We start from the raw sequence: 72,089 nt of genomic DNA, 5'->3' as shown, positions 1-72,089 counted from the left end.
ATTGTGTGTGTGTGTGTGTGTGTGTGTGTATGGTTAAAAAATACACCAAAAGAAAGGTCCCTCAAAGGACAAGAAAAGAAAAATTGAAAGCTTTTAAGCATCAGAGTAAAATGCATATTTCATGTCATGGTGGTAAGTGCTGCATTATATTAGCAATTTCTCTATAGGATCAGTGACTTTTCTGTCCTTTATTGAATTTCTAATATCATAAGAAAGTTACTAATGCGATAAAAGTCTTAAAGTATTACTGACTTTCTATCATTCTCTTGAAGTGAGTTTTTATAGTATTAGCAAAAACAGAGTTTCATAATACCATATAAACTGACCAAAATGATAATAAAAAAGCTTAAAAAATCAATAATACAGTACATTCAGCTGATCTATTTGAAGTTTCTCATATTTCATTTCCAGATCTTTCTTTTTTAGTGGCTCCTGCTCGTTGATAAGAGTAGAAGTTGCGGATTCCCAGCTTCCTCTGAAACAAGTAGTTTTCAATAGATTGTCTTGCTAAGAACAAACTCTGAAAATTGCTGGTAGTATTATTCACAGAAAAAAAATGATTACAAAATACTTAAACCACAATAAATGTTACTGCCAGCTTTATAAAATCTCCAGAAAAAATAAAGTCCAGTGAGTCAATCACCCTCGAAAGTTATTGTCTTTCTAGATTTCTTTTCTGTTTGTTTTAAGTCATACATATGGACTGTTTCCATGTGATAGACAAAATCTCATGTATTCAGGGTGTTATTTTTATTTTCTGTAAACAGCATATTAGATATGAACACTAAGAAAAAAATAGGAAAAATGTTTACGTTTCTTCTGCTCTAGAAAGACAAAGTAATTGTTATACTTTACCACCCACTGAATTTTACTGATGTGAATTCAATACAGTCATTTATAATTGAAACACAACATAAACTGACCACATAAACACACTTTAAAAATACACACATACTAAAACTAGTTTCATAGGATGACTTTTCCTTAGCAGCAGTTTGATATTACTTAAAAAATTGAAATTTGATTGATCATTGAGGATTTTTATATTCTCTTGTGAAATAGCTACTTTGGGTTATTTAGTAATCAGTGTTTCCTGCCAAAATATTTTTCTTCTTAATAATTAAATGTCAAAGTGTAGACTTTAAGGTAAAATTTTAAAAAAAACTTAAGCATTAAAACATTTGGTCCCATAAATTTGGGAAAAATCATAAAAATTATTTATACTCCCATATTTATTTCTGTATTAGATCACAAAATGGAAATTGGTGATATAAATAGCTGGTTATTTTTCTTTAATCTCTTACTTATTTCATGTTTCTTCCCCACTAGCTATAAAGCATTAGATTGATTTTTAATTTTATATGAAATTGATTCTTAATTATATTTATTCATGTTTTGTGTTTAATCTGTTTATACTGTATGCTCTTGCATTTTTTTAAAAAAACTATATTAGAACTCTATAGTTTCCCGCAATTATTTAGCATCTGGGAATTTGTAGTTGATTAAGAAAATGAGGGCAGTAAAGATCACCAAAGTGTCCATTCATCTGCTAATGGGCACTTAGGCTGTTTCCAAATCTTAGCTATGGTAAATTGTGCTGCTATGGATTAGAAAACTGTGGTACATCTATACAATGGAATACTATGTTGCTGTAAAAAAGAAGGAATTCTTACCATTTGCAATAGCATTGGATGGAATTGGAGAGCATTATGCTCAGTGAAATAAGCCAGTCAATGAAAGAAAAATACCACATGATCTCACTCATTTATGGATAATAAAGACCATTATAAACTGATGATCAAAAATAGATACAGAGGCAGAGCAGCATCAAACAGGCTGTCAAACTACAGTGGGAAGGCCGGGGAGGGTTTGGGGGCAGGGGGTAAGATATCAACCGAAGGACTTGTATGCATGCATATAAGCATAACCAATGGACACAGACACTGGGGGGTAGGGAAGGCCCAGGGAAAGTCAAGTGGGGAAAAAAGGAGACATGTAATACTCTTTGTAATACTTTAAGCAATAAAACAAAATTTATAAAAGAAGATCACCAAAATGTGTACTATAGCAAATCGTACACATCACAGAACCTTCTCTGTGTTCCTAGGAAACCCGCTTCACACAGTGCTCACAGGGGCCTCTAATAATAGTGCTAAGTACATTTGTTTCCTTACTAGAGTATAAGGCATATGTGAGAATGAATGTTCTCTGTAGACCACAACATTTATATCAAAACCCACTCTGACTTAGGATAAGTATAAAACATCTTTAAAAAGCAGTTTGAATTAATCCAGTAATTTCTTATCTAAAACTGATGTCTTATTAAATGTATTCTTTCATAGTTTTATTTATAGATTTGTTTGTTTGACTTTATGAAAGTAGTAGTGGAGCATAGGTAATATGTCAGTGACTTCCAAACCTGCTATAGCATATATTTTTCAATTGATTTTTTTTTTTTTTAGAGAAAGAGAGAGAGAGGAATTTGTTGTGCCACCCACTTATGCATTAATTGGTTGATTCTTGTAAGTGCGCCCTGACTTGGAATGGAGCCAGCAACCTTGGCCCATCAGGACAATGCTAACCAACTGAGCTATCGGACCAAGGCTGAGACACACATACTTTAACAAGTGGGTTCATTACAACAAAAAAGACACTCCCTGGGGAACCCTGAGACATCTCAGTAAGAGCATGTTAGATATTTTGAAGGAAAGTTTAAAGAAATGGGGAGTTACTTGAGATTATATTTTATCGAGAATTGGGATAAATCTTGGTTTGCTTTTAAATGTTATATATTTGGGGTGAAGAATAGACAGAGGGTAAAAGGGTAATCCTATATAATAGAAGCCTAATATGCTAAGTGTCTGGTCAACTGGTCAGCCGTTCAATCAATCAAAACATAATATGCTAATGATATGGTAAGGCTGCTCAACTGCTCGCTATGACGTGCACTGACCACCACGGGACAGACACTCTGACCAGTAGGTGAGCTTGCTGCTGGGGTCCAGCTGATCAGGACTGAGTGAGAAGGCCTGGACACACCTGGAGCCCTCCCCAGGTCCCTTCCCAGCTGGCCAACCTCCCATGTCCCTCACCGGCCCCAGTCGTGCACCGGTGGGATCCCTGAGCCTGGCCTGCACCCTCTTGCAATCCAGAACCCCTTGGGGGGATGTTGGAGAGCCGGTTTTGGCCCATTCCTGAGGCCAGGCCCAGGGACCCCACTGGTGCATGAGTTCGTGCATCAGGCCTCTAGTTTATAAATAAGCAGCAGTGGGAGATGTCCTTATTTTGTGACTTGACAGTGTTGCTCTTTTGCTTGTGTTCAGACATGATTACATGGTGAACTTGTGTTTCTTTTGATCTCTGGTCAAATCAACCTTGTCTGATGTTAAAGTTCTTTGAAATTGTTTATGTTTAAGAGCAGAACACTCACACCTAGCTATGAGTGCCAGGCTGGTCCTTTGTAACCAAGCGCCTCACTGATATTACCAGGGCAGTTCCTGGATGTCCGAGATTATTCTTTTCTTTTTCAAAATAAACATATAATTTTAATATTTAATAATAGAGTGGAACAAAAGTAGTTTTACAGTTGTTCATATGGAAAAATGCAATAATACATAAATAAATAAATAAATAAATAAATAAATAAATAAATAAAACAACTCTTTCATTTACAACTGTAAACCTACTTTTGCCCAACTCTGTATTTACTAGCAAACAAAATGTTCACTAAATCTATTTGGAGTTTTTAATCATAAAATAAGCGTTGGAGAGAATGCCTTAAGAAGTTTTATGAAATTATATTTCTCCTTCAAAATTATGTATAATGCTCAATTTTTTTAAAAAGTAACCTAGTGAATTGTAGAAGTAGAGTATAAAATATATATAATCATTTTGTATTGGGCCTTATCATCATACATGTAAAACTAATTTTACTCTCCATTTCACTAACATTATGTCATTGCTTCTAACAAAAAATGTTAACATACATAAAAACAACTTTCCATATTCCCGAATGAGCCTGATTTACAGTCTTGAATATCATCCCAGGAGTTGAAGCCAGACAATCGGGCACTTTGAAGCTTAATTTGAATGTTTTTTAAATTGAATATGCCAGAGGAAAACTAGTTCTTAGCTTCATCATTGTGCAGATCCACTGTCAACCCTCTCAGAAAAATTCATTATAGGTAGAGAAGAAAAAAAACCATTGTGAACTTGTAACTGTCAATTTAAATATTATTAGTTGTGTTAATTATAAATGAATGTTTGACAAACCAAGTTCAGAAAACAGCCTACTGTGTGGGGCTTGACAGTCTCTCACCAGCGGTCCATCACTGCAGTCCTGTTTTTAAAAAATCGATTAAAGTCTCATGAATGTGAGATTGAAAACCATATATCTAGAGCTCACGATGAAGGACCTCTTAACTAATGTAGTAAAAGTGCTCATTCTTATGGGCCTGAGGAAGAAAAGGCTGAGCTTTATAGGAACATTATCATTTTCACAAGTTTAGCCTTACAGCCACATCAGAGAACCAACAGTAATTTTATTTGCTTTGAAAATCTAGAAAGAAACCTGAGCTGTTGTGAAACTCACTTATGAGTGCAGGGCACGAAACCGCTTCCATACAGCCCTGAAGCCTTGAAGTGCTTGGCTTAATCTCAGCAAAGATGCAGGCTTCTCAGTTATTTTTATCATCCTTCCTGCCAAACCTCCCACCCTCACCCCCCCCCCCCCCACATTGCCGAGTAGGACTTAAACAAGAGTGTTCGGACTGAAGAGAGGATTTACAACTGATATCAAATGGAAAAAAGTGAATTGGATATTTCTTAGGTATGGGTGCTGCTGCAATTGCTAACCGCGTTCCAGTCCCAGAAGAAGCCAAGTGTCTCTAGAACCTGATGATACAGCCCCTATTACTGGCCAATGAAGAGATGATAACAATGTGGCCCTCATTTGCCTCTCCGTCTGCAGCAATCTGCCACTCACTCTAAAAGCCACGTATCCTGGGAAGAAAACCCTGAAATCACCTGAAGAATTAGGAATAAAATGTAACCAGCAGAGGAAGATTTCAGGAAAGAGTTGCCCAGCAACAAAATCAGTTGACATATTACATATTACTTTGTAAGTCCTAAATATTATTTTTATTTTATATAGAGGTTGAAGATAAATCTTGCTCTCAATCTATGGAAAGTAGAGGGAAAACCATTTTACAAATAATATAAACATTTGAGTTAAATTTTTCTTTTATTACCTTTTTAAAAAGTTTCAGATTTGTAGGTAATGTAAACATTCTGAATTTCCATGTTTACTTTTTGTTAAAACTTAGAAACAGACAAAGAACAAACCAAGGCCCTCATTTTGAACAAGATTTGACCATATTCTCTTTATTTTTAGAGGAATTATTAGGTGCATTTTTTCATATTAATTAATTTGTAAAGTTAATTTCTTACCAATTTAATGACAAGTTTCATACTAATTTATATATTGATCTACTAAGCCTTGTGAGAAGGTACTCTGTTTATTTTCATTTTATAGATAAGAAAAATCATTTATAAGAATGGTTAAATTCTTGCCATATATTATATAACTAGTATTTGAACATAATCCATGTTTTAAACTACCTTAGAAGCCAGTAAAAATAATGTCTAAAATGTAGTCACCAGGTTTACACAGAATAATTATGTAGTTAATTCCCCTGACAGATTAATATATGAATCATAAATTCTTAGTTTACATCAGATAATTATTTAGATAACCCCACTAACAAATGTTTATGTGAATAATAAATGTTGGAAAAGTATTCAATCGAAGTAGAATTTGGAGGACTTCACAAATTTGTCTATGGTGTCCTTTCATTTATTTGGTTAAAGATTTAAGAGGTAGTGCTAATAAATAAAAGATTAATAAGAGGTTAACATCTAGAAAGGTTTCTTAATAAGATCATGGTCATTTTCTATGATACAGAAATGAGAAAAAATAAAGAAAATAAAAAGTAAAAGTTGACTTTATTTACTACCACCAAGACCCTATATTTTACAACACATGCTTAGTGATTACATGTTTACCTGATCCTCTCAAAATAAATACCCACGAATGTCAGAAATATGAAAAAAAAAATTCAGAATAGAAGTAAGGTCATGATTTTCTTCCTTTAAAATGACATGGATTTTAAAAGAGCAGGCTTTTCTTCTTAGGATTTAGCAAAGTTACCATATTTATTTTAAACAAGAATATTAAGTATCACTGAAGCTTGAAACCCAAAGATTTCTTTACTAAAAATGTGTTTGAGAAACTGACAACTATTGAAAGGCAAGAGAAAAAGAACATTGAAGAACAAGATAATATAATCCTATCACTCTAACAAAACAACATAGCAATCTTTTTGCTATTTCCTCTCAGATTTATACATTTTATATTGCTTTAATGGTTGACAAGTGCTCAGTAAATTTCTCTGTACAAAATTTGTTTTCATCTTCAAATTTACATTTGACATTTAAAACTATCATTACAATTCTCACCATTGATGCATATCATTAGTTTCTCTTCTTTATTTACTGTAGCTTCATGTGTATAAGAGCACTATTACATTGAAAATATCAAGTTTACAATACTTCCAGCTCATCAGGTAAACAATTTGAGGCAAAACTTCCTGTCAACAATATGTGATACATAAAGTTGATGAAAATATTTTTCAGTTAAATTACCATGGCTTATAGGTTTCAATTTAACATTGAAAATCAATGCTTCCTAACGTTCTGGTATTATTTACAAGATTAATTTAGTTGTCATTTGAGATTTGAAACTTAGTAATTATTTTTGTTTGGAGGTAATATTTTTGGAAGCAAATAACAAGTCTGCTAATGCTAAAACTTGCCGCTGAAAATGGACACATTAAAACAACCTGAATAGCAACGTCTATAATAATCTATAATAATAAAAGCATAACATGCTAATTAGACTGGACAGCCAAATGACCTTCTGGACGTCATTCCAGATGTCCTTCCAGACAAAACCATGTGGCGAGGACCGAGGCAGAGGTGGTTATGGGCAATAAGGCAGGCAGGCAGAGTGGTTAGGTGATGAGGCAAGCAGGTAGGCAAGCAGTTAGGAGCCAGCAATCTTGGATTGTGCAAGGGATGTCCGATTGCTGGATTGTGAGAGGGTACAGGCTGGGCTGAGGAACTCCCCACCTGCCTCCCTACACAATTTCATGCACAGGGCCTCTAGTAAATAATATACTGCTTGATATTAATGGCCAGTGACATTCTTAAAGGAACTTCCTGTATATAGAAAAAGAAAAATAATCACTCTACAATAAATGATCTCAGATTTTGATAGGTGTGTTTTTGGTCAAGTTATAGTAAATTATATGTAGTAAATGCATACTATCAGTATTTGCAAAATTAAATTGATATTATTATCTAATCTGTAGCCAAAGAAACCAAACTACTGTCACTCAGGTTTCCAAAGTGCATAAAGAGCTTCTTCCATTATATCAGAAATATTTTTAACAGACATGTTCAAGGTATTGGAGTATGCATAGCATCCGAGGATACTTTGCTCATCATTCAGACTATTGTCTTTCTACCAGAAGACTTCGATCTATACTGAATATCATTACTGAGAATTCAACTTGGGGAGTAATCTGTCAGATCTCCCATGTCAGGAAGTGATTAAAGCTTAACAAAAGGAATGATAGGTCTGCATAAATCTAAAAGCATATTCAATAGTCTTTATAAAATAATGTGGTAGCATAATAGGTTTTTATCCAATCAAATCAATTGTTTAAAGCTAATGTGTCTACCATAGCAAAACAACAGGCTACATATGGTGTGTGTGTGTGTGTGTGTGTGTGTGTGTGTGTGTGTGTGTGTAACTTATTTGTGACACAGATAAGCAATTTTAAGAATGCATTTAAGGTCATTAAATAAATTTCAAAAAAAAATACCCCACTTAGTTAAATTTACATTTTCATTTGAAGAGTATATTACATTTTACATGCTTAGAATTAACAGTTAGATCTGGCACAATCTAATTATTTCATATTTCAAACTGTATTTAAAAAATTTATATTGACTATTTTTTTAAATCACTGTTAAGTAAGGGATATGTTTCTTTAAAGAATGGTTTGTGAAATAACATGAAACATTGAATGCAGCAACAAGAAAGCATAATTGTGTTCTCATGGGGATAAACACCAAGTTCAATTTCACTGGAAAGTCAAGAATCTCAACAAGGAAATTAATGTTCTACTATAAAATCTTTACCAAAGTGCCTCTACATAAGATTCACTCCAGTTACATTTGAACAAATGCATATTGATTTTAAAGAGAGAGGAAAGGAAAGAGGGAAACTTCAGTTTATTGTTCTATTTATTCATGCATCCATTGGTTGATTTTTGTATGTGCTCTGACAAGGGATTGAACCTGAAACCTTGGCTAATCAGGATGATGCTCTAACCAACTGAGCTAACTGGCAAGGGCTGAAAGCTAATATCTTATTCAAATGTACAACTCTATAAAGGTCCTTAAACACAATTTTTACAACATTCCTTTTTATTTTACTTCATGGTTTTTTTTTTATGACTTTTAAGTTAGTAGCTTTCTGTTTACATTTATGCTTGCATCACCTAGATTATGTTTTGGCAGTTTGCTATATTTGATACAAGTATTAGTTAATAAAAGTATTTCTTCCACTAGCCAGTGGTTAGAGCATTGGCCTAGGCACCAAAGGTTTGTGAGTTTGATTCTCTGTCAAGGGCACGTACCTGGATTGTAAGTTCAATTCCCGGTCCCAATTGATGTATCTCTCTCATATGATTTTTTTCTCTCTCTTCCCTCACCCTCTTCCACGCTCTAAAAAAATCAATGGAAACAATATCCTCAGGTGAGGATTAACAACAGCAACAACAAAAAAAATATTTCTTAATTAAAATCAAATTTATAAAATTGATTTAAAGAAAAGTAGAACTAGGCTCAGACTGAAAATGTTATTGAGTAGCTAGGATATTTCATAGTTGTTTTAGAAATGGAAGATATACATTAATATCTAATACTAGAGGCCCGGTGCACATTTGTGCACTGGGGGTTGGGGAGTCCCTCAGCCTGGCCTGCACCCTCTCACAGTCTGGGACCCCTTGGGGAATGTCTACCTGCCGGCTGAGGCCCGATCCCCTAGGGATCAGGCCTAAGCTGGCAGTCAGACCATACTTCTCTGCAGTCTGGGACCCCTCGCTCCTTACCCCCCTGCCTGCAGCAGAGGCAGGAGAGGCTCCCACCACCTCCACTGCACTCACCAGGTATGAACCCCGCTTCTGGCTGGGCGGCGCTCCCCCTGTGGGAGCACACTGACCACCAGGGGGCAGCTTCTGTGTTGCCCCCTGGTGGTCAGTGCATGTCATAGCAACCAGTCATTCTGCCATTTGGTTGATTTGCATATTAGGGTTTTATTATATAGGATAAGGCCAATAAAACAAAACACTAAAAATAATTTTTTTTTATTTTTACATTATGTAATAGAGCTCTTCCTCCTCTAAACTCTGGCATCCACTGATCTTATTACTGTCTCTATAATTTTGCTTTTTTCAGAAAGTCATATAGGTAGAATTATATAGTATGTAGCCTTTCCAAATTGGCTTCCTTCATATCTATATATCTATATATCTATATATCTATATATCTATATCTATCTATCTATATCTGTCTCTCTCTCTTTCTCTCTCTCTCTCTCTCTCTCTCTCTCTCTCTCTCTCTATATATATATATATATATATATATATATATGTAATATGCTAATTGGTTCTAATGGTGTCCCAGTTAAGAATGGTCAACAGGCTGCATGCGCACTGGAGCTGGTGGGCAGGGACTGGGCAGGTACTTCTGCTCCCAGCAGAGGAGCACACAGGCCTGCCCAGCACTAATGTCATGCTGCCTGCGTGCGTCTCCACCCAGCACTGAGGTGAAGTTTTCTGCCTGCGTCCCTGACCAGGGTCGTGACACTGCCTGTTGTTGTGGTGGTACTGTTTTATTACCCACAGTTTCTACAGGAATTGCTGCAAATTTACTTGTTCGTGGAAGAACCTTTCATTCCCAATATAAATTAACAATTCCATTACATGAAACTTCAATTTCTAGACTCAATATAAAAAGTAAAGTTGCTTAAACCATTAAAATGGCCAAACTTCTCATTATTGATGAATGCACCATGGCATCCAGTCGTGCTATAAATGCCATAGACAGATTACTAAGATAAATTATGAATTTGAATGATGGGAAAGTTCTCACTGGAGGGGATTTTCAACAAATTCTCAGTATTGTACCGCATGCTATGCAATCAGCCATAGTACAAACGAGTTTAAAGTGCTGTAATGTTTCAGAAAGTTGTCTCTTAAAACAAATATGAGATCACAGGATTCTGCTTATAGTGGATGGTTAGTAAAACTTGGAAATGGCAAACTTGATAGCAGTTTTCATTTAGGAATGGATATTATTGAAATCCCCTGTGAAATGATTTGTAACGGATATATTATTGAAGCTACCTTTGGAAATACTGTATCTATAGATAATATTAAAAATATATCTAAACATGCAATTCTTTGTCCAAAAAATGAGCACATTCAAAAATTAAATGAGGAAAGTTTGGGTATACTCGATGGAGATTTTCACACATATTTGAGTGATGATTCCATTGATTCAACAGATGATGCTAAAAAGGAAAATTTTCCCATCGAATTTCTTTTTTTTAAAATCCATTTTATTGATTTTTTACAGAGAGGAAGGGAGAGGGATATAGAGTTAGAAACATTGATGAGAGAGAAATATCGATCAGCTGCCTCCTGCACACCCCCTACTGGGGATGTGCCTGCAATGAAGGTACATGCCCTTGACTGGAATCGAACCTGGGACCCTTCAGTCTGAAGGCCAATGCTCTATCCACTGAGCCAAACCAGTTAGGGCCCCATCAAATTTCTTAATAGTATTACTCCTTCGGGAATGCCGTGTCATAAATTAAAATTGAAAGTTGGTGCAATCATCATGCTACTGGGTAATCTTAATATTAAATGGGGTCTTTGTAATGGTAGTAGATTTGTTATCAAAAGATTGCAACCTAACATTATTGAAGCTGAAGTATTAACAGGATCTGCAGAAGGAGAGGTTGTTCTGATTCCAATAATTGATTTGTCCCCATCTGACACTGGCCTCCCATTTAAATTAATTCGACGACAGTTTCCTGTGATGCCAGCATTTGCGATGACTATTAATAAATCACAAGGACAAACTCTAAACAGAGTAGGAATATTCCTACCTGAACCAGTTTTTAGACATGGTCAGTTATATGTTGCTTTCTCTCAAGTTCGAAGAGCATGTGATATTAAAGTTATAAATACTTCATCACAAGGGAAACTAGTGAAGTACTCTGAAAGTGTTTTCACTCTTAATGTGGTGTACAGGGAGATATTAGAATAAGTTTAATCACTTTATCAGTCATTGTTTGCATCACTGTTGTTTTTATATCATGTTTTTGTTGTTTCTTTATCATGTCTTTATTATTGTTATATCTTTTTGTTATTGCTTATTTATTAATACATTTATATATTATTTTCATATACATTTTACTAATTTCCTTTCATCTCTGACACTTGTATTATAGAGAAAGGGCAAATAGCAATATTAAAATATTTCCTCTAATTCCCTTTTAATGTATATGAATTTCATGTACCGGACCACTAGTAGTAATATACATTTAAGTTTCCCCTATGTCTTTTCATGGCTTGATATCTTACTTATTTTTTATAATGAGTAATATTCCACTGTCTGTATGTACTGCAGTTTATTTGTCTATTCATCTACAGGGCGTCTTGATTGTTTTCAAGTTGGAAAATTATGAAAAAAGCTTCTATAAACAACCATATAACATGATAAACCTTGAAAACATTATGCTAAGTAAAAGAAGTTAGCCACGAATATCTACATATATATAGAAGCCTAATGTGCCAAATGTCCAACCAATCGGTCGACCACTTGACCAATTGCTGACGCGTGCTGACCACCAAGGGGCAGATGCTCAAACTGATAAGTTAGCTTGCTGCTGGGGTCTAGCTGATGGGGACTGGGCAAGACAGTCCTAATCAGCCCCGATTGCCAGCCAGGCCTAGGGACCCAACCCGTGCACAGATTTGTGCACCAGGCCTATAGTATATTATATAATTCCATTTGTACAAAATGTTTAGAAAGTCAAATACAAATAGGCAGAAAGCAGATTAATGGATCCAGGTGCTAGAAGGTGAGATGGGGGTGGGTGTGAGAGAGATGTGGAATGACTGGTTAATGGATATATGGTTTGTTTTGTGGATGCTGGAAATACTGTGGAATTAGATAGTGTTGGCAGTTGCACAATATTGTAAATATCCTAAAATCCAACTAATTGCACATTTTAAAATAGTGAATGCTATATTATGGTGATTGTAGCTCAGTAAAGTAAATAAACATAGGTTTCAAGATATATATAAAGTAAAATCACATTAATTTGAAAATGACCAATACTTAAATTTGGAATCTTATAGACTGGTGATAACCTGGATTGTAGAAAGTGAATGCACAAATTAATAAGCCATCAAATATAAAACAAATGCAGATGGGAAAGAAGAGACTTTTTTTAAAAAAGACTTGTAATAGGAAGAATATTCTAACTACAAACTTTAAATAGTAAAACAACTAGAAAGAACTGTTTGTGAGTGGAGTAGGTGAGCAAGTAGTGTTATTGAGTTACTAAAGAGGGAATGCTTTTCTTTGAGGACAACAGATTCTTGAATGGGGCTATTAAGAAGGTCTCTCCATGTTTCAACTCAGGTTAGCTCATGTGTGAGCCAAAATTGGGGGTGTTTGGGAAGGAGAGAATCTTGAGTAAAGTTTGGTCAAATTCATGGATTTGTTTTTTTGTTCAGATGGGTCCAAGTTCAATAGTGTTATGAAGTGTTGTAGGGGAAATATCCAATGAATTAAAAGGATAAGCTATAATTTAATTTACTTGTAAGTGCCTAAAACACAGAACAAGAATGTGCTCTTTTAAAAAATTTTTTCCAATCTCTGGTATAATATGTTCCAATAGGAGCTCCATGCAGGAGTATTATGTTAAGCTGTTTTCTGCTACTGCAGTCACTAAATTTATACTTCTTTTTAAGACTCTATAGTTCACATAACTCACTAATTCAAGGAGACCTTTCTTTCTAGTTATTTCAAGTTAATGAGGCTGGCTAAATGCACTTGAAAGGATCATAAAGTAATCAAAAGGTAGATAGCAGTTAAGATTGCTGGAGTTCACACATGTGCTAATAATAAATAAGATCAGCAGATGTTCACAGAGTTTGGTAGATAATTATAGGTAGTTCAAAACAAACCATTTAAGAGTGTTTTTATGTATGTCTCTTAAGCTGCATTTATTATCAACTGATGTGCTAATGGTATGCGGTAAGATGCTACCACAGGGTGATAACGGAGGCAGAATTCCTACAACACCAAGCAACTGGGCTTCAGGGCTTATCGTATCATGCACTATCCACAGCCCAGGCAGGAACCCTCACAATGGGTGCACAAACCACATGTTTTTGTAAATATAATTGAAGATATCTTAAGCATAACCATTTAAAACCACTGTTTCTTTCCACTCTGACTTACCTTCCTTTTCGCTTCCCCTTGTATCATGGTGGTGCTGATGGTGCCATGAGAATTTTTGGATCCAGCTAAGGGTAAGTTGATTTTATAATTTATTTATTTTGAGTTTAAAAGGATGTAATTGTGTGGCTCACATGTTAAAAAATATATGGCTATGGTTATTCCTAACGACCAAGTGGAGGAATGCGTTCTAGAGGTAGTTCTACTGCTACCCATGCTGTGACCACACAGCATCGCATCGTGTCACAAAGGGCTGGGTCGCACTGTGGCATGGATATGTCCTGTGGTGCCTGGCACAGGATGTATGGGAATTGTAAAGGAGAACTAAATGGAGTAAAAAACTTGACTGTGCAAAATACTCCCCCACATCAATTATGTAAAATTTGGGTCTTATCAATACCTAATCAATACAGAAGTTCCTTACTGCACAGTACAGAAGTGTAAATGCTTTGTATGATTTTGATGGAACATCAGACATTCATAAGATTCATAAGGCACAAACCTGGATCTGCGCTTAAAAATAGTATATATATATATATATATATATATATATATATATATATATATAATCTGTGTGTAGTATCACATGTTTTAGGCACACCAACAGTTGATAATAATAAAATTACATGTTTTTTTTAGTAACTGTGCTAGAGGAAAGATTGAGTCATCTTTCCATTTTCTTCCTCTGCCCCCTGTCCTGTGTTTGAGTCATCTTTCCATTTTCTAAGTAGAAAGAAAATATTGTGAAATGTTATTATATAAATAATAAATCAAAGAACATGATGCCATAAAACTCGTGGAGCCATATTTTAGTAGTTCAAAAGGAAGTTAATTCATGTAAATATTATTACTATTTTGTGATTATTTTAATTTTTTCTTCCTGTGGTGGACTGAATAATGACCCTCAAAGACATCTGGGTCGAAATTCCTGGGACCTGGGACTATTATCTGTCAAAAGAGACTTTGCAGATTGTGAATAAGTTAAGGATCTCCTGAATAGGATACTGTCTTGGATTACCAGGTGAAACTTAATGCAATAATGATTGTACTTACAAGAGGGAGGCAGCGTGAGATTTGGCATAGAAACAGAAGGCAATGTGATGACAAACAAGTTACTATGCTGTTGGCTTTGAGGATAAAGAAAAGGGCCATAGTCAAGAAATACAGGAATGCAATTCAAGAAGCTGGAATAGGTAAAGAAACAGATTTTTCTCTAGAGCTTTCAGAGGGACCAAGGCCTTGTCAATACTTGATTTTAATATAAAACTGATGGTGGATTTCTGGCCTCCAGAACAGTAAGAAGATGAATTTGCATTATTTTAAGCCACCAAACTTGTGGTAATTCGTTACAGCAGCAATAGAAAGCTAACACAGGCCTTTAAAAATATTTACCATGTCTTGTGATTAAATTTTCTCTTTCAAAATAAACACACTTGTTTCAAGTGTGCATCACTAATTACGTATACTTTTTCCTTAGAATGGCTTTACAAATTAAGTTTCTGATCTCACAAAAGCCAGCTCCAATGTAAGAATATCCATCCTTATTTATTAATGTCACAAATGAAGTCATTAATGCATATCTACTAAGTGTCTTTTCAATATCAAGTGCTGTGCTGATGGTGATGGGGAGCAGCACAGTCATACCTTAGATTGAATGTCTAGTGTGTTAGTTCTACAGGGGATATTAAGGCCACAAGCTGATCTGATAAATAGATGATTGTGGCATTTGGTGGCCCTACTTGACCACAGGCAAGTTACTTAACTACTTTTAAAATTAATTTTCTTAATCGTAAAAATAAAGAAATTAGATTAAAAGTAATTACCATTCTACCTTTTATGATCTCACAAAGTATGTCTTTGCTATTTTTAGACATCTGAAAGTACAGGATTGTAAAAAAAAAATAAATAAATAAAAGACAATGTCATAATAATAATTATGATAGGGTTTTGATTTTTTCTGTTTTTTTAACATAAGATAGCATTTTAATCCTTATATCAGGTAAATCCTTATATCAAATATCAGGATATCAGATAAATTAAAATATATATATATTTATAAAACAATCTGAATTACTTGGAATATTAAATTTAAAATTAACAAGGGATTTTATACATGATTTAAAAACTGTATTTATTCCTAAGATGAGGGCAATACCTTTGCTTTTGCTCTCTTACTATGGGTTTAATTCTCTGTCAAGATAATCCTTTTTTGGCCCTGGCCAGTTTGGCTCAGTGAATAGAGTGTTACCCTCAGACTGAAGGGTCCCTGGTTTGATTCCTAGGGCACATACCTTGGTTCCAGGCTCTGTCCCCGTCCCTGGGCAGGGTACATGTGGAAGTCAAGATATTTCTCTCTATGTGTCCCTTCCACTCTCTATAAAACAAACAAACAAAAACAATGGAAAAATATCCTTGGGTGAGGATTAACAAAAACAAAAAAATATGTCCTCGGGTGAAGATTTCCACAGCCTAAATGCCCATCAGCAGATGAGTGGGTTAAAAAAACTGTGGTACATCTACACAATGGAACACTATGCTGCTGTAAAAAGGAAAGAATTCCTACCATTTGCAACTGCGTCGGTGGACCTGGAGAGCATTATGCTAAGTGAAATAAGCCACTCGGAGAAAAATAAATATCACATGATCTCACTCATTTGTCCAATATAATCAACAACATAAACTGATGAACAAAAACAGATCCAAGGACAGAGAAGCATCTATCAGATGCTCAAACCTCAGAGGGAAGGCAGGGAAAGGAGGCGGTAAGGGGGGAGATCAGCCAAAGGACTTGTATGCATGCATATAAGCATAAGCGATGGACACAGACACCAGGAAGTGAGGGCATGAGCTGGGGGGGTGGAGGGGGGAATGGGGGGATAAGGACATGTATGTAATACCTTAATCAATAAAGAAAAAAATTTAAATAGGGAAAAGATACATCATCATCTATTTCAGTCACTCTCTTATTCTATTGCTCTCCATTTCCCATTCTCTCTTTCTATATTTCTCTCTGTTATTCTATAGGGAAATGTACAAATAAGACCCCTTATAAGAATTATGTACAATAGCAAAATTTCTGGTGGTCACTGTTTAGAATTTCTATTTTAGGATAAAATCAGGGCCACCAGACATTTTCTTGACATAAAAAAGAAGGAAAACAATGAAAACTAATGGCACTAAAAGATAATAATGTTTCTAAAAGTATTTCTTAATTTCTCTTTTATGGGGAGTGCATTAATAAAAAAACTTGAATAAGATCCCCTACAATTGCTTTATCTGATTCTTTCCTTCCTTTGGGGTAGTAATAGTAAATGTGTGATTTGGTGATTTTAAACATTTTTATTGAGAACGTATGTATACCAAAAAACTTTATATATTGGTATATACATATGTTTGTGTGTGCTTGTGTATGTGTGTTTATACATATACTAGAGGCCCCTCAGCCCAGACTACACCCTCTTCAATCTGGGACCACTCAAAGGATGTCCGACTGCCGGTTTAGGTCCGATCCTTTGGACCTAAATATTAATCTAAATATACCTCCCTTGGATTGGGCCTAAACCAGCAGTCAGACATCCCTCTCACAATCCGGGACCACTTGCTCCTAACTGCTCACCTGCTGCTGGGGTCCAACCCCAGCGGGTCCAGGGGTCCCCAAAGTGTGGACGGAGTCGGAGAAGAAGGAATGACACGGAGACAGCGTTCAGTTGATCAGCAGCCTAGCCAGGATCTCCAGCCAAGTTCTGGTCTGGATCTCCAGCGAAGTTCTGTTTAGGATCTCCAGCCAGGTTCTGTGTCCATGGTCTCTTGCTAGGTTCTCCAGCCAGGTTCTCCAGGTTCTCCAGCCAGGTTCTGTAGCCATGTTCCCTTGCTAGGTTCTCCAGCCAGGTTCTGTCCAGGTTCTCCAGCCAGGTTCAGTCACCAGGTTCTAGTCAGGTTCTCTTGCCAATTTCTGTAGTCAGGTTCAGTCCAGGATCTTTTGCTATGTTCTCTCACTAGGTTCTGTCTCTAGGTTCTGAGGCCAGTTTCTGTCCAGGATCTTTTAGTCAGGTTCAGTCACCAGGTTCTAGTCAGGTTCTCTTGCCAATTTCTGTAGTCAGGTTCAGTCCAGGATCTTTTGCCATGTTCTCTCCAGCGAAGTTCTTCTGTCTGTAGGTTCTGTCTTCTTTCTGTCTCCTAAGTTCTGTGTCTAGGTTCTGTCTCTCTCTGTTCTGTCTTCTTACATCTGTATTTATACCAGTTGATTCCAATCCTATCAATCTCTATTTCAAAGGTTAGGGCGTTTCTTATCTCCATTCCAGGGAGTAAAGATTATGTAGCTTAAGCATGATTGTTCGTAGTTAAAGTGATTAATTACCCACCTGGCACTTAGTTAAGAGGTTTTATTCCCTCCCTAACTTCAGGGGAAAATCCCTACCTGGGGAAACAACCTTTCTCAGAGACCTTGGTTAAAACACATAGTGCCAAGAAGGTGAGCAAACATATTAAGAACAGTATGCCATATATGCCAGGTCCCTTGAAACAGCAAGCATGGACCGGCTCCCGGCAACCTGCCTGCCTGCCTGCCTGATTGCCCCTAACTGCCCCCCCGCCAGCCTGGTCGCCCCCAACTCCCCCCCCCCCCCCCGCTAGCCTGGTCGCCCCACACAGCCTGCTGTTCAGTCATTTAGTAGTCCCTCACTAACCCCCTGTCGGCCTTGTTGCCCCAGGCAGCCTGCTGGCCATTACTGTTACTGTGATGGCATCCTGACAATTTGCATATTCCTCTATTATTAGTATAGATACCAGTACATACACATACACACATACATGTATACAATTAATTCAGAATTTATTTCAGGGGAAAAGCTCTTGCAATATTAATCTAAATTTACCTCCTTCCTTATTTTTAATCTTTATAAGGATCTCAATGTCTGAATTGACAGAAAATAATAAGTTATTTAAACCATTACAAATTTTGTTAAGGTGTTGAGGGTAGGAGTAACATGCTTTTGCTTTGTAATAGAAAAGTAACTGTTGATTTAAAAGATTGCAAACGTTACCTTTGTTAAGCTTTTTATGAACATTACTACGTGTTAAAGTGTGTTAACTTCATAAAACCAAAGTTTAACTATTTTAAATAGGAAACTTTAAGAGATTATAGCAATGTTGTACTTTTTTTCATGTTATATACTATCATGTAGGAAGGTCTGAGTGACTTGAATATTTAATTATTGCTTCTTATAATAAACTTATGATGGGGTTTGCTTATTTTTCTTTTCTATAGTGTACTCATGCAAATTGCACAATCATTAAAAGCACACCCAGGCCAAAAGAAGAGGTGTGCCCGGCTGTTGTGGCTCAGTGGTTGTGTCAACCTATGCACCAAGAGGTCAGGGCTCAATTTTCAGTCAGGGCTCAATCCCCAGTAGGGAGTATACAGGAAGCAGCTGATCAGTGATTTTCTCTCATCATTGATGTCTCTCCCTCTCTCTTCCTCTCTGAAATAAACAAAACATTATTTTTTTTTTAAAAAAAAGAAGAGGTATATTTCATTAAAGAATGAATTAAATGTCTATTCAGCTTAAGATTTTGTTAAGATAATGAATGAATGTTGGCATATGTAAATGTATGTATAATATAAAAGCGTAATATGCTAATTAGACCAGACATCCTTCCAGATGTCCTTCCAGATGACCTTCTGGATGAAGCCAGGGCTGTGAGGGCCGAGGCAAGCTGCTGCAGCTGCGAGGGCCAAGCCCCTTGCATGAATATTGTGCATCGGGCCTCTAGTAAAGTAGATAATAATGGAAAGGGAATTTTCCTTTTTAAAAAAATGTATTTTAATGGAATTTTAGATATAATTATGAAAAATAGAACAATAAAACCTTTAGCAGAAATCACACTCATAGTTTTGGAATAGGAAAATATTCCTTAAGTTAGTCACAAAATTCTAGTCATACAACAAAAAGTATGTAAATTGGACTTTAATAAACAAAAGAGCTTCTGTTCTTCAAAGTATTCTATTATGGGAGTGAGAAAGAAACTCAGGAGTGAGGAGAGTTTTTAACGAACAGTATATATATAATTGACAAAGGATGTAAATCCCGTTTATAAAAAGACAGCATACGAATCACTAAGAAAAAAAAAAAAACTGACTAGAAACAGCAAAATTTTCACCTGAAAATTTACAAAAGAAAAATAAAAATGGTTAATAAACTTATTAAAAGTTGCTCACCTTCATTATGCATTATGAGAGTGCACCTCAAAAATACAATGAGGCACCAATGCACACTCATCAGAATAGATAAAATTATGAAGATATAAATTATCAAGCATTAATTGGTAAGGATGTGAAACAAATTACCCCATGGGAGTGGTGCAACTTGGTCAAATCACTCAGGATAACTTTTTCTAAGTTTCTTTATAAATTTAAACATACCTCCACTATTACATAGCAATTCAACTTCTAGGTATATTTGGTACAGAAGTGTGCCCAAATATTCACCAAAAAACATTTATCAGAGTCTTCAGAGCAACATTCATCACAATAGCAAAAATCTGGAAACCACTAATATAACTGATCTAGAATAGAATGGAAAATTACCCAGCAATGAGAATAAATAATCTAAAACACTAGTTTCCAACCTTTTTTTGGCCATGCCTCACCTAAGCGTCTCTAAAATCCTGATGCCCCTTGTGACAAATAATTCTAATTATTCAAAAAGTAAACTCCCATTCATGTGGAGGAACCCTAAAAAGCCATTAGCTTGGTCTAAACTCGCTTCCAAAGAACATGGCATCCATGAAAGAGAAAAATAAAAGAACGAAAGGCCAGTTGAAGCACTGAGGAAGAAATCACTAAGAAATTGTTAAAAAAAAAAGGTATGAAAAAATAGCAAATAAAGTTTCAAAACATATAATAGAGAACTGAAATGCATAAATATGTCACTATATATTTATATACTGTATCTGATGCCCCTAGATCCATAAGAAATGCAAAAAAATCACTGTTAATAACTCATTCTCAAATTGCCCCCCTTAAAAAATCAAATTGCCCCCCTGTGAGAACCACTGACTTAAAACAACAAACAACAACATGAACGAATTTCACAAAAGAAGTCAAACACAAAAGAGGATTACTCCATTTAAACAAAGAACAAAAGCAAGCAAAACCAATTTATTGCACTGGAAATCGGAGCTAGTGGTGCTGGTGAGGGGGGAAGGTAAGGGAATCTGAGGTGGGTTCTCACTCTAGGTGCTGGTCACAGGTAGTAAATGTGACTTGCAAAAAATGCATCTGGATTGATACTTATGTGCATTTTATTCCAATAAAGAATTTTAAAATATATTTTTAATTTTAAATATATTCCCTAAATCATTTTCAATAAAGCATGAGACCTATGAAAACCTCTTAAACTATAAAAAGCTCATTTTTTTCATTGCTCCCTCCTATTATTTTCTCTTTACCCCATGTATTCGGCTATATTTTTATATTCAAGTCCTCCAAATATCATAAAAATACAATATAAAAAGTTCTATGAAGACAGCATCTTAAATTGAAGAAAGAAAACTCCTAGACAAATGACCCTTCCCTTAAGATTCCATCCTGTATTGGAGTTAAGGGCTATGCTGAAAGTCAACAAGTGGTGAGAGTCTCATATAATTAAAGTAAATTCAGAAATACTGGCCCTATGTCAAACTTGAAATTATTCAAAGGCATTTTCTAGATTTGATTATTTGTTTTTATATGACGCCTCCTGCTTTTTGGTGTGAGTTTGTTTTTCTTCACTGGAAATGTGTACGGTAGTGAAACAAATGCTGAGCTCAGGAAGCCCCTATAAAGAGCATTAGCTAACTTCTAGCAAATGAGTTCTGACACTGTTTTCCGGTCCAATTATTCTGAAAATATCTCTGTATGTGTTGAATTGCTTCATATTTTAATTCTTAGAAAAGAATGCGGTTATCCAGGTGGGGCATGGAGAATGTTACAAGCTTACCTATTACATTAATTTATATTTTTTTCTTTTTTATGTTCTACAATGTGGCAAACTTTTTAATGAGGAGAGATTCTCACTGACATTAAAGTACAATAGGAAAATACATTAGTTACTAAAGAGGAGTAATTTGCAGCGGTACTTAATAACTCAGAGTTCAGGAGATTTGGCTGGGCCCAGCACTTCTTCCCAACCAGACTAACATGTTACTGTTTCTGCCCTCCCAGTTTGGCCCTGCTGAATTTGGGGGAATTGTTCTTTTTCCAGATGTAACAGGAATAAGCCCACCTTAGGAATTAAACATTCATATTCTCTTTGACCTTTAATTAATTCCTGATGACAACCAGATGATCTGAGAGGTTACTGTACTGACACAACTGCCTAAATGATGCAGCATGCTTCCGTCCTAGTGCCAACATCCTTAGCGCTTTAATATCACTAACTCCACCCTCACGTGAGTGTTGATCTTTTCCACTGGAGCAGTGTAACACACATTTGTTTAAAATGTTTTTCTACTAGTGAGTTAAATTCTACTTTGAAAGTAGTTGGACATTGTGAACGTTCTGCTACATTTTATCTTTAAAGTACTTGTAGAATGTCACTGATATGTACACCTTATTTTCTGTCCTAAAGTGTTTTTTATTTAAGTCAGAATTAAGATTTCACCATTACATATCAGTGGAAATTCGTTACATTTATTGACCCCTCTGTAGGTGTATTTTGTCCTTTCGTCCTGCCTCACTAAAATGTCTGTGGCAGCTCTGCCAGAGTCTGCAGCGGACTTAAAATGAGGGACAGTAATACTAGACTGTAATACTACTTCTGCTCTCTCCCTTCACCTGGAAGCTGTCATCACCATCCAGAAGAATAAAATAAGTGTGATTCTGTAGCTGAGACATTCAATCCAACAACTCAATACAGCATCACGTAAGAAAACACAACAGAGAGATTTTTCTAAAGCTAAGAGAAGTGGCTTTTTCTGAACTAGATGTTCTCAGACCTAAAAAAAAAGAGAATTCTTCTGGAATTTCTGTCATTCTTTGATGCATTACCTCCCTTTGAAATATTAAACCCTTCATATAATTTATATATTTTAAAATATGTTTTTATTAATTTTAGAGACTGAAGAAGGGCGAGGGAGAGAGAGATAGAAACATCAATGATGAGAGAGAATCATCTCTGGGCTGTGTCTTGCACACCCACTACTGGGGATTGAGCCCACAATCTGGGCATGTACTCTGACCAGGAATCAAACCAGTGAACTCTTGGTTCATAGGTCAATGCTCACCCACTAAGCCACTCTGGCTGGGCTATAGTATATTTGTATTGCAATATACCTTCTTCAAGTTAATTCTTGCTTATTAATCCCAGATTTTTGGTCAGAAGAATTACAATTTGCTAGTTTGTCCCTCCATTTAGCTTTTGTTATGGAAACATAGGTGAAGGCTCATGTAAGATGAATAAAATACATCTTTTTGTCTTAAAAGTAAATAGTCCATACACTAAAAGAGTCACTAATAAACCCTACTACTTGAGCTATACTTTTAGTTAGCAATGGACTTTCACATACAATCACATTTTCATTTTTACTCCCATAATAATTATTGGAATTGTTTTCTAGGACAGCTGTGATTATTTTTATTTTCAAGAAAAGAACATGCATAACTCAGGCATTCTCTGATCCATCCTTCATTCAGTGGGCATTATTATTTTTACCATATTATTATAGAATATGTGTTCAGCTAACTATCCCATCTTATAAGTTCCTTAAGGTATTTTACTTGCTCTTGTTGGGGGTTAGCATAGCATAAGGCAGAGTTCTAAACATAATAAACAGAGTTAGTTAAAGGCCCCAACTGGTAAGTTTCAGAAATATTAAATTTGGCCATCCACTGTAAGTTTTCACTAAAAAAAAAAAAAAAAAAATGTTGCTGCCTAACCCAATAATTAGGCAACAAGCCAATTAGTTAAGGCCTCTGTACTAAATGACAAATGCTTTATACAACCCAGATAGTCAAGTGATAATAGCAATAAGATAAGGAGCAGAGGTTTCTTGTAAAATTTGGTTTGTCTTGATTTTCACTTCCCAATTGAGCAGACCCAAAATCTACCTCACCACTGTCATTTTTTTCTTAGTGGAATACATTCAAAACTCATCCTGCTGCTATTACCTTTTTAAGTCTAAGCTGCATTGTATTTTAAAATTTCAGAAAATGTGTCAAGAAGAAGTGCTCTTTTTAACATCAAAAATGAAAGATGCACATCAGCTGACTTGTGAAAACTTAGGGGTGAAAGTTTGCATAGAATGAAGGAGGGGATTAACATGAATTCAGAAAGAAGTACTAACCCAAGAACTGGTACTACTGAATCACTGAGCAAAGGGTGTACTCTGTGACTGGTCCCCTATCACGATTACTGGGAGGACAAAACAAAGACAGCCAAGTTTCACCAGCCAACCCCAACCCTATGCATTGCAGCTGCACTGACCACAGCTAGAGAGGCTCTGGGGGTCAGCCCTGGATTTTTCAGAGCTAAAAATCTTGTGAAACTGGAAAAGAAAAAGAATTCTTCATGGTAATCTGCTAGAGAGGTGCCATTTATGCATAGATGCTTTGACAGAGAAACAACCTATTAAATGCCTTAAGTAACCAAGGTAGCTGGTCAGCTCAGAAAGAAAGTAAAAAATTCTCCAGAAAGCAAACTTAAACATATAAAAATGTGATAGAAATGATAGCAAAGTCAAGATTGCAGTTCTGAAAGTATTTGATGAGGTGGGAGAAAATACAGACAGGCAATTTAATACACTCACTGAAAGGACAAAGCAGAAACACACTCCCCTCCCTCTCCCCTATCTTGCCTTGTAGGGCTGGGCCCTCAGCCCAAGCCCCTTCCTTTTCTGAGTGACCACAAAAATGCCGGTATTGACCTAACTTCCCCAACCACCACCTGAGTGGACCAATGAAGCTCCAGGAATGCAGCTAAGGTCCTGATAAGGCTAAAGTGGGGGACGGCCCAAGCCTCAGAATGTGCTGGTCACTTCCTGACCTTTGTGCTGTAAGACCCTGATGAAAAACCCTGACCTAAATGACCAATCTCTGTAACCCACGTCACCCCCTAAGCCCACCCAAATAACTAGCCCTATATAACCTTTGTTCTCCTGGGACACGCTCTCTCGCCTTACCGCTGCGTCGGACAGAGGCTGGGAGCCAAACCTAGGTTTGATTAATAAAATTAATAAAGACTCCTTGCTTTTGCATCGGAAGAGGCTCCCTGGTGGTGGATTATTGGGGACCCCGAACTCTGGGCATAACATCACAAAACAAATTATCAAACAAAACCAGTACCAAAGAGACTGAGACTTTAAAAAATAAATTCTGGAGATTAAAAAAGAAATTAATCAAAGCGATCAGAATGAACTAGTGAGCATTGGAAACAGAGCTGACCAGAAGGAGGAAAAAATTTGTGGTATCAAAAATAGAAATCTATAATTGATGCAAAAGGAAAAAGAGATGTAAGCACTGAAAAACTAGCTACAAGAACTATCTTTCTCCACCAGGAAAAGCATTATAAAATAATAATCATACTAGAAGAAGAAGAGAGGGGGAAAAGGAACAAAGAGCCTATTTGAACAGATAGTTGATGAGAACTTTCCAAACCTTTAGAAAGAGCCTAGGACCTAGGTCCTTTATCCAAGAAGCAAACAGCACACCTAGTTACCTCAATCCAAATGATACGGAATTTTTGGACTGGAACTCGGATTCTTTGTCCGCTGGAATCGAAGAATGAATCCACAGACAGAAAGTGGTATAGCCAAGGTGGAGATTTATTGAAGAACAAGTACAGACTCCCACATGGGGAGAGGGAAAGAGTACCACAGAATAGACTCCCATGTAAGGAGGGGGAAAGGGTCCCACTGAGTTCCTTTTTCCCTATGGCTTATAAAGGCTGCAGATCCTGGTGCCTTGATATCCCCTCTGATGGGTCACTATTCCCTTAGACTGGTTACTATAGTAACTCCTGGGCTCAAAGGTTGAACCTCACATGGGACATGTGAGGTTCTCCCCCCACCTTCCTTATTGTTTTCCTATTCCCTTTGGGCTTTCTTCTTCTCCTTGTGGATGAAGGGCTTCCTTCTCTTTATTCTGTAAATATGGACCTTTTGCTGTTCTCAGCTCTCTCATTCTATGGAAATGTACCTGTTGCAGCTTTCCAGCTTCCCCATTCTATGTAAATATACTTTCTGCTGCTCTACAGTCCTGTGCTTTCCTCCATGGTACCCTTAATTTCCAAAATTTCTAAAATTTCCTAAACCTGTTCTATCTTACCCCTAAAATTCCTGTTTCACAAAGAGGACATTCTTTAGTTCATTAAATACCTCATTCTTTAGTTCAATAAATATCTGTATTTATTTCAGAGAGGAAGGGAGAGGGAGAGAGAGATAAACACATCAATGATGAGAAGGAATCATTGATAGGCTGCCTCCTGAATGCCCCCTACTGGGGATTGAGCCTGTAACTCTGGCATGTGCCCTGACCAGGAGTCAAACTAGGTTCATAGGTCAATGCCTGACCATTGAGCCATGCCAGCCAGGCATAAAGCCCTTTTCCATGGAGGATAGGTCAGAGCAGAAAAATGTTTAACAAAACTGGGTAAAATGTTTAAAAATAACATCAACAAAAACAAATAATTTGTCATTGTTATTTACCAAGGCTTTAAGACTGAGAACATATTTAAGGAGCTCATATTTACACTGGATTCTAATTAATAATGAATTATTCTGAGACCTTAAGCTAATATTATCTTCATGCTCAATATGTCATACAAATTTCCTAACTTCAAAATCAATAAATCTTAACTGATTTTCTTACTTTCAGAGTTGTGGCAATATAATTCTAATTTTAATTCCATACCTACCACTCCCTTCTATCTACTTTGTTTTTCACAAGACACATAAATGTAGAGACATATTATATTTTATGGCATATGTGTTTGCCAACTCAATGATGTAATAAATAGATTATATAATTTAAATGTGTTAATATTTGCAACACTTTTTGTTATAATAGGCTTACTTCAGATACCTATAACACAACCTGTAGATTTAGAATACAAAATCCTCTAATGCATTTTTAAATTTATTTCTTATTGAACTTAATGGGGTGACATTGGTTAATGAAATTATATAGGTTTCAGGTATATAATTCTACAATACATCATCTGTATTTTGTATTATCGTGTATTTACTACCCCAAGTCAAGTCTCCTTCCATCATCATTTACTAGTATCTCCCCTTTACCCTCTCCTACCTCTTCTCACTCATCATTCCCTCTGGCAATCACCATACTATTGTCCGTATTTATAGATTTAAAGTTTAGAAATATTGTTTTGCTCTTAATATCTTTATATGCATTTTCTTTAATTTATGGTATTTTTAAATCAAATTTTACTTGAATATATTTCGATTTGTTATTTTTTTCATGATGACAGCATTCAAACATAATAAAAGTAGAAAAAAGATTATTAAAAACCTTACATACCCATTTTCCATCATTAACCTCAACAATTATGAACATATATTTATATTGCCCTCTCTTTTTCTCTTTATACAGCATGATTTTAAAGCAAATTTGAGATATTATATTATCTCTCCTGTAATTCTTAATCAGAATTTTTTAAATGACAAGGTTAATCACTCAAGTTTCAAGATGATCTTTCCATGAAAATTGATAGCCCCCCCACATAACTCAGCTTTATCTTGAAACATGCAATTCCTGAAATTGACTGTCATCATAGCAAGAAATAAAAATCATCAAGTCTCCTGGACAATTCTGAGTCCAATGTGTCATGATCCTATTCTGTACAATTAGATGAGAAATTTAGAGGGAATTTGTGTGCCACAGATATCTAATAATCAAGTAGGAATAAGATGTAGATTTGATTTGGGAATTTATTGTGTTCACACTGCATTACTTTCTTTGAGATAAACATTAATAAGAAATTGTTATTTGATAAAACCTTAGTATTCATGTATGTATATAAATTTGGGAAAATCCCCAGCAATTCATCAACAAAGAATAGAGGGAGAAAATAAAAATTTCATGGCATAGAGAAATTAATGCAAAGCATAGTCCAGAAACTATTCCAGAGAGAAAACAAAGAATTTAAAAATTTTAAAGACAAAAATTTGTTTACATAATTACCTTAAAGACAACAAGCTCAAATAGGAAAGAATAAATCTATACAATATTAGAGCCAACATAAAATATTCTTTTTAAAGTAATTTTGAAAGTCTCTGGGAACTATTGAAAACTAATCATTCCTAATCTTCCTTAAGTATACACTCTTAGTGTTCCACTTGTTCCTCTTGTTTTTGCTCAACTGTACCATCTTTCAGCCCAGCCAGTGATGTTTAATGGAATGAGGGAGTTGGGCCCATAAATCCTGTGCAGAGAATAGTGGAATCTCCTCCAGGGGATATATGTAGTTAGATATTCAAACTAGAGTATCATGGTATAAAGGTGCTCTTATAACACAAACTTTGAAGAATGTAAATTAAGTTCTAATTAAGAGAACATTCTCAATATGTAGAGTACATAGGAAACAATACATTTAATGATTTTTAGTTATTTTCAGTGCAGTCATATTGGAAACAGAGGTATTTATGCTGTAGCTGGTATTGGGATACCTTTTGGTGTATGGCTGTCTTTAATTGCACAGGCCAGATATTTCTATTTGCCTATTCCATTTTTTTTTCTCTCTGTACAAGTAAGATAAACACCAGGTGTCTTCAAGTCTCCAGTATGTATTCCTTTTCTATAGACCCCTTTCATTCCTAAAACTTTCTAAACCTGCCTAATTAAACTAGCTAGCTATCCCTTTCACAGGTTTCAGAGTTGTGTATTATTTTTCTGATTTTATTTTTTTTCCAAAGGAGTGAAAGAAACAATAGTCTACAACTGTAGGAAACTTAGTCCATTATCTTGCTATAACAGGATTTTCTCTGTAATGTTAATATCCAAAAAATATACCAGTGGGCTTGGGCATATGGAAAAGAAATAAGAAAACAAACAAGTACACAAATGTAAAACAACAATAAAACCCTCAGAAAGTAAAAGTAGAATGGAACTGATTCCTTTTCTTTCACTAATAAAACCAAAAGTGAAGATAAAAGTACAGCACAGGAACTATCCTCTATAATAAAAGGCTAGTATGCAGATTGTCCCCTCAGGTGTTCGACCAGCCATGAGTTTGACCTACCAGGAGTTCGACCACTCACTATGATGGGCAGTGATCACCAAGAAGTGGCACAGAACAAAAGAAGGTCCTGGCCAGCAGTCAGCAGCCAGGGGAAGAAAGGCCCCAATTGGCCCTGACTGCCGGCCAGGCCTAGGGATCCTACTCGTGCATAAATTTTGTGCACTGGGCCTCTAGTTTATCCTGTATAATAAAACACTACTATGCAAATCAACTGAATGCCAGAATGACCAGTTGTTATGACAAGCACTGATCACCAGAGGGCAGACACTCAACGCAGGAGCTGCCCCCTGGTGGTCAGTGTGCTACCCCTATGGGAGTATCGCTCAGCCAGAAGCCATGCTCTCTGCTCCTTAGTGCTGCCTCAGAGGTGGGAGAGGCTACCGCCACCGCCACTGCGCTCAGAATCCAGGCTCACGGCTGGCAAGTGCAGCAGTGGTGGCAGGAGCCTCTCCTGCCTCCGCTGTAGGCGGGCGGTAAGGAGTGAGGGGTCCCAGACTGCGAGAGCCCCAGTCTGAGAGAGGGATGTCTGACTGCTGGCGTAGGCCCAATCCCTTGGGGATCAAGTTTAAGCTGGCAGGCAGACATCCCCCAAGGAGTACTGGACTGCGAGAGGTCACAGGCCAGGGCTGAGGGACCCCCAATTTCACGAATTTTATGCACTGAGCTTCTAGTATATATAAAAGCCTAAGCGACTGGCTGACCAGCCAGTAGCTATGATGTGCAATGACCACCAGGGGGAAGATACTCAACACACAGGCATGGAAACACGAAACAGACAGATGAATCTCAAAGGGAAGGGGAAGGTGGGAAGAGATTAACCAAAGATCTTATATGCATACTAGAGGTCTGGTGCTGGTGGGGTCCCTCAGCCTGACCTGCAGGGATTGGGCCGAAACCAGCTCTCCAACATGCTCTGAGGGGTCCCAGATTGCAAGAGGGCGCAGGCCAGGTCAAGTGACCCCCACCAGTGCACAAATCCATGCACCGGGCCTCTAGTAGTTAATAATATTGTAATTACAATGTATTGTGTCATGTGGGTGCGGTATTTATTGGGATATCACTTGGTGAGTTGTATGAATGTCTAAACACTATGCTGGCACCTGAAACTAAAATAATATTGAATGTTAACAGTAATTGAAACATTTTTTTAAATGGGTCAATGAATTACTTGATCCTATTACCTGATATAAGGAATCTGTTACATGGAAAGTAGAAATCCAGTTAGAACCTATGCTCTCAGCCAAAGCTGATGATCTGCTAGTACACACGACAACTGTCATATAATTAAAAATATCTGAGTCACATCATGGAAGTGGTTATATAGATTCTTTCTTGAGTTTTCTGAGGCTGAATTCTCCTGGCCCTTTTCCTAATTAACAACTAATAGTTTTCATAACCTTTTAATTAAGTTCTACATACAGAATAAGTGTAAAATTAAAAATTTTAATTATATTAATAAATATATAAAACAAATATGACAGAAAAAGTATTAATATCTAAATTTTTTAGCTTTAAATACAAAAATAATTGAATACCCAATAAGTAAAAGAAAAATAGAAAAAAATATGTGACAGTTTACTGAAAAAAAATAAGCAAGAAAAAAATTATAGCATAATTTTGCAATTAATGAAGAAAATAAAAATTACTAAAATAATATATCATTTTCAAGTGGGAAGTTAGTTAGCATATCTGATCTTTTAAGTACTGAAATCCTCCAAGTTGAAATGTCTCAACTATTTTTCTTACAAGTACAATGAAATACTCAATACATAGCTCTTTAATGTCTGTTGGCAGTGACACTCAAAGACATTACTAGTTTCTGCAGAGGTTTTGTATATTTATAGTTGTTGAGCAATTGTTATGAAAATCACTATTGCACTATACAAATCATTATTTTAAATGTTGTTGTCTTTAAGATCTATAGACTGCAAAAGTGAACTAATTGAAAAAAAATCTCAATTTCTGGACAAGATATGGCTCTTAGTATCCTTTTTAAAAATCAAGGTGCTTCTTCAAGACTACTTTTACATTAGTTACAATAATTATATTAAGTATGGTTAGAATATTTTCTTTCTGTGATTCTAATATTACTTTTAAATTATGTTAACCAACTTTAGTATTATGTATATTCTGTTATAGTTTTTGGAAAAATATGACATACATTTAAACATAAATTAAATTAGAATATGTTTGAAATAGCTTGTCTTTAATTGTTTAAGAACAATCAGTGGTCACAGTTTTTGCATTTAGGCTATTCTCAAGTAGTTTTTCATGAAGGCTTCTTAAGAGGACCTTCTGCCATATCTGGTCTACTACTTTCTAATAGAGTGTCACTGTACAAGCATGTCATTTTAAAATTATAATTGCATTTTTTTTTAGCAATAGAGATGTGAATCATTCATATTTGAACTACAATGCATATACTTAAAAGCCCCCTTTAAAAATAAGCTTTTAAAAAGATTTTTAATGGAAATATGCATCACTTTATAATTAACCAAATCTACAACAAATTAAAGTGCTGATTGTGAAGGTAAAATAACACTAATCTATAATTATAATCAAGAAGAGCAGCAACTGAAAACCATAGCCAGTCACAAGAGATTTCTTAGTTGAATCCAAAATAAACCATTAAAATGCTTTCATAATATATTCTTTCTAAATTTTGGTAGGTCTTAATTATTTTTAATAGTTTACTAGCTGTTTATGTATAAAATAAAATTAACAAAGTTTTCTGTCCTGTTTTCTATAAAATTTAAAAAGAAAGAACTTGAAAGTTCAGTTCAGTAACCCCCACTGGTAGAGACTTGTTACTCCAACTATCCACCTAGGATCATACCATAAAAATCACTATTGAAAGACAAAGCAAACAAGCCAGGCAACAAAACAAGAGCCTTCAAAACTTCAGTTTCAGCAGAGCTTGGCACTTCCCATTTTATCCCTATGTATCAATGTTATTGATTGAGCATTTTTCTTCCTAGACAGAGAAATGTGTTTACAGATTCCTTTATTTACTAGATGGCAATGTCATAATTTGTGCTTATAATACTGCCTGATCCAGGCACCATACAGGTGTGGACAAAAGTAGGCTTGCAATTGTGAATTCATGAAACACAAAGTTTATTCTGGTATTATTATTTATTAATTATTTTATTACTTTCCATATGAATAACTGTAAACCTACTTTTGCTCATCTCTATATTTACTGACACATGTTTTTCTGTAAGCCCACAAATAGCATTTTTCAAATTCAGTGTTAGCATTTAGTTTGGGGAAAGCTTTGTATTCATGGTGGTTCTTTTTCAAACGTGGAACAGTGATGATAAAAACATTAGCACATGCTTTGTATATAACAGATTTCTTTACACATCAATGAAGGATAGACTAATTGAGTGGTTAGAAGAGTAAGCATAAAAATTTATAAGAATATTTATGTGAGGAGACCACCTTTCGAAATAAATAACCAAATTTTCTTTACATAGAGACTATATATTATTAAACTTTGTAATCAAAGTTATTTGCCCACAATATCCTTTTATTATTAGAATGGAGAACAATTTATTTAATTATATTTTGTTTATACCCAACACTCATGGACATTTGGTTTAATCATTGTAAATTTAACTAGAAAAAAAAATTAAAAACAATATAGAAAATTGAAATGCAATTATAAAACATAGGGAGAATTTTAAATAATTACATGCCCTCTTTCAAATTCCAGGAAGTTTATTTGTTTATATGACTACTAAGTACACTTAATATCAGTGATCACCTACTCCAAATGTTTCCAAATGATGGACTGCTACAAGATAGGCTGTATAGGAGCTTCCATCATGGGATACTTAATAGCTCTGAAGTGAAATCTAAAAATCTGTATATTTTACTCCTACCAGGCCCATCTAAAAATAAAAAAGTAAGAAGTCCAACAATTATTCTTAACATAAGAAACTCAGGACCCTAGACATTGAGTAACTTGTTTAAGTTCATAAAACTACTGAGGAACAGAATACCAACTAGAAACATTTGATCTTCTGGTTTATAATCTTATTCTATTACTCCAGTGAAATGTATTATTATTATTATTATTATTATTATTATTATTTTTTTTATTGCTTAAAGTATTACAAAGGGTATTACATATGTGTCCATTTTATCACCCCGCCCTAGACAGTCCCCTAGCCTCCCCTATCCCCCAGTGTCTTATGTCCATTGGTTATGCTTATATGCATGCATACAAGTCCTTTAGTTGATCTCTTACCCCCCTACCTCCTGCCCCCCAACCCTCCCCGGCCTTCCCGCTGCAGTTTGACAATCTGTTTGAGGCAGCTCTGCCTCTGTATCTATTATTGTTCAAAAGTTTATAATGGTCTCTATTATCCATGAATGAGTGAGATCATGTGGTATTTTTCCTTCATTGACTGGCTTATTTCACTTAGCATAATGCTCTCCAGTTCCATCCATGACGTTGCAAATGGTAAGAGTTCCTTCCTTTTTACAGCAGCATAGTATTCCATCGTGTAGATGTACCACAGTTTTCTAATCCATTCATCTACTGATGGGCACTTAGGCTGTTTCCAGATCTTAGCTATGGTGAATTGTGCTGCTATGAACATAGGGGTGCATATATCCTTTCTGATTGGTGTTTCTGGTTTCTTGGGATATAATCCTAGAAGTGGGATCACAGGGTCAAATGGGAGTTCCATTTTCAGTTTTTTAAGGAAACTCCATACTGTCTTCCATAGTGGCTGCACCAGTCTGCATTCCCACCAGCAGTGCACAAGTGATCCTTTTTCTCCACATCCTCTCCAGCACTTGTCGTTTGTTGATTTGTTGATGATAGCCAGTCTGACAGGTGTGAGATGATACCTCATTGTTGTTTTGATTTGCATCTCTCGGATGATTAGTGACTTTGAGCATGTTTTCATATGTCTCTTGGCTTTCTGAATGTCCTCTTTTGAAAGGTGTCTATTTAGGTCCTTTGCCCACTTTTTGATTGGATTGTTTATCTTCCTTTTGTTGAGTTGTATGAGTTCCCTATAAATTTTGGAGATTAGGCCCTTATCAGATATGACATTGGCAAATATGTTTTCCCACACAGTGGGTTTTCTTGTTGTTTTGTTGATGGTTTCTTTTGCTGTGCAGAAGCTTTTTATTTTGATGAAGTCCCATTTGTTTATTTTCTCTTTAGTTTTAAGTGCCCTAGGAGCTGTGTCAGTGAAGAAATTGCTTCGGCATATGTCTGAGATTTTGTTGCCTTTGGATTCTTCTAGAATTTTTATGGTTTCCTGTCGTACATTTAAGTCCTTTATCCATTTTGAGTTTATCTTTGTGTATGGTGTAAGTTGGTGGTCTAGTTTCATTTTCTTGCATATATCTGTCCAATTTTCCCAACACCATTAATTGAAGAGACTATCTTGGCTCCATTGTATGTTCTTGCCTCCTTTGTCAAATATTAATTGAGCATATTGGTTTGGGCCGATTTCTGGGCTCTCTATTCTATTCCATTGATCTATATGCCTATTCTTGTGCCAGTACCAGGCAGTTTTGAGAACAGTGGCTTTGTAATACAACTTGATATCTGGTATTGAGATCCCACCTACTTTGTTCTTTTTCAGGATTGCTGCAGCTATTCGGGGTCTTTTTTTATTCCAGATGAATTTTTGGAGAGTTTGTTCTAGATCTCTGAAGTATGCCGTTGGTATTTTAATGGGAAGTGCGTTGAATTTATAGATTGCTTTGGGTAGTATGGACATTTTAATGATGTTGATTCTACCAATCCAGGAACACGGTATGTTCTTCCATCTGTTTATGTCTTCCTCTATATCTTTTTTCAACGTCCTGTAGTTTTCTGAGTAGAGGTCTTTTACCTCTTTAGTTAAGTTGATTCCTAGGTAGCTTAATTTTTTTGGTGCAATGGTAAACGGGATTGCTTTTATAATCTCTCTTTCTGAAAGTTCACTACTGGTGTATAGAAATGCCTCAGATTTCTTGGGGTTAATTTTGTATCCTGCTACATTGCCAAATTCATGTATGAAGTCTAGTAGCTTTTGGATGGAGTCTCTGGGGTTTTGTATGTATAATATCATGTCGTCTGCAAATAAGGACAGTTTTACTTCCTCTTTTCCAATTTGGATGCCTTTTATTTCTTCTTCTTGCCGAATTGCAATGGCTAACACTTCCAGTACTATGTTGAACAGGAGTGGTGAGAGGGGGCATCCCTGTCTTGTTCCTGTTCTTAGGGGAAATGGTGTTAGTTTTTGCCCATTGAGTATGATGTTGGCTGTGGGCCTGTCATATATGGCTTTTATTATGTTGAGGTATGATCCTTCTACTCCCACCTTGCTGAGAGTTTTTATCAAAAATGGGTGTTGAATTTTGTCAAATGCTTTTTCTGCATCAATTGATATGACCATGTGGTTTTTTTCTTTCAGTTTGTTTATGTGATGTATCACGTTTATTGATTTGCGGATATTGTACCATCCTTGCATCCCTGGGATAAATCCTACTTGGTCATGGTGTATGATCTTTCTGATGTACTGCTGGATCCGATTTGCTAAGATTTTGTTGAGGATTTTGGCATCTATGTTCATGAGGGATATTGGCCTGTAGTTCTCTTTCATTGTGTTGTCTTTACCTGGTTTTGGTATTAGGGTGATGCTGGCTTCATAGAATGAGCTTGGAAGTGTTCCTTCCTCTTGAATTTTTTGTAGTAGTCTGAGGAGGATAGGTTTTAGTTCTTCCTTGAATGTTTGGTAAAACTCCCCTGTGAAGCCGTCTGGTCCTGGGCTTTTGTTTGATGGAAGCTTTTTGATGACTGCTTCAATTTCTTCCATAGTTATTGGCCTGTTGAGATTTTTAGATTCTTCCTGATTGAGTTTTGGAATGTTGTATTTTTCTAGGAATTTGTCCATTTCCTCCAGGTTGTCTAGTTTGCTGGAGTAGAGCTGTCCATAGTATTTTTTAACAATCATTTGTATTTCTGTGGGGTCTGTTGTTATTTCGCCTCTATCGTTTCTGATTTTGTTTATTTGGGTCCTCTCTCTTTGCGTCTTGGTGAGTCTGGCTAGAGGTTTGTCAATCTTGTTTATCCTTTCAAAGAACCAGCTCTTGGTTTCATTGATTTTCTGTATTGTTTTTTTGGTCTCTATGTCATTTATTTCTGCTCTAATCTTTATTATTTCCTTCCTTCTGCTCACTCTGGGGTTTTCTTGTTGCTCTCTTTCTAATTCTTTGAGTTGTAGAGTTAGATGATTTACTACCATGTTTTCTTGTTTTTTGAGATAGGCCTGTAGAGCTATAAACTTCCCTCTCAAGACTGCTTTCATTGTGTCCCATAGGTTTTGGATTGTTGTGTTTTCATTGTCATTAGTTTCCAGGATGTTTTTAATTTCTTCTTTGATCTCATTGGTAACCCAATCAATATTTAATAGCATGCTATTCAGCTTCCAGGTGTTTGAGTATTTTTGGTTGTTTTTATTGTAGTTTATTTCTAATATTATGCCATCGTGGTCTGTGAAGATGCTTTTTATGATTTCAATCTTCTTGAATTTGGGGATACTTTGCTTGTGACCCAATATATGGTCTATTTTTGAATATGTCTTATGAGCATTTGAGTAGAATGTATATTCCCTGGCTTTGGGGTGGAGTGTTCTGAAGATGTCTATTAAGTCCATCTGATCTAGTGAGTCATTTAGGATTGCTGTATCTTTGCTGATTGTTTGTCTAGAGGGCTTATCCAGTGCTGTCAGTGGTGTATTAAAGTCCCCTACTATGATTGTATTGTTGTCGATCTCTCCTTTGATATCTTCCAGGAGTTTTTTTATGAATTTGGGTGCTCCTGCATTGGGTGCATATATGTTTACCAGAGTTATATCTTCTTGTTGTATTGATCCCTTTAGTATTATGAAGTGGCCTTCCTTATCTCTTGTTATGGCCTTCACTTTGAGGTCTATTTTGTCCGATATAAGTATTGCTACCCCAGCTTTCTTTTCCTTTCCATTTGCCTGAAAGATATTTTTCCATCTTTTCACTTTCAGTCTGTGTGAGTCCCTTCTAATGAGGTGGGTTTCTTGTAGACAGCAGATGTATGGGTCATGTTTTTTTATCCATTCAGCCACTCGATGTCTTTTGTTTGGAGCATTTAGTCCGTTTACGTTTAAAGTTATTATTGAAAGGTACTTGTTTGTAGCCATTTCTGTTTTTGTGTGGCTGTTTTCTTTCTGAGCTTTTTATTTCTTATTTTTATACCAGTCCCTTTAGCATTCCTTGCATTGCTGGCTTGGTGGTGATAAACTCCCTTAGCCTTTTTTTGTCTGTGAAGCTTCTTATTTCCCCTTCAAGTTTGAATGATAGCCTTGCTGGATAGAGTATTCTTGGATTCAGTCCTTTGCTTTGCATCACTTTGTAAATTTCCGTCCATTCTTTTCTGGCCTGATGTGTTTCTGTTGAGAAATCATTTGACAATCTAATGGGAGAGCCCTTGTATGTAACTTTCCGTCTCTCTCTTGCAGCCTGTAAGATTCTCTCTTTGTCCTGAACATTTGCCATGGTAATTATGATGTGTCTTGGTGTGGGTCTTTTCGGGTTCACCTTGTTTGGGACTCTCTGGGCATGTGTGACTTTTTTCTTCCCCACCTCAGGGAAGTTTTCTGATATTATTTCTTCTAATAGGTTTTCTAATCCTTGTTCATCCTTTTGTTGTTCTGGTACTCCTATTATTCGTATGTTGTTTCGTTTCATGTTGTCCCAAAGCTCCCTTATGCTCTCCTCCTGTCTTTTAATTTTTTTCTCCAATTGCAGTACATTTTGGGTGTGTTTTGCTTCCTTGTCTTCTAATTCACTAATTCGGTCCTCCGCTTCTCCTAGTCTACTGTTGATACTTTCAATGGAGTTTTTCATTGCAGCTATATCACTCTTCATTTCTTCTTGGGTCTTACTTAAGTTGTTGATTTTTTCATCTGTTTCTTCTAGCTTCTTCCATATGTTATCGATTTTTTCATCTGTTTCGTCTTGCTTCTTGCAGAGGTTGTCGATTTTTTCCTCCATCCGGTTTATGCACTCTAGGACCCTTATTCTGAATTCTTTTTCTGTCATGTTGCATGCCTCTGTATTACTTAGCTGCTTTTCTGGAGAGTCCTCCTTCTCTTTCCTTTGGGGGTTTCTTTGTCTACCCATGTTTGATCTCACTGACATATCTAGACGTTGAGTCGTTCAGTGGTTGCTCCCTTGGTGGCAGTGACTCCTTGATCTGTGGTTGCTCTTCGGGCAGTTGCGGTAGCAGCTGCTCTTCAGTTGGCAGCAGCTCCTCTGGTGGATTCTGTTCACAGCTGTGGTGGCTCTTCTGGCTGGTGGGGCGAGGTTTCACGTACAGCTGCTGTTCCTCGGCAGAGGGTGTGTTGCTCAGGAGGTTGCTGTTGCTTGGACCTGCTTTCCTGGGGAGTTCTGCTCTTCTCGGCTGCAAACCGTCTCACCAGCTGAGCAATTTCGCCAATTCGGTGTGGGTGTTACTAGTTTCAGCTGCTGACTCCATTTGCTCCGGGACACGACCTGGGACGCGTCTGCCTATATCGCCGCCATCTTCCCACTCCAGAAATGAATTATTATTATTATACTAGAGGCCCCGGCGCATGAAATATGTGCACGGGTACAGTCCCTAGGCCTGGCCTGAGATCAGGGCCATCTTCCCCAGATGCCTGCAGTCAGCTCTGCCCCCCACTGCCACCCCCCCCGTTCCCCATTTGCCATTGGGCAATCAGAGCCTTCCGGCCCCGGGGGAAAGGAACCAATAGGTTGGCTGGCAGGCCCCGATCAGGCAATTGGGGCCTGTGGGCTAGGGGCAGCTCCTGCATTGTGTGTCTTCCCCCTGGTGGTCAGTGCGTGTCATAGTGACCAGTCATTCTGCCCTTTGGTCCATTTGCATATTACCCTTTTATTATATAGGATATGTATAGCCCACGGACATGGGCAATAGAGTGGGGGTGGGTGGGTAGGAGTTAGGGGAAGGGAAGTAAGGGGGGAAATGGGAGATATCTGTAATACTATCAACAATCAAAATATACTTTAAAAAAGATACTCATCACATTTCTAATCACATGTTTAATGTCTCTTTCCCCTTATTCAAGCTTCAAGAAGATAGAAAACCAATCTTGTTTCTTTATATGTTCCTAGCACCAAGGACAGTGCCTCACACATAAAAATTATTTGTTGAAAGAGAATGAATGAGTAAGGACAACTTTCTTTTTCTGGGTAACTCTTATTTACCTGTCAAGGACCAAGGCCAGATGTTATATCCTCCAGGTTCGGTTACAGTCAAATCTGATACATCTTTGGACCCCTAGGGCCTACTTTGGATCTTGGTACATGATTGATATGTCATAGATATTTGTCAAATAATAATAAACTCTTGGCCAGGAGTTGATAATTGTTGAAACCGAGTGATGGGTATATAAGTAGGGTTCATTACACTGTTCTTTCTCCTTTCATCTATATTTTTAAATTTTCCATAATAAAAAGTGAAAACGTTTATATTCACATAAAGTCAAGCAAAAATAGAGGCAAAGGTGATCTTGAGGTTTCTGGCTGAAGCAAACCAGCGGATGGTGGTGCGGTTCCCTGGGGTGGATAAAGTGGAGCTGCATCCAGACTCCAATGCACATGTGCATGGCTAGCTGGGAGAGGGCTCTTTTTCACCCCAGGGAAAGTTCTTCAGAGGTCAATAACGGGGATGAAAGAATAAGTTTTGATTTCAACACCTTTAGTTTTAATTACTTGAGGGCATCTCCAATCAGCTGTGCAATAGTTAGCAGCTACAATAAATTAAAATCTCTGCCTTAAACAATGAGCTATGAGAGGATTTTTGGATGGTAACCTTCCCCCTCATGATCCTCGATGGCCTCTCGGGCACTGATCTGACTGACCACCGGGAACTGTCCTGCTATCTAGGGAGTCTGCAATAAACACTGTGCCCCACTAGTGCTTCCTTCACACTTCTCATCCACACTCCCCTTCTTCTTTACCGCCGTTTTATTTCTACTTGGGAGTGAGTTATCGACATCAGTGAGGCCTTTGTGGGTGTCATAGCTTTATGTTCAGCAGCAGGTAGTGTGCCAAGAAAATTCTGGTTCTCTTTTGACTTCACCGCCTTCTGACTGCAAGTCGCTTGACCTTTCTGAATCTCAAATGCTGCCTCTGAAAAATAAGGATAACAATCGTGGCGACTTCAAGGGGCTGATGTGAGGATGAATGCAGGCAAAGGGTTCAACACAGAGCCTGGCACAGTGTGAGCGGTTGGTAAACAGGAGCTATTATTATAGCCAGTGCAGCATTCTCCTTGGCTCTCCACCTGGGTGTGGGGAGAGCTGCCCTCCGCCCTGAGGCCCCCGCGCTGGGTCGGGCTGGGTTGCCAGAGGTGGGGACTGCACTGTGGGACCTGAAACCTGCCCAGGGGTGGCAGTTGGCGCAGGGGTGGGGCCGTTGGGTCCCACTTACAGGCCCTGCTGCCTTGGCTCCCCGCTGCCCCAGGTTCATCCGGAAGGTTGTTCAGCTGCCCTGTCTGATTACCATATTATCCTTTTATTATTATAGACTACAGGCCCGGTGCACAAAAATTTATGCACTGGGGGGGGGGGGGAAGGGGAGTAGGGGGGGGAGGGGAGGTCCCTCAGCCCGGCCTGTGCCCTCTCGCAGTCTGGGACCCCTCGGGAGATAATGACCTGCTGGCTTAGGCCTGCTCCCGGGTGGCAGAGGGCAGGCCCAATCCCTAGGTGCAGCCCCTGGTCGGACTCAGAGCAGGACCAATTGGGGATTTGGGACGCTGCCCCCTGTCATGCACAGAGCAGGGCAAATCCGGAGGTCGGGATGCCACCCTCAGTCATGCTCAGGGTAGGGACGATTGGGGGGTTGGGGCACCACCCCCTGTCACACTCAAGGCACGGTCGATGGGGAGGTTGCCGCGCCACCCCCTGTCACTCACAGAGCAGGGCCAATCAAGGGGTTGGGGTGCTGCCCCCTGTCATGCACAGAGCAGGGCCCATCAGGGGGGTTGGGGCTCCGTACCCTGTCACACACAGAGCAGGATCGATCAGGGGGTTGGGGAGCTCCCCCCTGTCACGCAGAGAGCAGGGCCCATCAGGGGGTTGAGGAGCTCCCCGATTTCACTCACAGAGTAGGGCCGATAGGGGAGTTGGGGCACTGCCCCCTGTCACACACAGAGCAGGGCGGATCAGGGGGTTGGGGTGCGGCCACTCTCACACTCAGGGCAGGGCCGATGGGGAGGTAATGGCTCTACCCCATCACACACAGAGCAGGGCCCGTGGGGGGTGAGGGGGGGTTGGGGCGCTGCACCCTGTCACACACAGAGCTGCAGGGCGATCAGCGGGTTGGGGAGCTCCCCCCATCAGGCACAGAGCAGGGCCGATCAGCGGGTTGGGGTGCCTTCCCCTGTCATGAACAGAGCAGGGCAGATAGGGAGGTTGTGGCCCCACCCCCTGTCACACACAGAGCCGCAGGGTGATCAGGGGGTTTGGGCACTACCCCTGTCACACTGATCCCAGTGCCGGGAGGCCTCGCGGCTCCACTGATCCCGGTGCTGGGAGGCATATTAGAGGCCTGGTGCATGGGTGGGGCTGTCTGGTTTGCCCTGAAGCGTGTCCTGGTTTAGGGTGGAGGTCCCCACTTGGGTGCCTGGCCAGCCTGGATGAAGGGATGATGGCTGTTTGCAGCTGGTCACACACCCTTCAGCGTGGGCATCCCCACTGGGGTGCCTGGCCAGTCTGGGTGAGGGGCTGAGGGCTGTTTTCAGGCTGGTGGGTGACTGAAGCTCCCAACCTCTCCTTTTTTTCTTTTTTTTTTAATTCTGGGCCAGCTTTAGCTCTGAGGCTTGGCTCCAGCTCTGAGGCCTCAGCTGCTGAAAGCAGGTTTCTGGCCTTTGTTTACCTTCTGTATTTGAAACAATGTTGCGATCCTGCTGGCTGAAGCCCCAGCAGACTAAAGCAAGTTTCTGGGTTTTGTTTAGCTTCTATATTTGTAACATAGTTGCTTAGAGTTGCAGCTCAGAGGCCGGCAGCAGCATGCGGGGAACGTTGCAGTCCTCCATCACTGAAGCAAGCAAGCCTCATATTCGCTTCCAGCTGCCTGGCTGCCGGCCGCCATCTTTGCTGGCAATTAATTTGCATATTGCCTTGATTAGCCAATGGGAAGGGTAGCAGTCGTACACTAATTACCATGTTTCTCTTTTATTAGATAGGATTTCTCCTTAATATTTGTTTTCTAATGCATGTAGCTTTTTGTTTAATTAAATAAGTACATTGCAAAGAAAACAAAAGTTCCTTGAAAACAAGGAATGTTTCTTTCCCCTAGTTTTATTGACATATTGTGTGAGTTAAGGTGTGCAATGGAATGGTTTGATACAATTACCACAATAAGTTCCCCTAACACATCTATCACCTCATATAGTTATCATTTTGTGTTTGTATGTGTATAGGGAGTGAGGACATTTAAAATCTACTCTCTTAGCAACTTTCACATAATCAATGCAATACTGTTAACTATAATCATTATGCTGTACATTAGGTCACCAGAACTTGTTCATCATATAATTGGAAATTTTCACTCTTTGATCAACATTTCCCCCAAAGCCCAGGCCCTGGCAACCACCAATGCACTCTCTGTTTCTATGAGTTCAGCTTTTTTAAATTCTACATATAAATTAGATCATACAGTATTTTTTTTTTCTGTCTGACTTATTTCACTTAGCACAATGCCTTCAAATTTCATTCATCTTATCACAAGTTGTAGGATTTCCTTCTTTTTATGATTGAGTAATATTTGAATCATTGTGCATGTATACCACATTTTCCTTATCTATTTATCCACCAACAGACACTTAGATGGTTTCTATATCTTGACTATTTTGGATAATGCTGCAGTGAACATGGTAGTGCAGATATCTCTTTAACATAGTGATTTCATTTCTTTTGGATATATAAACAGAAGTGGGATTCGTATTATATGCTAGTTCTGTGTTTTATTTTTGGAGGAAACTCCACACTGTTATTCATAGTGGCTGCTTCAATTTGCAACCCCACCAACAATGCACAAGGGTTCTCTTTCTACATATTCTCACCACCACTTGTTATCTCATGTATTTTTTATAATACCCAGGAGTGGGGTAACATCTCATTATGGTTTTGGTTTGCATGTTCCCCATACCTAGTGATGAGCATTTTTCATGAACCTGTTGGGCATTTGTATGTCTTCTTTGGAAATATATATATTCAGGCCTTTCGACCATTTAAAAAAAAATTGTTTTCCTATTGAGTTGTATGAGTTCAACAAAATGTGTTTCTTATTCTATTCCTATTTCTGGTGCTGAGGGCAGAAGTTGTTAAATTAATTAATAGATATTCACATAGAATTAAATTGCTATTTTAGAGCTATCACTACAGAAAGAAAATCTACTACTACTACAAGATACATTTGGAATTAGTGTATTAAAATCTTATTGGTTTGTGGGTGTGTGGAGTGTGGAGAATTAGCTGCAGTAAGCAGTAAGCATGTTAACTTTGAAAGTCCTGAAGTGACAAGTCCTCCCTTAACAAAGCTTGTCTTCTTGAAAATCTTTTAAAAATTTTAAATCTTTGATTTAAAAACAGATGCTTTATTTTGGAATCATGTCAAAATAGACAATACAGATATAGTTTCTTACTCTGCCTAATTTAATCAAGGCTGAAGATATTTTTATTTTGCTGTTTATTCCAGAAACTAAGTGTTCCTCCAGTTTATGGATTTCATCCTAAAATACTCAAATTGCATTTTTCTGAAGCTTTCAAGTGTTTCTTTTCTATGTATTAGAAATCTTGTACTTAGTTACTGATAACATTCCTCTCAAGTGGGAAGCACTAATACTTTGAATGGTCTTTATCCAACTTTCTGTCTTCTCAGACTCCTTTTTCTTTTCACTCTACTCCCTTAGCAGTTAAGTTATAAAATTTATAGCTGTGACTGTAGGTCAAATATCTCCTAAGCTTTAGACATATATCTTAAACTAAATTTTATATAGCTCACTTGGATATCTGAGAGTTAATTCTAACTCAATTTGTCCAAACCACACCCATCATCTTCCTTTTATGAAAATTGCTTTATATGTTCTATTCCGGTCACTAGTACTATCATTCATCTTACTGATCAAAACAGAAACATGATCTTTCCTAGAAATGCTACTTAGTACCCCAAATATTTCCAGTGAATATCCCTATATTATGCCACCCTATCCTTACATTTCTTCTTTGGCCTAATGATAAATTCAAATGTCAAAATAGGGTTAGTAACATCCTTTATGAATCTGATCTTGCCAATTCCTTCATTTTTCTCTTCTAGATATATGCACAAGTATTTTTGTTCTCTCTACTCAGAATATTCCACATTCCTCTACCTCCCAGATGATTCATCTCTTCTCCCTAACTTCATGTAACCTTTTGCATTTATGTCAGCTACCATTTCTTCCAGGCATATCCCGCAGTTGCAAATGTCTGGGTTAGGTGTCTATTCAGTATACTAAGCATATTCCATTGAAATAGGCAGTTCATTGGTCAGATACCTAGTCTTTCTACAAATAAGGCATTAGCAGCAACTGGCCTGGTTTGCAGCTTGGATTCACAAGGGGCATTGAATGGGGTATATTTAACAAGATAGGTGGGAATACTCTCAACATAGGGAAAAAAATCTTCCTGGGTCCATGCCTTATAATAAAGTAAATGAAATCTCTCAGCCTATACTAGTTACATGTAACTCAGTAAAGGCCCTTTTCAGAGTGACTTTCTGAATATTGGGCATGGCATAGATGATTATGTATCAGGTGATTATGATGTTTCAACTAAAAATCTCTAACCATTGCTCATTATTATTATCATTAGAATTAGGTATTTCTAATTATTTCCAAAATTATAAGCTTCTTGAAATTACCATCATATTTTTTTTTTTTTTTGCAATTTGAGAGTCCCTATATTTTTAAGTATCAGGATATAAACATAATGTTTATTAAATTGAATTGACTGCATAAGCTGAAGGTCCACCAGCATGGATGATATGATTTTATTTTCAAACCCTAAGCAAATAAATTTAATTAAAATAAAAAGATAATCTATTCCTCATGTTATACTGACTCAAATGAAACTCTAAAAACTTGCAAAAATATTTTCAAAAATGTATCATGACTAAGAAAAAAAGACCTTAGTGAAAAATAAAAACCCACATATTTCCATAGACATAAAATAATTATCCCTTACCTTCACTTTAGTTGATAAATGTTATATGAATAAACTGTGTATAATATTACATTTTCAGAAATAAAGAGCTGGTATGAATTCAGTTTTAGAACAAGGTAATTAGAGATTGCCCTTAAAATTATGATCTTTTTCATTACAGACATTTGGTTAATTATTAACCCTTTATTTTATTAGTAGAGGAAAAAAAGAGTCGATATGTTCTGTTAATAGCTTTGTGAATTATATCAAATTAAAACTTTGAATTAGGCCACAATGCCAAAGTAACTACCAACAAAATCTTGTACTACTTAACGTTAAAATACAAGTTTCTATTAGAGACTGTTTCTATTTTTAGGCTGTTTGTTAAGTGAGAAAAATCAGTAAGGTTGGTGCAAGAGTCTAGGAATCATATGACTGTAGCATACAATTTAAACAAGAATGTGCATTGATCAGGTATCATAGGTGTTCAGGGTTGACCATAATAGCAAGAGAGTATTCAAGTAAACCTAATAAAAGTAGGAAAATAGTTATAATAACTCTGTGATTAATGATGATGACAACAACAAAATTATGACTTTATTCTAGAAAATGTTTTCCAGTAATTTATCCCATTCATCCAATTTCAAGAGGTAACAATCTTACTGCTGGATGGAAACAGAATGACTAAGAGCTTCATATGAACTAGAAAGCCAAGGATGATAAGCTGACATTCTATTCCATAGAGGTTTTATATAGACTCACTGCATTGCTTAGTAAGGAAAATTCTTTTAGCTCACAAAAGTATTTCAACTGAAAAGTTAAAATACTGGGCATTTTTTTTTCTTAGTGTTTCTACTTTCTTAAGTGTGAAACTTTATGAAACTAAACGGGCTGGAGTGGAATGAAAGTTCCTCTTTAACAAGATAAATGCAATCAATTTAATGAACTCTTCTTGGAGACAAGGGTGAGATGAAATAAATTATTTGTTCATTATGCTAATTAAAAAAGGGGATCTACAGTCTGAAAATAACACTGATTAAAGCATATCCAGTCTGTCTAGTTAGAGTTGTGAAGCACAAAATCCACACATAGTGTTCAAGCCATGGACACGATTGGCGACTACACATAATTATTATTTTTGCATGTGATGAATATGGTTTTTCATTTTTACCTATGATTGTATGACATATTAAACACATGTGTGAAATAGAAATTCTACAAGAGAGAGATCACTGAGCAAGCCAGAAGAAAACTCTTAATGTTCCTTTGCAATTAAGCAGCACATAAAATAAGGTATACAGAAAAAATTCCTAATGGTCTTCTTTTATGAAACTGCTAAGAAGTCCAGTTGAAACCATAATCACAATATATAATGCTGGCTTGACAACAGAGAAAAGTCTTCTTCACCAGCTTTTATCCATTAGCCAGTCAGAAGGAGCTTGCAGGGAGATAAGAGTTTAGTCATTATTTACCAGCTCGTTTTGACCCACCCCATATCCTTCATGAGGAATAGAAAGTGTTCCCCTTGTATTCACAGTTCCAGTTTTTGACAAAAGTCCTAGTATATGAGTGAATATGCATGACATGCATATCTGAGATGCTGAAAATAAAAAGGAAAGTTTATTTCTGAAAGAGATTAAATGTAGATCAACCTGTTTTCTAAGAGTCAAGGGATCACGTGGACTAAAATTTGGAGCTAATTTAATGTGAAACAGTACACTATATTAGAACAGAATGACTACACTTTCCAAATATTTTATTATGATGAAATATTTTTTAAATTGTAAGTGCAGAACTGGTGAAAACTAAAAATTTTATAAGCTATTTTTTTAAAAAAAATTTGATGTACATAATACGTGTTTATTAAGTAAATTCAGTGCTATCCACTAGGATTTTACCAGATCTATTTCATAACTTAAGTGTTTTTATAAGAAGGAAAGGTATAAAATAGTTCATATTTTATGCTATTTTAGTGAGCTCTTTAGTCTTAAGATTCTGCTTAACCATCTTTTTCCCTATGAGATTTTATTCAACATGTATAAACAAAATCAGTTACACTCCATATGAAGTTATTAAGTAAAAATACTTAATTTTTAAAATTCATAGTATGTGCTTCTTCCCTTATCTGACGAATGACAATTTTAAGAACAATGATGATAACAGAGTAAGAAGACACTTTATTTAGCTAGAAATCAAATTGAAGTGCATTGTTTTTGCACTAAGGGTGGTAATGCCCACTTATTTAGTAGGTATTGCCTTTGAAAGAAAAACATAGACACAATATTTTTATTATATAAAAATAAAAGCAACATATAAAACTATTAAATTGCATAATATATCATTTTAATATATCCTCTCCCTCACCCTCTCTCCCTCATCCACTCTCTCCCTCATCCTCTCTTCCTCATTCTTTCTCCTCACCCTCTCTCCCACACCCTCTCTCCCTCACCTTCTCTCTCTCTCTCCCTCATCCTCTCTCCCTCATCCTCTCTCTCTCTCCTCACCCTTGACTGGAATTGAACCCTTCAATCCACAGGCCAACGCTCTATCCACTCGCCAAAACCAGTCAGGGCTCTTCGCCTGTCTTTTCTTTTTTTTTTCCCTAGAAGAAGGAAAGAAGAAAGGCAGAGGGTTTGGAATCCGTACCAAAAGGAGGGGAAAAGAACTCTACTTGGACACAGAGCAGTGTATGTAAGACCCCAGAGGCTTGAAATAGTGTACAAGTTGAGGAATTATGATGTCGTCCAACCATAAAGTGAAAGAATGGATGGAGGGAGATGAGGTTGGAGAAAGGGGTTTCAGGCTGTCTCCACACTCCCTCTTCACTCTCTTTCTCCCTTTCACCAGGTTCACCTATTTGCTTCAAAATAACCCCTCAATTGAAAATTGAAAACAATTCAGGCCTTAGTCAGGATTTTCACCTTTATCCTGAGAACAATAGGAAAGCATTTGGCAGACTTAATTAAATGAGTGGTCAGAGCAGGTTTTCTTTTTAAGTTTATTCTCGTTGCTGCATTGAAAATGGTCTGAGAAGGAATGGACAAGAAAGATTTGGACAGACCAGTCAGGTGGTGATGGGTAAGAGAGATCATGGTGAACTGAAGTGGTGGTAGCAATAAGATAGAAGGAGTATTGGACAGGTGTGGAAAGTATTTCTAAGGTAGAATTGATAGGTCTTGGTGATGGGTTGAATGATCTTTTACCCCCTCTGCATCCACCCCCTTGGGCATTTAACTTTGAAGTGTCCTCTGCCTCTGTCTCTGGACTTGACCATGTGCCTGACTTTGGGTAATAGAATGAAGCAGAAGTGCAAGTATGGTGCTTCTAAGTCTACAACTCGAGAGGCCTTGCTCTTTCTTGTGTTTCTGTCATCTCCATGAGGACATTCCTGAGGTAGACTACTGGCATGGAACAGATACGTGGCAGAGACTTGAAGTGCCCAGTCAGCCCAGTTGAGACTCGTCTAGGGACTAGCGTTGTAGGATGATTTGACTTATTCCTTTGGATAATCCTACATTGAGCCTGGCTGAAGGAAAATGAAGCACATTGCTATTTAACACAGGTTCACACATTGTATTTATCTTTTCTTAATTTAGGATAATTGTGGCAAGACCGTGGTTTTTCCACAACATATCTAGGCCACTCCATTTACATTTCCTAAAAGACAGGCCAGAGAATGCTCTAATTCTTATATTTGGGGGTCAACTCCAGATAACCCTAATGGATAAATTTTCTGGCAGGAGGTTTCTGGTTCTTTTTTTAAAAATGCTTGATTTTTTTCTCTATACTTAATTGTACTGAAAGATTAGCTATCTTTTCTCTTCTTTTGGGAATAGAGATAAGGGAACTGACTGGAGTTTATTTTTAGCTGGAAGCCCACAGGGGGATGAAAGTTATGCTAATGGTATGCTGAGAATTCTATACTTACACCATGTGAACGCTACATATGAAACATAAAACAAATTCTATGGGGCCAATTTTTATTTACAATTTGTAAGTCTCTTTTATTCACAATTTGTAAGAGGTAATATATAAGAACTTAATTTTCTTTCACTTACATTTTTTAATGTTTTTAAAAAATATTTTTCTATTGATTTTAGAGAGGAAGGGAGAGGGAGAGATAAAAACATTAGTGATGAGAGAGAATCATTGATTGGCTGCCCCCTGCATGCCCCCTACTGGGGATCAAGCCCACAAACTGGGCATGTGCTCTGACAAGGTAATCAAACTGTGCTCAACCACTGAGCAACACCAGTCGGGCATCACTTACTTTTTTTACACAGCTTATGAAGGAAAAAGATCTATGCTATTAAGAACATTAGTGAAAGAAAATTGATTTTTTTAAAAATAAGGATTCACTTAGGTACACATAGTGGAGTGTGGTGCTTATAACTCTGGTTTTATTTAGTATACTGAAAGGCTTTAGCTGAAATGTACAATTGAGAGGCTGACACTCTGTGATCCATTTTTTCTTTTATTTTCCTTTTTCATTTTGTTTTTATTCTTCTGCCACTGGATCTACTGTCTTGAATTCTGCTTTTCCTGACGGGTCATGCTGTAAAATAACTAGCTATTATCTCATCATGGCTGCCCACTTAGGATCTTCCTTATTGGCTTGACCAGGAATTCAGGGAGACCCCGGCTCTATTCCCTCTCACAAGCATCTCCAGCAGCTATGGAATCTGCAAGTAAATGGTTAATGTAGAATAATACAAATCCATAAAATATGATTTTTTGCTCATGGATATGACTGACTAGTCCAGGATACTTTCATCTATTCTTATCCACAATAACATGAAAACCAATTCATTTCATAAATAACGTTAGCTGGCATCTTCATGTCATCATACTTCTGGATGTCTAAAATCATCTGAAAAAGAGCACTATTTAAGTCAGAAAGAAAGAAAAATAAATATTTTACTGTGGCGTTATCTGAATAATTCATAAATTTAACATTTAAAATTGAAAAATAAAAAACAGGCAAAGGGAAATTTTAAATTTAACTAGAAATTCCTGAGTAAAATAAATTTATTTGCTGTAGCTATATGAGTGATATATTAGAAAAATTCACTTATAATTTTTGTTCTTAATATACTTATTGATCTGAGATTACATTTATATATATGTACAAATAAAATCTATATAATAAAAGCCTAAGCGGCCATCATGGCAGAATGACCAGAACAACCGATTGTTATGATGCACACTGACCACCAGGGGGAAGACGCTGAACGCAGGAGCTGCCCCTTGGTGGTCAGTGTGCTCCCAAAGGAGGAACACCACTCAGCCAGAAGCCAGGTTCACAGCTGGCGAATGTAGCGGCGGTGGCAGGAGGCTCTCCCGCCTCTGTGACAGCGGTAAGGAGCAGCAAGCAGGCAGGTGGTAAGGAGTGAGGGCTCCCAGACTGCGAGAGGGCACAGACCAGGCTGAGGGACCCCCCAGTGCATGAATTTTATGCACCAGGCCTCTAGTAAACTGTAATGAGAAAAAAACAACAGTTTTATTAGGTTTGCTGGCTGGCCCTGGCCCCGAATGGGGTTAAGGAGGCCTGCTGGGGGGCGGGGTCAGCCAGACGAGGGGCCAGAGGCATTCTGGTCATTCTGCCATTTGGTCTATTTGCATATTACCCTTTTATTATATAGGACTAGAGGCCTGGTGCACAAAAATATGTGCACTCGAGGGAGAGGGGGGTCCCTCAGCCCGGCCTGTGCCCTCTCGCAGTCTGGGACCCCTCGGGAGATAACGACCTGCTGGCTTAGGCCTGCTCCCGGGTGGCAGAGAGCAGGCCCAATCCCTAGGTGCAGCCCCTGGTCAGGCTCAGAGCAGGGCCGATTGGGGAGTTGGGGCACCGCCCTCTATCACCCACAGAGCAGGGCTGATCAGGGGGTTGGGGCACCGACACTGTTACACTCAGGGCAGGGCCAATGGGAAGGTTATGGCTCTACCCCGTCACACACAGAGCAGGGCCCGTGGGGGGGTGTTGGGGTGCCGCACCCTGTCACACACAGAGCTGCAGGGCTGATCAGGGGGTTGGGGCACCTTCTCCTGTCATGAACAGAGCAGGGCAGATAGGGAGGTTGTGGCCCTGCCCCCTGTAACACACAGAGCAGCTGGGTGATCAGGGGGTTTGGGCGCTGCCCCCTGTCACGGTGATCCCGGTGCCCGGGAGGCCTCTCGGCTCCGCTGATCCCGGTGCTGGGAGGCATATTACCCTTTTACTATATAGGATATAGAGGTCTGGTGTATGGGTGGGGGCCGGCTGGTTTGCCCTGAAGGTTGTCCTGGATCAGGGTGGGTGTCCCCACTGGGGTGCCTGGCCAGTCTAGGTGAGGGGCTGAGGGCTGTTTTCAGGCTGGCGGGTGACTGAAGCTCCCAACTGCTCCTTTTTTTCTTTGTTTTTTTTTTATTCTCGGCCAGCTTTAGCTCTGGCTCCAGCTCTGAGGCCTCTGATGCTGAAAGCAGGTATCTGGTTTGTTTGGGTTCTATAATCGAATCACTGTATCAACTCCAGCTCTGAGATCCCGGCTCGCTGAAAGCAGGTTTCTGGGGTTTTGTTTAGCTTCTATATTTGTAACAATGTTTCAAACTGCAAGCTCAGAGGCCAGCAAGACTGGCGGGGAACGTTGGTTTCCTCCGTCACTGAAGCAAGCAAGCCTCATGTTAGCTTCAAGCTGCCTGGCTGCCGGCCGCCATCTTGGCTGGCAGTTATTTTGCATATCTCGCTGATTAGCCAATGGGAAGGGTAGCGGATGTACGGATAATTACCATGTTTCTCTTTTATTAGATAGGATGCTAGCTAAACAGCACATATTCATAAATTTACATCATGAGATTGAGATTTTTCTCCTAAGTAGCTGAGACTCAAAGCAACTGAAAAACCTGCTGAAAATTTTAGAACTTTGAAGATTCAAGCCAGAATTTCAATGTAAGCCTTGTGTTCTTTCTAATGCATGTCATCTGTCTCAAGTAAACACTAATGTGCTGCATACATCGAACTGAATCTCACATCATTGATTGGGTGGTTTGTTACAAACATTTGCTTGATAATGTTTGACTGACTTTTTTAGTTTGAACCCTTCCTTTTTGGCTTAGTCAGAGTTAGTGCATTTGTTGAAGTGAAATGGAGATGTATGAAAGAAGAGATAGATGGCTCTGCCTAGTTAATTCTATGAAAGTAACTTATAGAAGTTTTGACTACATGGCAATTGTTTTGGTACATTTTTTTTAGATACTTAAGGATATATACTTAATATTCTCTTACAAAGTATGAGAAGTAGGTCTAAAGCACAGAATGAGCACCTCAAATCATTTATTTTGGCTCTCACCAGGAATTATATTCTGCTGCTTGAGAGTTAAAGTGTTCAATATATGTAGTCCACATTTAGGAAATATAGACTTTGGTGTTATTAGAGATTTCACATTTCACTTTAATTCAATTATCTGATAGAAAAAATAATTATAATTATTATAAGGATATTACTAAAATTGGGTTAGATTGCATTTATCAAATGTGAAGTATATATGTGTGTTGTATATTAACAAATAGAAAATAATGAATTCTACACTTCTGAACAAACTTTATTTTAATCAGAACAAGGTAACAATAGCCAGAGTTTGCTATTTTTTTTTCAGAACATCTAGAAACTTATTATACTGAGAAAGTGCTGTAGTCTTAGCAAATGTTCTAGAAGGTTTTGATATGTAGCACAAGAATCTTTAAAAACATATATTTAAAAAAACAATACCAGCATGCTACTGAAAATACAAATGTTGTGGCATCATTGAATTACAGTCTAATTTACAAGACTTTTACCTCTACATCTGAATATGTGGTGTTTATTTCTAGATAATTAACTGATAATTATGAAGATACCTTTATTTTTTATCAAACTAGATCTATATCTGACAGCTATCATTCACATGCCTAATTGAGATTAATAACATCTTCTTTGGGTCACAGCAAAAATACAAAAAAAAACAGAACACATATATTTTTTTATAATTGCTTTTATCAAATACAAGACAGGTCTACGTCTTTCATTCATACCTTTTCTGTCTACAGTGGTACCCAGCAGCAGAACCCAGCAGTAGTACCCAGCAGCAGTACCCAGCAGTGGTAACAAGGCGTAGACAAGATGTCTTTTGGCTTTAGGGTCAGTGCTCTATATTAGCAAAATCCAAAACCAATGTGATTTAAACATCAGTGTTTCTTTGAAACATTGGCACAAAACAACTTATTGCTTATTTAGTCAATAGTAGCTATAGCAGCAGCAGCAAAAACAGGGTCTATCTCAGGAGTTAGCAGGGGGCCATTTGGCCTGGACTGATAAGAGGTAGTGTGCTAAGATTGGAACCTGGATCTCTGAGTACAAAAGTTATACTATAAGCAAATACTTTAGCTACCTAATACTAGCACATATAAGCCCAATGGGACATATTTAGTTGCTTTGGATTCTGGTTGCCTAGTCTTCTTTGTGCATTGCCATTCCATGTTTTCTTCTTCTTCTTCTTCTTTTTTTTTTTTTTTTAACTGATGCTAACTCAAGTAGTGGCATACCATTTATTTAATAGCAGAAAGTAAGGTTGTAGGAATATATTGCCACAGTAGTGCTGCATAACAATACCACCTAAAAATTCAGTGGATTAACATTTATAATTTACTAGGGGCCCGGTGCACGAAATTCGTGCACTGGGTGTGTGTGTGGGGGAGAGTGTCCCTCAGCCCAGCCTGCCCCCTCTCACATACTGGGAGCCCTCAGGCGTTGACCCCCAACACCCTCCGATCGCCTGATCGGCCCCTTGCCCAGACCTGATGCCTCCACCAGAGGTGTCAGGCTTGGACAGGGGACCCCCATCTCCCCCCGATCACTGGCTCTGGCCCCCGCCCAGGCCTGAGGCCTCTGGCCCAGGAATCATGCCTGGGCAGGGGACCCCCATCTCCCTCTGATCGCTTGCTCCACCCCCCGCCCAAGCCTGACGCCTCTGATCCAGGTTTCAGGCCTGGGCAAGGGGACCATCATATCCCCCCAATCCCCGGCTCCACCCCCCGCCCCGGCCTGATGCCTCAGCCAGAGGAGTTGACCCTCATCACCCTCCGGTCACCAATCACCGGATCGGCCCCTTGACCAGGCCTGAGGCCTCAGGCAGAGGTGTCAGGCCTGGGCAGGGGACCCCCAGCTCCCCTCGGTTGAAGGCTCCGCCCCTTCCCAGGCCTAACGCCTCTGGCCTAGGCGTCCGGCCCAGGCAGCGGGGATCTGCAGTGGCAGCGGGGGGCGCCGCGATCGTGGGCTTCGCTTTAGGCCCAGGCAAGGGACCCCTAGCTCCTGGGACTGCCAGCTTCGAGTGTGCCCAGCTCCCATCGCTGGCTCCACCCCTACTTCCTGCTATCACTGCCCAGGTTGGCAAAGGCACCTGATTCTCCAATCATGGCTGGGGGGCAGGGCATAGGCGGCCCCAGGGCCGCCTTTGCCCTGCCCCCCAGCTCTTAGCTCCCCCCTGGGTTTCAGATCACTGTCAGTGGCAGGGGGATTCTTCCTGCTTTCCCTTTCGCCTCCCTGCATTGTGCCTACATATGCAAATTAGCCGCCATCTTGTTGTCAGTTAACTGCCAATCTTAGTTGGCAGTTAATTTGCATATAGCCCTGATTAGCCAATGAAAAAGGTATCGCCGTACGCCAATTACCATTTTTCTCTTTTATTAGTGTAGATAAGCTTAGAGGCTTGCTGGATGGTGTGTCTAGTTGTTTCTCACCCATGCATCTGTAGATTAGCAATGAAGATTTTTCTGATCTTTATTAGGCTCTTTCCTGTTTGGAAGGTTTCAGCTAGGACAACTAGACTGACTTAGATCTTCTCCATATATCCATTTTCATACTGAATGCCATCACTTTCATCATACTCTATTGACCAAAAGTCAAAAGTTTATCTTGAGTCATCGTGTAGAGAAATAAACTCTTGTGTAGTTAGTTCAACTGTGGATAGAAACATGGAGAAACAGGCTATTTTTTTTCAATAAATCCACCACAAGGAATCCTACATATACTTTAAAAGATATAAGAAAGTCTATAAATATTCAGTCTTCATTTCTAACTTTACAGTTTAGTATTCAATTTTCAGTAAATTCTCATTATTCTTAAAAACAGAATATATCCTAATGTCACAGGGTGAGCAATATTAAAGTTATATTTCTGTGTTTTAAATCTAACACTGAGCTGCGTGTATGATCATGTATCTCCTAAAACAGTGAACTCAGCAACTTGGTGTTATGCTCCAGAAATCCCTCTTCAGAACACACATCAGTGTAGCAAAACATTGGTTTTTAGTTTTAAAAATGCCAGGTCCATATGCTGCCCACATCCTCATTGGAACTCCTATTGACATCAACAGGAATATTGTGTGCAGCGTATGGCCCTAATAAGTAACAATTTTAATTTTGAATCATTATTTTAACTCACAAATAATAGAGCCTTTTATAAGTATGATTTTGCTTTTTGCTTCTACTAACACTCTTTTAAGAAGTCTGAGGTTTATTAGAAAAACTTTGTAAGACATTTTAAAAGCCCATTCATTTAGACAGAAGACAATTTTAAAATGCTTATATATATATTAAAATAAAATAATATACAAAGTAATATTTGATAAAATATTTTCATTAATGTTTTACTACTTGTAACTTTCTCTGATTTATTTTTATACCTGCTTGCCATTTGAAGAAGAAAAGCATGGAGTAATTCATAGATGTTGTTCTCAAGTTTTATATAATGGTGAAATGGACAGATATTTACATCATAATTTGCTCTCTCTTATTCCTGCTTTATTCCTTCCATGTAACTATGGTTTAATCATTGGAATGGACCATGAGTTGGTCATTTGCAAGTTGAAGTGCATTTTGTTGAAAGTTTTATTTATTTTTCCCTTTAGTAAAGAATTCATGGCCTGGAAGGAGTTAGAACAAAATGCTAATATGTTATATCACCCAGATATCTCTATTAAGGTTGGGTCAGTAAATATTTTATCTTCAAAGACCAGGAACACATTATAATGTAAACATTAGTTTCTGTGAGGTACAAGAAGAGTGAGGTAATGTGATTATTACTAAATACAGATAAATAGATAAATAAGAGTCACCCTGGACTTCGAAAAAGTTTGACTCATAAAATAAATTTCTAATTTTGTTATAATATGATTATTAGGGTATTTAAAATGTGTTGATATTTGAATTTAGTTAAGTGGCTTTTTTAAACTTACTATGGAAATAAAGTTAATAGTTTATCATGTTTGTTTTATGTATATATGCCAATTGGTAATTTATTCCTTAGCAATTAGCGAGTTTGAAGTTCACAGTGATATTTGTTTTTGTGGGGTTTTTTAAAAATATATTTTTATTTATTTCATAGAGGAAGGGAGAGAGAGATGGGGGGGGAAGAGAGAGAGAGAGAGAGAGAGAGAGAGAGAGAGAGAGAGACATCAATTATGAGAGAGAATCATTACCCCACAGTGGGAATCAAGCCCACAACCTGGGCATTTGCCCTGACTGGGAATTGAATTGTGACCTCCTGGTTCATAGGTCAAAGCTCAACCACTAAACATGCCACCTGGGCCATATTGGTATTTGGAAGCAGTTGTGGTATGGTATGTGTTTATAGGCATTTGTACCAGAGGGTGAGGAGAAACAGTGGGGGAAAGTGAATAAAGGATGTACCTGTTTTGAATTCAGTACTCTCTGCATGCCTAAGGAATTTGGATATTTAGTTCTCATAGCACAAAAATATCTGGGAAACCAAAGGCTCCATCTATCTTTCCAAAAGTCACCAATATTTTTGATAGCAAATATTAATTTTATAACCCACTGTAAATTTCCCCTCTGAAAGCATGGATCAAGTGTTTCTAGTTCTTTTAAACATACTGTTGTTTTCCTTTTTAAACTTATGATGAAGACTTTTAAAATAAATGTCAAGACTTTTGTTGTGTTTATTATGAAGCTTTAAAATATATAGATGTATATTTATACACCACATAATTACAGGTCCCCTCCTACAGCTAATCATGCATGCATATCTATTATACTCAAAGCTTCCATTCCTTAATCAAGCATTCTGTGATTATGCAAATTTGAAAGGTAATGAGGTACACCCTATAACAGAGAGCAAATCAACGTTGTTAAATGAAGTCTTAAAAAAGGAGAAAATTGATTTTTTGGTCCTGAAAAACTTAGGGAACTTTTATAATTAGTGGATTAGTCACACAGAAGAAAATGACACATTTTCATATATTGCATTTGTTTTCTTCTTGCATTTATTTGGTTATCTTTCTTCATTGTTTGTGACTAAATAGTCCCAAAAGTCTGGTCACATCCAGCTATCAGAAAAATTATGAAGCAGATAAAAGAGGGCTCAATCCAAATACACACTTGTCATGTCTGTTGCCTACTGCTCCTTCAGAAATTGTTTTAAGAAATCACTTTCCATGGAGCTGTGATATTTTCAAAAGTCAGTGATATTTTATGTTTTGGCATTTTCTCTGCCAGGATATGATTGGCAGCAGAATATTCTGTAGACATCAAGAAAGTAACTGCCTTTTCATAATTTGATCTTTCTTATACAACTTTATTCCTTCCATGTAACTATGTTTTAATCATTGGAATGGACCATGAGTTGGTCATTTGCAAGTTGAAGTGCATTTTTTTGAAAGTTTTATTTATATTTCCCCTTTAGAAAAGAAGTCATGGCTTGGGAGGAATTGGAACAAAATGCTAATGTGTTATATTACCCAGTTATTTCTGTTAATAGGTCTTTGTTAAGGGTGGGAAAGTAAAATTTCATCTTTAAAGACCAGGAACACATTGTAATATAAACCATATTTTCTATAAGATATAAGAAGAGAGAGGTAATGTGATCACTTCACTCTTCTAATGTGATCTTGCTCTTAAAAGGGAGGAAAAACCTGCAACTATCCATGCAGAAATCAATGTTTCAGAAGATAAAATCAGAGTCTCTCAAAATTCTGTGTAAGTGGCTTGAAGATGATTATTGGAAAAGCTAATATTAGAAGAATGTTTGTTTTTTCATGTGAGAGGTGGAATAGAAAACCAGAAGTATAAACAGTATCCAAGGGCTAATTGTTGTGGTCCTCATTTGTCAAATTGCATTCTTTCAAATATATTACACCTTGTCGATCATTTGCATCAGATACTTGTATTTGAAGAGCCCCAAATGTTTTACTTTTCTAAAATTCTCAGTTTTTTTCTCTCTCTTAAATAGTCTCTGCATCTTTTTGTTGTTATAAAGTTTACATCTCAAAATCTTTTTAATCACTACTACAGTATTCCATCAAACTTTACCATGAAATGATATTTGAAGAATTTTAAAATAAAGCCAGTGTCCAAGGGGAGGGGGGTATTACTGTATAAAGAAGATGATGAGATTAGCTAACGAACATATGTGCATACCCCATGGACACTGACGATAGTTTGGTGAAAGGCCAAGGGAGGGGGAAGACGTGGTGGGTGCATGTAGGCAAATGGGAACCCTGCAATAATGTCAACATTCATTTTTTTAAATTAAAATATGCAAAATATATCAATGTTTTCAAATATTTATTATATGTTGAAATGACATTTTCAATATATTGCGTTAAATAAAATACATATATTATTTTACAAAAATATATTTTCATTTCTCCAAATATTTCTTACCATTCAGTAAATAATATCCCTCTCATCCCCTTGCAGATTTAGTGGATAGAGCAAAGAGTAGAAAAATTAATTAAAGTGATAAAGAGATATTTTAGCTTATAGTAGATACTTTGATTTGAAATAAAACACTTTTGAGATGAACACTTCTTATAGACATAGATGCATTAAATGTCCAAAGGCTCAATTTGGAACATTCATCTAGCCTCTAATTTCTGGAGTCTAAATTTTGGGGGAATAGATTTAAAGAGAATAGATTGTAAAGTGAGGAATGATGTTATAGATTAAACCTGTGGCAAGAGAGCCTTAGCAATATAAATTCTAGACATGATGAGGGGAAGCCCAATATCAGATGATTGTTCCCTCCTTACAATTTAGAGGCATGGCAGAAGACCAACATATCAAAATGGGGAAACCACAAGTTGAATTCTTTTAATGAATGTATACTCAAACCAGTCTGTTTTAAAACAGAAATAAGTCCATATGTACTGCTAAAATTGTTATTAAAATGACAAAAAATAATATACTTTATTATACATATATTTATTGAGATATACTATATTATGTGGAAACAAAACAATGCGCCTGCTCTCACAGAATGTACTTCTAGAGAGAATGGAAGGCTAAGAGTTAGTTTTCAGATATCAGCAGAATTAAATACTTCTTTGCTAAGTTCAATTTGTTATAGAAAATTAATATTACTTTCCTGTATACTTGATTAGTGAATGTATATTAATAATGTAAATTTAGAACTTACCCGTATCCTATATAATAATAGACAAACATGGTAATTGACCGTACCTTCGCTATGCCTCCCATTGGCTAATCAGCATAACATGCAAATTAACCGCCAACAAAGATGGTGGCTAATTTGCATACTGCAGGCAGGGCCAGCAGTGCAGGACGCTGCCCGCGGGCCCCGGGCCCCAGACCCCTGACCCAGCGAGGCAGGACTGGCAGTGCGTGACGCTGCCCAGGGGATCTGGGCCTTGGATCCGTGACTGGCGAGGGAGCAAAGTGGTGGAGAAGGGAGAGAGACCAGTTGGCAGAGAAGGAAGGGAGCTGAGAGCTAAGTGGCGAACGGAGGGAGCAAGGCAGCCGCGGGAAGGGCATGTACCTTCTCTGCTTCGCTGCAGTCTCAGGAAGCCCTATTCTTGCAGGAATCTTCCTGCAACGGGCCTCTAATTTTCTTAGAAATTTACACAAAGTAAGCTATTTGAATTCTTTGTAAACTATTAAACTTTAGAGAATTAAATAAAGTCTCAGAAGAAGAAACAATTATATTATTTTAAAAGAATCACTACTACTGCTATTTGTCACAATCAACACTTTTTTTTTTCCCATTCACAGCATTGGTTTTCACATAACCCCTGGTTGTTTTTGCATTCACTGCCTGGAAGTATCAAGAGAAATGATTCATGCATTCTATTCCAACTTAAGGAAACATTCCTACATGTTTTAGATAGAAAAAAGAAGACGCAGAAAAGATGATAGATATAGATAGATAGATGATAGATAGATAGATAGATAGATAGATAGATAGATAGATAGACAGACATAGTTTAGTTATCTTAATATCAACTTTTCATAATAGATTCGACACTTATCTATGTAATTGGTAATAATTATTATACTTCCTGGAAACTTGTAGATGCTCATTTTATGTTTTAAATGTATTAAGTTAGCCATCATCAGTTATTAGATACACTTTCATATGGCTAGGTTTATAATACTTATTTAGTGATTATTGTCTATGTATATTTTCATTTTAGCTGCATATTCCCTGAAGATATATAACTAAAGTTATGAAAATTACTGTTGTTTTAAAGAGCAAGGAAAGGACCTTGTTGGTCAGTAGCACTGTACTCACAAGGTCCTAGGGTTGGGTCCCTGTTCTATTAAAAAGAGTGATGAGATCATTAGACTCAATATACAAATGAAAGAGAGGCACACTGACAAAGTGGGGTTGGGGGAGGGGAATACTTAAGATACACTTTCTTCTACTTTGCAATTTTGTCCAGGGCTTGCTTTGTTTTCCATATATGATTTATGATTGTGGGAGATCCCCAAGCACTTACATAATTTCACATTATCATCTTCCTGCTTTCTGGAAAGATTTAAGTACATTTGAACAGCTGTCATTGATACAAAGCTTTGTTTAGCATGGAAGTACTCCAGGACTTTCAGTTCATACTTAGGAGACTACTTGTCACTGCATGGGACATGACACTTGTGTGAAAAATTTACAATATTTAACCATCTGCAAATATGTATGAACCAGGGGGAGTGAAGACAAAGAACAATATTTTAGTTTCCCTTTTCTTCCTTAGAGTAAGTGGAAGTTTATCTTCCCTGTCTCCACCACATAGTAGGCCCTGCCACTAGATGCCAACATTTTCATCTACGTTCAGTGAAGATTTAGCCTTTGTCATAAATGGGCTAAGTCAGAAAAATGCCTTTTCAACTAGCAATAATTTCTTTCCTGTCTACCTCCAAGAAGAATACTTGGAATAAAAGCAGGCTTTCTTGCCCTAACCGATTTGGCTCAGTGGCTAGAGTGTCAGCCTGCAGACTCAAGGGTCCCAGGTTCAATTCTGGTCAAGGGCATGTACCTTGGTTGCGGGCACATCTCCAGTAGGGGGTGTGCAGGAAGCAGCCGATTGATGTTTCTCTCTCATCAATGTTTCTGACTCTCTATACCTCTCCCTTCCTCTCTGTAAAAAATCAATAAATTATATTTTTTAAAAAAGCAGGCTTTCTTTTCATAAAATTCTATAATAATAAAAGGTTAATATGCTAATTAAATTAGACATCATTCCAGATGTCCTGCCGGACAAAGTCAGAGCTGGATGGAAGCCTGGGTCCTGGGTACCAGAGGGAAGCTGGTGCCAGCAGCTGGGGGAGGGGTGGGGGAAGGAAGGCCTACTCTTGCACTAATTTTGTGCATCAGGCCTCTAGTAAATAAATAAATAAATAAATAAATAAATAAATAAATAAATAAATAAAACCACCATAAGAAAATAGTCTTGAACAGCTTAGACCTAATTGGAAGAAATGGTTGGGAAAGACATTGCCAAGGAAAGTTGCTTTTTTTTAAAAAAAAAAATCTTAATAAATAAGTGTTTGAATCTGAAGAGGAAACACAGATGATAACTAGTGAAAATTACTCACTAAATTTCCAATTAGTAAAATATATAGAACTATAAAACAAAACCTATTTTATGAATTTAAAATACCATGAAAGAGAATCAGGGAAAGCTTACTTACAAATTTATGACTAGTTTTGCATGACACTTTTTTTTAACATTTGGGAGAACATCACTATCATCATTATTATTAACAATATAAATTTTATTAAGAGACTAACTAAAATGTCTTTGTACTATGCTAAAATAAAACAATTCAAAGAGATGCTATTCTTTACAATATATAACAGGTTATACTGCTTTCTACAAGAATATTAAAGGTTGCCGAAACCGGTTTGGCTCAGTGGATAGAGCGTCAGCCTGCGGACTGAAAGGTCCCAGGTTCGATTCTGGTCAAGGGCATGTACCTGGGTTGCGGGCACATCCCCGGTGGGAGATGTGCAGGAGGCAGCTGATTGATGTTTCTCTCTCATCGATGTTTCTAACTCTCTATCTCTCTCCATTCCTCTCTGTAAAAAACCAATAAAATATTTAAAAAAATTAAAAAAAAAGAATATTAAAGGTATATGTAAAAATTTCATAATTATGTTCAAGTGAAAAAAGAAATATTGTTGAATAAAAAATATCATACAATGTAATAACAAGAATAAACATTTGTTTTTCCCTGTAATTTACAAAAAGAAATCAAATAGATTTTGAGATAGGTTGATTGAGAAAAATATTGTTAATACATTGAAATATTTGCCTTTTCACATTTATAAAGGCATTTAGTATTTGCAAACTGAAGAAGAAAAATCATATGGTCATATTAATTGACACAGAAAGAACATTTTACAAAAATTTTACTTTAGCCCATTAAAATGCCTAACTAATATCATATTTGGTGGTGACAAAGTGAATGTTCTCTCCAAGGATTGAGAGCAAGCCTTTTTCAATATAGCACTGAAAAGATTTAGCCACTGTAATAAAACAAGAAAAATAAATAAAGGCATATAGAATAAAAAGGAGAAACTAAAATTGTATTTGCAGAGAGCATGCTTGTATATGTAGAATAGCCAAAACAATCTAAAAAAACATTTATAGAAGTAGTAAGTAAACATATCAAAGTTGCATAATGCAAGATTGTCTTGGAGAGGTCTGACTACATTTTTTATTTTTATTCTTTACTCTGAGAGCTGTTAAGCCTCACTCCTTCTTTTTTCCCTTCGGACCCACATCTTGACAAGCTGATGGAAAAGCCTGAGTTGTCCTTTCTTTAATACATGTGGGGAATTCAAACCCCTTCCACTATGTATGAACATTTACCCTGACCCCAGCCCCTAACCATAATATAAACCCACGCCTGTCTTCTTTCCTTGATCTCTCAAGCCATTATGGACCTACTTAAGAGTTCTTCTTTGATCCCTGAGAGGCTTCAATAATATAAGTAATAAATCTTTTTAGACTCTCTAGGTAATGTGAGTTAGGGTCAGTCTTAACTTTTGAACCAAATTTTGTATGGGGTCCATCTGTTTCTGGAGGTGACCATAAAAACAACCAACACATTTTAAAAAAATCAATATATATATATATATATATATATACATATATATATATATATATATATATATATACTTAATAAACCATGAACAGAAAGGGTAAGCTTAAAATTATATAATTAATAGAGAGCCATACCATTTTCATGGAGTAGAAGACTCAATGTAGCAAATGTCATTTTTTTCCCCAAACAGATCGATAGGTTTAATTCAAATATTATCAAAATTCCTACAAACTAGCATAGCTAAAACAATATTAATAAAGAATGAAGTAGGAATAGTTACTCTGCTGGTTATTAAACTTTCCTATATAGATACAGTAATCAAGATAGTTGCTACTGGTGAAGTGACAGAACACATATCACCACACAAATATTCCCAGCTGATTTTTCACAAGGTAGTAAAGCAATTCAACAAAGATAGCCTATTCAATAAATGATGGTGGAAAATCAACTTCACACATTATTTAAGAAATAACTCAACATGGATCATTGATATAAATGTGAAAGATAAGCAGTACAACTTTAGGGGGATAAAAAGAGGCCAAGGTCATAGTCTCCACAGGAAAACACAATCCATAAGAGATAAACATACAAGTTGTATCTCATTAAAATTAAAAACATTTGCTCTGCAAAGGCCCATGGGAACATACTACAAATTAAAAGTAAAAACAAAACAAACAAACAAAAGCACAAACAACCCAAATAAACCAATTAAAAATGAGCAAAAGACTTGAACAGAAATTTCTACAAAAAGTCATTCAAGTGGTCAACAGGTATCTAAAACACACTTAATGTCATTAATTATCAAGAACTGCAAATTAAAACTGCAATGAGATAACACCTCAAAACTGTTAGGGTGTCTATTATCAAAAATTTTTTAAAAGGTAAGTGTTGGTGAGGCTGTGGAGAAAAGAGAGCTTTTGAACCTTATTTGTGGGAATGTAAAATGGCATAGCAGCTATGGAAAACAGTATGGAGGTTCCTCAAAAACTTAAAAACAGATCTAACGTATGATCCAGCAACCTCTTCTGTGTATACATATCCAAAAATTTAAAATGAAAATCTTGAAGAAATGTCTTTGTTGTAATACTTTTCACAATAGCCAAGCTATGGAAACTACCCCAGGTATCCATCAAAAGATAGATGGATAAGGACAATGTGACATGTAGTGCAAACAATGGAATATTATTCAGCCTCTATAAAGAAGGAGATGATGCAATTTAAAACAAAATGGATGAACCTGAATGACATTAAGTGAAAGTAGCTAAATCACAGAAGGACAAATGCTGTATGATGCCACATATGAGATATCTAAACTAATCAAATTCATAGAATAAGGAATATAATAGTGTTTGCAAAGGGTTGGGAGGGGCAGAAGAAAAAGAGAGTTGTTCCATGGATATAAACTTTCATTTACACTAAATAAATGAGTTTTAAAGATATGTTATACAACAGAGTTAACAATACCATACTGTGCACTTCAAAATTTGTGTTCTTAATCTCTCTCTCTCTCTCTCTCTCTCTCTCTCTCTCTCTCTCTCTCTCTCTCTCTCACACACACACACACACACACACACACACACGCACACGCACACAGGACTTAAAAAAAACACTTTGGGAGGTGTTGGATGTGTTTATTACACTCTTTGTAGTGATAGTATTACAGGTGTTTACATATTTTCAGACTCATCAAATTGTACACATTCAATATATTTAGTTCTTTGTGTATCAATTACACCTCAATAACGCCACTGAAATTAAAAGCCCATGTAAAAATGATGAAAAGACAAGCTACATTTGGGGGGAAATATTTGAGAACTACATCCCTGCCATAGATAGAATTAATATTTATAAAACAAAAGAAATTCTCAAAATTCAACAGTAAAAAATAAACAAAAATGCAATTTGAAAATGCACAAAAGACATAACAGAAATTTTACTAAAGAAAATATTTAGTATAATTAGCCATCAGGGAAAGGAAAATTAAAATGAGATATCATTGTATACTTCCCAGAATAACTTAAAAAATTGTCATAACAACAAATACTGGTGATTTCATGGAGAAATTGAATCACTCATAGATTGCTCATGGGAGTTTAAATGGTAAAGCCAATCTGCAAGTTTGTCACTTAAAAAAAAATAAAACTAAACATGCATGAACCATACAACATAACAATTGAACTCTTGGGTATTTATCCCAGAGAAATAAAATTTGTGTTCACACAAAAAGTGATATTTAATGTTCATGGAGACTTCATTTGTAATAGTCAAAATCTATAATATCCCCAATGTTCTTCAATAGGTGAATGGTTAAACAAACTGTTATTCTATATGTACATACACCATAAAATACAATTCAGCAACAAAAAGGAATGAACTAAATTTATAGGGTGTACCAAAAATGTATAAACATTTTAACAACTGATAGCTGTAGATGCTATTAAATTTTGAACATGAAATGTATTTTAATAAACATTGGCTTTGAAGTATGTTTACAGTTTTATAAAACAACTTGGGTGACTCTCCAGGGAATTATACTTAGTGAAAATATCAATATCACAAGAAAAACAATGCATAATTCCATTTATATAACATTTGTTTCTTCTATTATTTTCTTCATTGATTAAGGTATTATATATGTGTCCTTAAACCCTCATCCTCCCCCCACCCCCCTGCTCGTGCCTTCTTCCCCCTAGTGTCGGTGTCCATTGGTAATGCTTATATGCATGCATACAAGACCTTTGTTTGATCTCTCTCTCTTCCCCCCTCCCTTTCCCTCCCTCTGAGGTTTGATGGTCTGATTGATGCTTCTCTGTCTCTGAATCTGTCCCTTTTTTTCTAATGTTTCCTCATGATCTGATCTAGATAATGGTGTTTTTGAAGCAGTATCACAGTTGTGTTTTCACCTTTTCAATGTATTTTATTCAGGAGGCCAATACTATGGTTTGACCCAATATTGCTTATGTTGTCTTTGATCACTTTATTAAATATCCACCTGGTTGTTCACATATAGGATTAATATATTCCCTTATAAATAAGAGATTTGTTGAAAGATACTTTTAAACAATCTAGATACCTCTTCCTCATAAACATTCTACCCTACCTACTCTCCATTGATGATAATTTAATGTCATCTTTAGAAGAGATTTTTCTTCTTTTATTTGTATCAGAAATAAATTATTTCTAACATTGTAGAACTTATAATACATAAATTTATGATTACATTCAAATATATAATATATATTCACATATATCTATAATTTCAAGTAAAAAATATATATTTATTATGTAAAATAATTCCTATTTTTATTGCACAGTAATGCCATATTGTTGTGTGAAATTTATACTTTATGGAATTTACTTATTTTTCTCTCAGTGAATAAAGGATCAATTGTGAGTGTTTTAAACTGTGCATGTTTTAGTGTACTATAAAAGAGGATTTATTTTCTATTTCTAGGATAAAAATTTAATATGTATTCATATGATCTACCTAAGTTTTTTTACAACCAAAACTAATGTGTTATGTTTAAAGTCAGGTTAGCGGATACCTTTGGCAGGAGGGAAGTATGTTGGGATTGGAAGAAACTGCAGTTAGAAGTTGCTGACTTCTAATCATTGGGCTATGATATAAAGGAGTACAGAATGAATGAATACTAGTTGCACTAGTTCATGTCCTGGGTATTATTATCCAGGGAATTTCAATTTTGGATGATTTATTTGCTTTTAAACTTCTTTTTTTGTGTGTGCATTTTCTACATTTTTTGCTCATAGAAGTTTTTAATGTCAGATCTGGAATAAGAAAACTTTTTCTCTAGAATGCACATGGTTGATTTCTAATGAATAAATAGGGTCATACAATTTTATTATTGTTGAAGTAAAATCTCTGAAAATATATGTAAATAACAGGGTTAACATTAATTGAAAGTTAATAAAATGTTTATCATGCAACTGTTTTTTACTAAGCATTAAGGCAGCTTGGGTAATTTGACAAAAAAATGAACGTGACATTATTTCATAGTATACAACATTGAGTAGAAGAAATAGGAGAAAGAAGAAAAATATTACATTTCTCTATGGTAAATTCTACTTTACCTGAGGGCATTGTTAAATTTGTCAACTAACAAATGAGACTGACTAGAAATGCTCAGAAAAGTTGAATAAGATAGCTTGGGGATGAGAATCACAAGGAAAAATAATGAACAAAGATAATACAGGAGGTCACTGGGTACTTTTAGGAAGATCATTTGTAGTAGCTATTGGGGAAGAAGAACTATTAAGTTAATGTGGAACATGCTCTTTTGGTGAATTTAGATAGAAGAAAGACATAAGCCATTTTTTTAAAAAAAATTATTATTTTATAAGTATGATAAAAACACTTGAGCAAGCTATAGCTTGAGGTGGGGATCCCAGCAAAAAAGAACACGTTGAAGAAATAAATTTTTAAAAAAGAGCTTGAATATTTAGATTGCAATACTTATGGAAAAATTGTAGAGTAAAATAAAAACTATCGTAGAGTAGGAGAAAAACTACACCTATTTTTATGGGCATAGCAAATATACTGAAAAATGATACAATTAAAGGGACATGAATTAAAAATTATTTGCTGTTATTTGTAATTTTGCTTTTGCCTTATTTTATTTTATTTTTAAATATATATTTTATTGATTTTTTACAGAGAGGAAGGGAGAGGGATAGAGAGTTAGAAACATCGATTAGAGAGAAACATCGATCAGCTGCCTCCTGCACACCCCCTACTGGGGATGTGCCCACAACCATGGCACATGCCCTTGGCCAGAATCGAACCCGGGACCCTTCAGTCCACAGGCCGACACTCCATCCGCTGATCCAAACCAGCCAGGGCTGCTTTTGCCTTTTTGCTCTGACCACAATTACCTATCTTTTCCATCCTTTCCACACACTTGTTCTTCCTACCTCTGGTCTTTACTTCAATATCTCCAGCCCCTTCCTCCTCATTTGCTAACAACCTATTCTAACCTGGCAAGCACCTGGTTCATCACTGTCACTCTTCCTATCAAATTTCCCATGATCAAATTAACCCTAACTTACAAATCTTTTCTTTTCGCCCTGGCCAGTTTGACTCAGTAGCTGGAGTGTCCGCCTCTGGACTGAAGAGTTCCAGGTTCGATTCCAGTCAAGGTCATGTGCCTTGGTTTGGGGCACATCCCCAGTAGGGGTTGTGCAGGAGGCAGCTGATCGATGTTTCTCTCTCATGGATGTTTCTAACTCTCTATCCCTCTCCCTTCCTCTCTGTAAAAAATCAATAAAATAAAATAAAAAAACAAAACAAAACAAAAAAACCCACACAAATCTTTTCTTTTCTTTCCCCCTTTCTTGTACAGTTTGACTTCTCTGTTCCTGCATTTCAAAACTTTAACTTTCATCCTTCCTGGCCTGTTGAAGATCCAGGTTGAGCTCATGAAGCACATGTCCTCAGTAGCCTGGAGGGTGAAACTAGCTCCACCACAATGGGTACATTATCTTAGGTAGTGTCCAAAGTTGGATTTACAAGGAAAATTGTAAACCAGGTGTTAATAACTGAGTGTATCATCTAAAGTTTGTAGTCACAAGAAGGAGTTTAGATAGTGCTACCAAATCCTATCACATTTCACGGAGGGAGGTATTTTTGTGGTTTGCTGGTTTGTTTGGAAGGAGAGAGTGGAAGATTGATGATCTACCTGGGTAGGGGAGACATGGACCTGCAGCTGACTGATGGGGCTGTATGAGAGAAAGAAGAAACTCTTTTTCACGGACCCGTAAGAAACACTGTTGTGGGTTATGGTGTTATTGTTTTGGGGGGAGGCAGCATTCTGCTAGTGCAAAGAGGGCATGACAATTAAGGTTGCCCTTAAAGTTCCCAATGTTTTCCCCAAAATACTGGCAGAGATTCTCACAAGCTGGCCAAGATTGATCTTCAACTTTCAAAGCAGTTGAAAGCTATCAAGATCTCGGAAAGTCAGGGTGTGAAATCTACAGGGAAAAGTTTTTCTCTTTGTTTTGTCTCATTTCCCTTTCTTAGCATTCATCTACAGAAGGTGTTTTGCTGTATCATGACCTGAAAGCTGTATGACTGGAGAGAGAAATTTATTTTTTTCTGAAGGAGTAGGAAACAGTAGAAAAGAATTAGACCAAAATTCAGATATACTTTCCTGAACATGAGTTACAGAAACTTAACGAAGAAACATAGGTTAGAAATGAAAAGTTTTAAAATAGGAACTGCTGAAGAAGCAAAGAGAACCTGGCTGGGTTTTTAAATTCCTACCTTCCTTTGTATCTAGCACTATTGGAGACAGACTCCCTTGCCATTCCCAATCCAATATGTGTTTTAACAACCAATGGACACAAGACACTGGGGGGTGGGAGGTGAGGGCATGTGCAGAGGGGTAGGGGAAGCCAAGGGGAGGTTAATGGGGAATAAAAGAGACATGTGTACTACTATTTGTAACACTTTAAACAATGGAATAAATTTTTAAAAAGGACAATTTAGATTTGGTTGCTTGTCTCCTTAAAAGTCTCTCTAAGACCATTTACTGGTTTTATGGTCCATTTTAATTTGTTGCCATGTTTTTGGTACTTGGCCGCCAGACACTGTTTTAATACTGGCATATCTCTTGCGAGGAAACAAACTGATTCATTATTATTAAGTTAGCTTTTTTGGCAGAAAGTTCAGCCTGACTTAAAGATTATGTAGAAGAAGAAGAATGTCCTTTCACAATCATGGTTCCCTCCTTGACGTTTCTCTGATAAACTTGTTATAGTTTATCTCCTGTTTTCTTTGTAGAGATTTTCCTTCAAGATTTCATTACAGCTTGGGTGACAAGGATTTTGTTGTTGTTTTGTAAGTGAGTTGGCATGTGCTAAATTACCTTTGCTAGAAGAAGAACTCAATCAAAACTGACATTGTCTAGTGCTTCACTAAAAGCCCACTAGGTCGTGATATGCTTTAGTTTTTAAATTTCAGTTCTGCCATGAACATTAAATCAACAAGTCTGGCTTGCATACCAATTCAGGGAATTAGCACAAAGCTTGAAAACTCTTGAAAATGAGGTGTGACTCCGCTGAAGCTAATTCTGGCTTCCAGGCTTTCATGGAGGATATATTAATTCATTAAATTATCCAAGCATACTGCATACAAATGCTGACAGGGATTCAAAGGTTTGTTGTCTCCTATTAATCACTTTATTATTCATATCATTCTTTCCCTGGAGTCATTAGAATATGTTTGATTAATATCTCATTTCTATTATTCTTGTGAGCAATGTTCATTGGCTCTGCTCTAGAGAACATTTTGTTTCCTTTCAAGTAAATACGAAGAGAACAATAGATAATTATCAAATCTTGGTGTTGTTTCTGGGATTGCTCAGTGTCTCCTAACAACCATGGCTAACATACCTCGCTCAGCCTGTGGCTAGGATGGTGATGATATCTGGTGTCTCCTCTACCTGGTAAATCTGAGATGAAGAGACACTGGATATCATGGAAGGCAAACCTTAGGAGCCCCTCAGCATTCACTGGCTACTTCACTGTACTCTCACTTGATTGATTTTATGCTGGGATCCTCTCCATTTGGTTTGAATGTCAGATCAAGAGGAACTGTTCCTTTCATTCATTCTACAAAAAGAAACATGAGGGAACGTTTAGAAGTCATAATGCTCCAAATATTGAGCTCAATATTGTATATATTTCTTGCTCTGATCTTCAAGGCAAAACCATCAGGCAAGTCTTAATGGTTTATGCACCACATAATATGTTTGCCTTTGGAAGCCTTAATTATTTTAGAGCATGTTTAAATTGATTTAGGAAAATATCAGATTTGGATGTGTTTCATGTAGAAATGTTATAAAACTAGATTTCTGAACATTACTATTAGTTAATATTTTAAAGAGAAAAATCACATTTACTATAAAACAGAAGGTAAGCAAGCTGAGCTGGAACATAATGGAAACACGATGTACACAAAAGCATGTTTTATATCCAAAAATATCCATTACAGTCGCTGATTTTTTTCTATAATCCCTAGATTCAACACCTATTTTTTAAAATATATGAGCTGTCCTTGACATTGGGGTCCTGCTCTCTCTCAGATGCCTCGCCCTTTATCCCCTGGGCTGAGAAGCTCACCACAGGAAGCTCCAGAGAACATGATGCTTAAGCCTAACTCCTCAACATCCATATGGCTCAATCCACATCCTTTACAGGCTTGATTGCATGCATGCTTGTGGTACCTGGTATTTATTGACCCTGCTGCTTTCCTTCTGTTCTCTGCATTGCCCTTGTATGCTTGTTCTTTTGTAGCCTTTCTAAAGGTAATGAATAATCAACCAATGGGACAGGTGATTGCCCCAAAAAAGCCAGTGTGATCTCATTTACCCAGATTCCAGTTTTCTGGCTGTCTTCATTCTATAAAATATTAAGCTATGAACACCCCCAGATGTGTGTGTGTGTGTGTGTGTGTGTGTGTGTGTGTGTGTGTGGCGGGGGGGGGGGGGCGGGGAGGGGAGCCACTGAATGAGAGCTTAGATTTACAAATGGGGGCAAATCAGCATAGTACCATACACA

The sequence above is a fragment of the Myotis nattereri genome (assembly GCF_964212035.1).
Source record: "Myotis nattereri genome assembly, chromosome: 4".
NCBI lineage: Eukaryota > Metazoa > Chordata > Mammalia > Chiroptera > Vespertilionidae > Myotis > Myotis nattereri.
The sequence above is the reverse complement of the archived record's forward strand: the minus strand, read 5'-3'. Positions refer to the sequence as shown.